General features: G+C 45.0%; 3 protein-coding genes and 2 pseudogenes across 3 annotated transcripts; 4 read left to right on the top strand and 1 right to left on the bottom strand.

Moving 5' to 3' along the window:
- Positions 1-23,709: 23,709 nt before the first annotated feature.
- LOC136544562 (CST complex subunit STN1-like) lies at positions 23,710-25,587 on the bottom strand. The gene is made up of 2 exons (XM_066536685.1): positions 25,332-25,587; positions 23,710-24,301 (listed from the first exon to the last, which is right to left on the bottom strand). The coding sequence occupies exon 2, from the start codon at positions 24,298-24,300 to the stop codon at positions 23,806-23,808; it is 495 nt and encodes a 164-aa protein (XP_066392782.1). The 5' UTR covers position 24,301; positions 25,332-25,587; the 3' UTR covers positions 23,710-23,805.
- A 361-nt stretch (positions 25,588-25,948) lies between these two features.
- On the top strand, positions 25,949-42,843 carry LOC136544552 (peptidyl-prolyl cis-trans isomerase PASTICCINO1-like). Its single transcript, XM_066536678.1, has 20 exons — positions 25,949-26,303; positions 26,456-26,540; positions 27,057-27,126; positions 27,573-27,670; positions 27,810-27,932; positions 28,555-28,587; positions 29,006-29,064; positions 29,779-29,860; positions 30,573-30,731; positions 37,056-37,113; positions 38,376-38,524; positions 38,619-38,716; positions 38,796-38,865; positions 39,334-39,393; positions 40,117-40,173; positions 41,262-41,330; positions 41,473-41,550; positions 42,019-42,120; positions 42,203-42,274; positions 42,350-42,843. The coding sequence occupies exons 1-20, from the start codon at positions 26,218-26,220 to the stop codon at positions 42,632-42,634; spliced, it is 1,893 nt and encodes a 630-aa protein (XP_066392775.1). The 5' UTR covers positions 25,949-26,217; the 3' UTR covers positions 42,635-42,843.
- On the top strand, positions 31,719-34,664 carry LOC136510608 (uncharacterized; annotated as a pseudogene).
- A 14,228-nt stretch (positions 42,844-57,071) lies between the features above and the next one.
- Positions 57,072-65,295, top strand: LOC136544543 (flavonoid 3',5'-hydroxylase 1-like). The gene is made up of 3 exons (XM_066536675.1): positions 57,072-57,898; positions 60,390-60,687; positions 64,512-65,295. Exons 1-3 carry the CDS (start codon positions 57,258-57,260, stop codon positions 65,142-65,144), a joined length of 1,572 nt encoding a protein of 523 aa, XP_066392772.1. The 5' UTR covers positions 57,072-57,257; the 3' UTR covers positions 65,145-65,295.
- On the top strand, positions 58,445-60,344 carry LOC136498652 (zinc finger protein CONSTANS-LIKE 4-like; annotated as a pseudogene).
- Positions 65,296-72,089: the final 6,794 nt, after the last annotated feature.

Here is a 72,089-nt window from a genome sequence, read left to right as displayed (position 1 = left end):
AAGATGAAGGAGGTTTGAGACAAAGCGGGTGGTTTTTCGATCCAGAGCCATGGCCCGTATATATAGCCCAAGAAGGCAAGAAGATAGACTTCGTTGGGGGTGTAAAACTGAAATCAGGAACAGAAACAGATCAACACTCCGGAAATTAAGGGGACAGATAACGAAGAAATAACAAATTTGGACTTATTACTTCCCCAAATTACAAAATATCGTGGGGCGGATATGAGGAATTTACATTGACCAGAGACCGACCCACCAGGACTTCTTTGGATTGAAGGTAGTCCAAATCCCCACAAGGCCAAAGGTCATCATGAACCAAGTCACATCGGCCCATTGATAGAATTGTGCCAGGAAAAGGGGAATGGCCACCCAAAGGATGCCCAGCTGATTCCCGATGGCTGAGAAACTATGGGAAAGAAGCCTGTGGCTTTCCCGGTGGGCATTTGGTGGAACGAACAAGAGGAAGGTGTCCACACATTTTAGCCCTTGCAAGCACTAGGGCAGCTCTGCGAACATGGTGAGAAGACATAGGTTATATCATAAGACTTCTTCTAGCCACAGTAGGTGATCCTCTTGCTCGACAAGGCGCTAGAATAAGCGACACAATCACCCTATGCACAAGGATTCTTCTAACCACTCAAGATCTTCATAGTAAAAGAATGGACCATGGAGGGTTCGGTGGAGCTAGAAGCACTCAAGGGAGCAGATGAAAGAAAAACATGGCTAGATTGTTGAGTTGCTCTCACCAAGGTTGGATAAACATTTTATAGCTGGCCCGGAATGATGAATCCAAGTGCCCATGAAAGCAGTGGCGCTCTTGTAAAAGTTTTGAGGCATAGGCTCATGAGCTGCAGACGGTGACAAACAGTAGACCCTAGATCAAGATTCTCTGACCGTGACTATGGACGAATCAGGGATACAAACATGATAATTTTAGAATAAAATTACTTTTATCCCAAAACAGGGGGGCATGTGTTTACACCAAAATTTGGAAGGAGTCTCACAGAGACTTAAAAGCTCCTATGATCATGTCATCAAGGAAGCAATTGCGTGTAGATCAAAATTAGCTGATTCGAATGTAGCACCGAAATCGGCTTTCTTCAGGCAGCGCTGGCAGATAATGACAAAGGCTACGATCGGTGCCAGGACGAAACATGATGGACTCTACAAAAAGGGGAAAGATTAGAGTCCAAGTTATCTTAAATTAGGAATGTTTTCTTTTATGCTAGAAAATTATAACGAGTCATGCTCGAGTAGGATTCATGTTTAGACTTTGGGTATAAATACCAAACCCCGGCTACTGTAAAGGACAACAATCAATCCAATATACAAGTCATTTACTTTTTTGGCTCTAGCCACCCCTTAGGAGTAGGAGTAGAGTAGATCTCGGCGAGTTCTTCAGCAAGTACGACTGCATCAATCTGGTCAACCTCCACTGCTTGTTGTAAGTACCGTCATGGCTTATACCTCTGTTCGTACGGCTGCATCGATTCGGTAGACCTCCACTACGACTCTGGTATAAGTTAGTTATTGATTCTTGCCTAGTTCAAGTATGGCTGCATCGATCCGATTGACCCCCACTGCATGAACTAGATCAAGGTCAAGTTATCAGCTCTACCTTAGAATGGTAGTCTTTGGTAGATTCATTAAGTTATCGATATTGCTTATTGCTTTCATTATTTATCAAAATTACAGCAATATCACTCTGCCCAATTTGGATTGATCTAGATCGGCCTTATATATTGTTTAGCACATTGTTTATTAATCTAAAACTAATCTAATATGTGCATTAAATAATGAGTTACGTTTTATCGGCTGTTTTACATCAATATTGATCGTGCATAGTGCGCAGTTAGAGCATGTTAAGTCTTGAGTAGATTTATTGGCTAGCAAAAATCAGTTCCATGGCTCGTTATCACGGCCTGTGTGATTCTGCCTCACACCCCACTATTAGCACCATGGAGTGGGGATCGTTATTTGGTAGATCTATTTCTGATAAGGCATGACTTTAATTATACGCTATGCCTGAATCGGCTATTTTAGCCGATATCGAGTGCTTTCACGAACAGTTTGTATCACGAGACCATTGAAGTAAAGATAGGTTGAAAGATGTGTTAGCCCCATGATCTTATTATTATATTACGACCTGCATAATTTTGCCTCATGCTCCACTGATATTAGTAATGAGTTAGGGTCATCGAGTCTATTGTTATTTCTACGGCCAACATGATTTTGCCTCATGCCCCACTGGTCATAGCGATAGATGAGATCTAACATGTTCATTAGATTTGTTTTTATTAAACGGTAAAATGGTGTTGAATTGTTTCTTTATATAAAAAAGGGGTTCGGTTGCTTGTAATCATTGGCTCAGCATAAACCAATCATTGTTGATATCTTATTGCCATTGATTAATATCTACTCAAATAATGACATTTATCTTGAATGATAACCGATTCTTCTTATACAACCCAATGAGCTTTAACCAATTTATTCTCATGAATATGTTGGAATCAACTATTTAGTCGATCTCCTTTCATATCGGCTCTCAAAGCTGCACATTCAGGATTGTCTGGCAACACCAGCAAGTTCTGCCCTTAATTACTGATATGCTTTCTCTCCTTATCAATTACAGGGTTAAATTGACTGGCACGTCTCCGGAGGAGTGCACAGGATCGACCATCCCTACGCTGAAGCTTGGTGGATCTACAGCTCGATCAAGCAAACCCTTCCGGCTTGCTACGTGTGTCCTCGACACAGGACAAAAATTCTTTGTCGACACATGGTATGAGAGATTGAGGGACTTCCTACTCTCTAAAGGGTTCATAATGGGCAAGATTGACACCACTCTTTTCATCAAAAAGATTGGAGAGATTTGTTTGTGTTGCAAATCTATATTGATGACATCATATTTGGATCGACCAATCAAGACTTTTGTGATGAGTTTGGAAAAATGATGGCTAATGAGTTTGAGATGTCCATGATTGGAGAATTAAGTTACTTCCTTGGTCTTCAAATCAAGCAATTGAAGAATGGTACATTTATGAGTCAAGACAAATATATCAATGAGATGATCAAGAAGTTTAGCATGAGTGATAGTAAAGCCATTAGTACACCAATGGGAACAAATGGCAACTTGGATAGTGATGCAAGTGGCAATATGGTGGATCAAAAATTGTATCGGTCTATGATTGGAAGCCTACTCTATGTGACCGCATCAAGGCCTGATGTCATACTTAGTGTATGCATGTGTGCAAGATTTCAAGCCTCACCAAGAGAAAGTCATTTGAAGGCTACAAAGAGAATATTGAGGTACTTGAAGCATACACTAAATGTTGGTTAGTGGTATCCCAAAGGAGCAAAGTTTGAGCTAGTTGGTTACTCTGACTCGGATTATGCGGGATGCAAGGTTGAAAGGAAGAGCACCTTGGGCACATGTCAATTATTGGAAAGATCACTTGTGTCATTAAAGAAGCAAAATAGTGTTGCATTATCAACTGCCGAATACATATCCGCCGGTAGTTGTTGTGCACAAGTACTTTGGATGAAGGCCACTTTGAGTGACTTTGGAATTAAGTTCAAGAAAGTGCCATTGCTATATGACAATGAGAGTGCAATCAAGTTGACCAACACCGGTTCAACATGCAAGAACAAAGTACATTGATGCCCGCCACCATTTCATAAGAGATCACCAACAAAAAAGGGACATTTGCATTAAGAGTGTAGGCATCAAAGATCAACTTGCCGATATATTCACCAAGCCATTGGATGAGAAAAGGTATTGCAAGCTAAGGAATAAGTTGAACATATTGGATTTTTCAAATATGTGTTGATGCCCCCCCCCCATTTATATGGCATGCCTCTCCTTCGAGCAATCCAAGGTAAAAGTTGATTGGCATGTCATACATACTTGCTAAGGACATGTTTAGTGTATCTAGACATCTTTCACATTGAATAGGCTCATTCATAAAAATTAAATAACTTTCATGATTGTGTGGTACCACTATAGCTTCTATGCTTAATTTGGTCTAGTGGTAGCATATGACATGTTTGTGGGCTTGTAAGCCTAGTGTTTAATCTAGAAAATGAGCTCTAAGTGTTTAACTCAATATGGTACTAGAAAATCCTTATTTGGAGGTGTGAAGAAGGTTGTCCTTGGATCAAACCGAGTTAAACATCTTTGGCAAGTATTTTAGATTGAACCAAATTTGGGAATATGATCTTCACCCCATTGATTGACATTAATAATCTCAACCTATCTACTTTTTGAACCTTTGTGGTCATTGATGATAAAGGGGGAGAAAAACAAAGATATTAGTATATGGGAAAAACAAAGATATTAGTGTACTAAGATAGTGAAAAGACAACAAAGGGGAGAATTTGACACAGGGGGAGAGATATGACAAAGGAAAAAGATCAATTAAAATTTTGAGCACACAAGTAGGGAGAGCAAGCTCATGAACTTGTATGGTGCATTTGAATGTGCATTTCATATGTTTGCTTGCATGGCACAAGTTTAAATTTCAATATCTATGCTTGTGTGGTGTATGCTAGTTGTAGGTTTGAATGATGAAATGAAAATCTAGCATGCATAGGTTATCTAGTGATTTCATTTCCAAGTGTTTTCAAGTAGTATCGAGCTAACTATGGTGCTAAGGATGGTATAATGGTGCACTCCGATTGGTATCACGCTTCAAAGGTCCATCTTTTATACCTTAGCACCATTTGGCAGACATTATCTCCTATATTTCCTAACTAAGCATATGTGCAAGCTTCAATCCAAACTCTTAGCACATATGTAGGGGGAGCAATTGTTACCAATTGGGGTTCATGAAACTTGTCCATATCCTTTACACATGGTAAATATGCTTGGACAAGCAACATGGATTCAATTAAATTTTAAATTCATATTGTCGGTGTTTTGGACCGGGGGGTCCTCAACCGACTAGTGAATTTGAACTGCGTGCCCCTAATCCCGGATGGTGATGCAAAGAGACATAAGGTTTATACTGGTTCAGGCGATCGATGCCCTACGTCCAGTCTGAGAGATCGATCTTGTATTCCTTGCACCGAAATGCTTGTAGTAGGGGGTTACAAGCTAGGTGAGAGAGGGAGCTAGTCCCCGGTCTCGGCAAGGTGTCGTGTGGGCCGCTTGAGACGTTGCTCTTAGGCGGCTAGGATGTGCGCATGTGTGTGTTACAAGGTGTTCTCCTCTTCCAGTCCCTGTGCCATCCCCCTCCCTAGAAATGGCCCTGGCTGCTTCCTTTTATAGCCGCAAGGAGGAAGCCAGGAGTACATGAGAGAGCTACATGTGGAGCCTTAGCGAGGAAGGAAGATCTAGTACTGTGGCCTATTCCTATAGCAGCACAGTGTCAGGGATGGCAATTGGTACTTGATCACTGGTGCGTCATGCCGGCCATGCCCGAGGCTGTTGAAGTCATAGGGGTCCTCGTTGACGTCTAGTCAGCATAGCCTCCGCTGTAGGTGACATGCCGTGCCTTGTGAATTTTTGACTTGGTGGCGCGCTAAGGCCTGGCAGGTGTTTGTGGCTGACTGCGCAGAGGCCTGGGAGGTGACCTGAGTATGATGCGGGGGCCTCGGTGGTCAGCGTCATACCCAGTTTAGGTGGAAAAGTGCAGGGCATGTGGCCGCAGGGCATGGTAACCCCTGCACCGTTAGTAAGGGATGGTAAAAAGGAGATTTGACTATTGTCCCATCGCTCCTGTTGCTGTACCATGCTAGTCGTGGCTGACATAGTGGGTGCATTCAGGCACATTAAATGGATGGGACAGCCTGCTAGAGGGACGACCTCGGTGAGAGGGCCTTGGCGAGACGGCCTTGGCGGGCGGAATCGGCCTCGGCGAGAGGGCCTCGACGAGAGGGCCTCGGCGAGGGGCCTCGGCGAGGCAAATCAGAGAATTGGCCTCGGCGAGAGAGCCTCGGTGAGAGGGCCTTGGCGAGGCGAATCGGAGAATCGGCCTCGGCGGGAGGGCCTCGGTGAGAGGGCCTCGGCGGGGCGAATCAGAAAATCGGCTGAGGCCTCGTGGTTGTCCTTCGGCTTTGATATTTGTAAGGTCTAAGCAATCTTTTCGGTTCTTGCTTAGGGTACCCCTTTTTATGGTATCCGACAGTAGCCCCCGAGCCTCGGGGGGAGTGCGAGCACTCTCCCTAAGGGTTTGTCGAGACTTGGCTTGCAGCTGCTCTCGTTAGGATTATGTTTTGTTTTTTGAGGTTTCGGTGGGTGCGCACGAGCGCACCCGCCGAGTGTAGCCCCCGAGGCCCTAGAGGAGTGGAGTCACTCCTCCAGAGGCTTTTTTCGTGTTTTGAGTAAGGAGTTTTTATCGTATTTGTTGAGCCCACAAGTGTGAGTTCGGGTCGCGGGGTTTCGGCAAGGTCGCAGGGAGAGCCCCCGAGCCTCTGCACGAAGCGAGAGGGCGATCAGGAGTTCCCCTGGCTTTTTATGCGCCCCTTGGACCTCCCTGCTGGTCTCGGACATGATTTACGTCATGGCAGAGGATGATGAGAAGGCCGAGGAGGAGGTGATGAAGCTTGGTGGAGGCGGCTGAGGCCCCTAGCACGTCGCTGGCCTAGCTATTCGAAGAGGAGGTGGCTCCTCCTACGCCGTCCGTCGACGCTGGCGACCCCATATTCTGACCTAGGCCAAAGGGGTCATGTAATAGATTAGGACGTACATCATTGTACCATAACATTTGTGGCCATCGAGGCCTTTTTAGTACTTGTGTATATATGCTTTTTAATCGTTTTCTATTATGTTTCCCAGCCCTTGCCCTCTGCCCCGTTTCTGAACATATCACTTGCAAAAAACTTCCTCGGAGCCCAAGCTGCCCCTCTGGCGAAAGGTGGTGAGGGAGTTGCCATAGCCCAGAGGCGTAGGCAGTCTCGTGGCTCGGCCAGCCTTTTGGCCTCGAGGCATACTTTCGGTCCTTAGGTTTTTTACAATTGATTTGTCAGAGTACGTGAGAGAGTTTGGCGTAGGAAATTTTCGAAAAGATGACTAAAAAACGGTTTCCCCTGTCTCATTTTTAGACAAGTCCTTTGCAAAAACTTCCTTGGAGCCTAAGCTGCCCCTCGGGTGAAAGGTGGTGAGGGAGTTGCCGTAGCCCAGAGGCGTAGGCTGTCTCGCGGCTCAGCCGGCCTTTTGGCCTCAAGGCAAACTTTTGGTCCTTAGGTTTTTGCAAGCGATTTGTCAGAGTTCGTGACATAGTTTGGGATTAGGGGGGTAGGTTCCCCCTAGCCCCTGAGAGAGGCTTGGTTCTACAGAGGTAGAGTCGAGTCTCCCCCTAGCGTTATCGTAACGCCGAACCCGTATCGATGGGCTCAGGGGGTTCCTCGAAAATTTAGAACAATTAAAGAATGCTTCTTTATTGTATTTTGAGGAAAATTGTATGACGCTTGGGAATTTAAGGGTAGAAGCAACATATCTGTTCTATGTTCCAAGTGTTGGTGAGAATTTTGCCCTTCTCGTAGGCTAGCTTGTAGGTCCCGGGCTTTAGTACTTGGGTGGGCCACCAACTTCCAAGTCGTCGATGAGGTCACTGGCCTTCCTGGACTTGTCCTCGATGTTGTCCACACCGGCCTCAATGGTTCACCCGATGTGCTCGCCAAAGACCTAGGTGGTGCACCGCTGGTATGTGGCCCCTACATTTCTGAGGCTGAATGGCATAGTCACATAGCAGTACGTGTCGAATGGGGTGATGAAAGAAGTCGGCTCCTCAGGAGGTGGCAGGGTAGAGCTTGATGATGAGGCGTCGTTGCGCGCCACCGGCATCTTTCCCTTGCCCAGGCTCAGGCTAGACAGGCCCCCGACCAGGGACCTTGTGCCAACAGCTGGGCATGGGATACTGGCGGAGTGCGGTGCGTTGCCCTATGCTTACGCGGTGCTGGGGTGGTCTCGCTCGTGCCGTGCCTGGCGAGCGTGATGGGAGCGGCGGCCCGGGCACCGCCCGCGCCTAGGTTATTGGTGCGTGATGTCACCGTCGGTTGATGGGACTTTGGGTGGGAGGAGTACCATGTCGTACTCGTATCCTAGAGACATGAACTCTAGGCTCCCGAACCAGATCATCGTGCTAAAATGAAGTGCTTGTAGTGGTCGTATGGGGTCTGCCATCCAGAACTTGTTGGGATAACGAAACTGACACGCAGAGGCCCCTACCTAGTGCGCCAACTGTCGGTGTTTTGGACCGAGAGGTCCTCAACCGACTAGTGAATTTGAACTGTGTGCCCCTAATCCCGGATGGTGATGCAAAGAGACACAAGGTTTATACTAGTTCAGGCGATCGATGCCCTACGTCCAGTCTAAGAGATCGATCTTGTATTTCTTGCACCAAAATACTTGTAGTAGGGGGTTACAAGCTAGGTGAGAGAAGGAGCTAGTCCCTGGTCTCAGCGAGGTGTCGTGTGGGCCGCTTGAGACGTTGCTCTCAGGCGGCTGGGATGTGCGCGTGTGTGTGTTACAAGGTGTTCTCCTCTTCTAGTCCCTGTGCCGTCCCCCTCCCTAGAAATGGCCCTAGCTGCTTCCTTTTATAGCCGCAAGGAGGGAGCCAGGAGTACATGAGAGAGCTACATGTGGAGCCTTAGCGAGGAAGGAAGATCTAATACTGTGGCCTATTCCTGTAGCAGCACAGTGTCAGGGATGGCAATTGGTACTTGATCACTGGTGCGTCATGTCGGCCATGCTCAAGGCTGTTGAAGTCATAGGGGTCCTCGTTGACGTCTAGTCAGCATGGCCTCCGCTGTAGGTGACATGCCGTGCCTTGTGAATTTTTGACTTGGTGGCATGCCGAGGCCTGGCAGGTGTTTGTGGCTGACTACGCAGAGGCCTAGGAGGTGACCTGAGTATGATGCGGGGGCCTCAGTGGTCAGCGTCGTACCCGGTTTAGGTGGAAAAGTGCAGGGCATATGGCCGCAGGGCATGGTAACCCCTGCACCATCAGTAAGGGATGGTAAAAAGGAGATTTGACCGTTGTCCCATCGCTCCTGTTGCTGTACCATGCCAGTCATGGCTGACATAGTGGGTGCATTTAGGCGCATTAAATGGATGGGACAGCCTGCCAGAGGGACGGCCTCGGCGAGAGGGCCTCGGTGAGACGGCCTTGGCGGGCGGAATCGGCCTTGGCGAGAGGGCCTCGGCGAGGCGAATTGAAGAATCGGCCTCGGTGAGAGAGCCTCGGTGAGAGGGCCTCGGCGAGGCGAATCAGAGAATCGGCCTCGGCGGGAGGGCCTCGGCGAGAGGGCCTCGGCGGGGCGAATCAGAAAATCGGCCTCGGCAGGAGGGCCTCGGCGAGAGGGCCTCGGCGGGGCGAATCAAAAAATCGGCTGAGGCCTCGTGGTTGTCCTTCGGCTTTGATATTTGTAAGGTCTAAGCAATCTTTTCGGTTCTTACTTAGGGTACCCCTTTTTATTGTATCCGACACATATCTTTGTGAAAGGGTTATCTTCAATTACCAAAAAGGGAGAGATTGAAAGCTCTAGTTTGGTTTTGGTGAATTGATGAAACCCTAAGTGCTAACCTAGTTTATCAAGTGATCATGAGATAGGTAGCACATTCCAAGTGGTGAAGCAAATGAAGATCATGACATGAAGATGGCGATGCCATGGTGATGATCAAGTGCTTGGAATTGAAAAGAAGAAAGAGAAAAACAAAAGGCTCAAGGCAAAGGTATAAATGGTAGGCGTCATTTTGTTTTGGTGATCGAGACATTTAGTGAGTGTGATCACATTTAGGATCGATAGTCATACCATTAAGAGGGGTGAAACTCGTATCAAAATGCGGTTGTCAAAGTACCACCAGATGCTCTAACTCATTGCATATGCATTTAGGATCTAGTGGAGTGCTAACACCCTTGAAAATGTTTGTGAAAATATGCTAACACATGTGCATAATTTGATACACTTGGTGGTTGGCACATTTGAGTAAGGATGAAGAAGATAGAGTTAAAAAGGAGTTAGTCACGCTGATCACAAAGTGACCAGACGCTGGTCTCAGTGGGACCGGTGCGTTCAGTCAAGGATACAGCAAAGACGCTGGCATCAATCTTTGACCAGACACTAGGTCACTTGATGACTGGACATTGACAGGGTGCGTTCGGTCTGGCTGATGTTGCAGCGCACAGAAGAGTCACCGTGTGACCGGATGCTGGGTGAGTCCGGTCAAGCATGACTGGACACGTCCGGTCGTGAAAAGTCATCTCTGGATGCTTACTGGAAATGACCGGACACTGGGGCTCAGCGTCCAATCACTTTAAGTTGCTGCATCCAGTCATCACTTGACCGTTGAGATCGAACGCTCAGTATTTGAAGAGAGGGGACACATGTGTGCATTGCACGACCGAACGCTAGGATCCAGCGTTCGGTCAATCTGATCGGAGCATCTGATCACCTCATGTTGTGCCCAGTGAAGGGATGCAACAACTCTATTTCGTGGGAGCTTCTATTTAAGCCCCATGGCCGGCTCAAGCTCACTCTCTTGGCCATTTGCATTGACATAGCAACCTTGTGAGCTTAGCTAAAGCCCTCCCACTCATCTCCATTATAGATTAAACATCTTTGTGGGATTGGGAGAGAATCCAAGTGCATTGCTTGAGTGTTTGCATCTAGAGGCACTTGGTGTTCGTGTTTTGCTGCAGGATTTGCTTATTACTCTTGGTGGTTACCACCACCTAGATGGCTTAGAGCAGTAAGGATCATCGAGCGGAGGTTGGTGATTGTCGTCGGCTCCCATTGTGGTGATTGTGAGGGGTTCTTGACCTTTTCCCAATGAAGAGCCAAAAGATACTCTAGTGGATTGCTCGTGGCTTGTGTGATCCTCATCTTGTGTTGGTTGTGCGGCACCCTATTGAGGGTTTAGCGTGTGATGCCAATTAGCGCGTGAACCTCCAAGTGAGTAAATTGCCACAATGAGGACTAGCTTGCAGGCAAGCAAGTGAACCTCGGTAAAAAATCATTGTGTCATCATTTGATTCCGAGGTGATTGGTCTTCATTGTTATTCATTTTTGTGATCGATTGGCTCCTTTCTCGACACGGCGGTATAACCTTCTTGCTCACTCTCTTTATATTACCGCAAACTAGTTGTCAAGCTCTTTAGTGCAGCTAGTTATAAGAGCTTGTTAGTTTGGTTAGTGTGGCTCTTTAGTTAGACTTTGAGAGCACACTAACTTAGTGTAGTGTCATAGCTTGTGTGGATAGAAACTATATAAACTAGAATTGTGGTAGGTGGCTTGCTATTTTAGTAGGCTAGCACAATACTTGCTTCGCCTTATAATTGTCTAACCGGTTTGTTAAGTGTTGTTGTAGAAATTTTTAATAGGCTATTCACCCCCTCTAGCCATTAGGACCTTTCAAAGTGACTAGACACTGGCAGCGTCCGATTAGTTGTTTGCGGCTCCAACGGTCGGGGCGACTGGACATGTCCAATGAGGACGGCTCCATCGTTCGGTCAGTAGCAGAAAAGCAGGATTTCGTCCCCAACAACTACTTTCTCAGTGGAGCTTATAAATACAACCCCCAACCGGCCATTTGACAAGTGTAGAGCTAAGAAAACATATTAAGGGTGTTGATACACCATTTTAGTGATCTCCACTTACATAGTGCTTAGTGTTTTATTAGGTGATTTGCGTAGGTGCTTTTGCGAAGTGCTTAGGTTAATTAGACCACCGCTTATGCGCTTGCTCTAGGTTTAGGCCTAGTGTTTAGTGAGGTTTGCATACCTCTTACTACTCGGTGCTTGTGTGCACCATTGTTGTACATCGAAGGGGCTTGTAGTCTTGCAAGATCACACCAACCGAGTTTGTGGTGTAGCCGCCACCGTGTACCGGAGGGAACAAGGCCCATGGCATTTCGGCCGGAAGCTTGATAGTGAAGACGGCGGGGAGCATCTGGGAGAGGCTTGCCAAAAGGCACGTCAGAGACCCACTTGCGCGTGGGGAAGGCCCGAGGCTATCTACGGAGCTACCCGACTAGGAGATTGACCCTTGCGAGGGGCTCCAACGAGGACTAGGGGGAAGCTCGCGCGCTTCTCGATACCTCAGTAAAAATACCAGAGTCATCGATAAGAGTTTGCATATCTCTACCTTGCTCTTTAGATTCTGCATTTACATTGATTGTATTACACCTTTTGAGGTAGAGATAACAACACACTAGTAAAACCGTAGTTGCACATTTAGATAGTTTATCTATTGCATAAGTTTTGCTAGAGTTAGAAAAAGAGGCTATAGTTTAGAGTTAGTTTTTTTAAAGTTGCCTAATTCACCCCCTTTTAGGCATCACGGTCCCTTCACGTCTATAGCATTCTTTCTTCTCCTTAATAGCCCTTTGGACTTCCTCGTTCCACCACCAAGTATCTTTAGCCCCGCCTCCACTTTCTTTGGTTACTCCACACACCTCTGAGGCCACCTTTCGAATGTTGGCTGTCATCTTCTCTCACATGTTGTTTATGTCATCTTCTTCCTTCCAAGAGCCCTCTTTGATAACCCTTTTTTCTGAATACCTCTGACGTCTCCCCTTTCAGTTTTCACCACTTTGTTCTTTCAATCTTAGCTTGTTTATCCCTACGGGCACGCACCTAAAAATAAAAGTCTGCCACCGGAAGCTTATGTTGAGAAACAACACACTCATCCGGTATCACCTTGCAACCCAAGCATGCTCGTTTGTCCTTTCTTCTTACGAGGACAAAGTCAATCTAGCTAGAGTGTTGTCCGCTACTTAAGGTCACTAGATGAGATTCTCTCTTTCTAAAGAAAGTGTTGGCTATCATCAGATCAAAAGCTACCGTGAAGTCCATAACTTCTTCCCCCTCCTGATTCCTACTACCATATCCAAAATCTCCATGAACTGCCTCGAAACCTGCGCTTGTAGTACCTATATGCCCATTAAGATCTTCTCCTATAAAAAGCTTCTCACTACTAGGTACAGCTCTAATCAGGCTATCTAAGTCTTTCTAGAACTGTCTCTTAGCACTCTCGTTGAGGCCTACTTGGGGGTATACGTACTAATTACGTTCAAGACCATATCACCAACGATAAACTTGACTAAGATAATCTATCTCCTTGCCTTCTCACTCCCACCACACCATTCTTGAGGCTCTTATCAATCAAAACTCCTACTCCATTTCTATTCACGACTGTCCCAATGTACCAAAGCTTGAAACCTGTATTGTCCACCTCCATCGCCTTCTGACCATTCCATTTAGTCTCTTGAACGCATAATATATTTACACATCTCCTAGTCACGGTATCAACTAATTCTCTTAACTTACCTGTAAGTGACCCTACATTCCAACTATCTAAACAGATCTTAGTTGGTTCGACTAGCTTCCTTACCCTTCGCACCTGTTGACTTAGATGTGAAGACCCTTGCATATTTTTTACTACACCTGGGCGCCGATGTAGCGCGCCACTAATGAAGCGACGACCTGATCCTTGCTCACTTGACACCATGCCCAGATCGCAACACGGCGCGTCACCAAGGAGGGTGCCAACCCGGCCCTTGCCCATTTAACACGTCACTATTTCCTTTTTCTAATTTTATTACTGGCCAGGTGTGCTGCAGAATGTGGATGGCTTTGAATAGAGCCATTCGAGTCCTTATAAATCTAATCATGTTCATGTTTTCAGTTTTGGTCTCTTTTCTTCGGACTAAACAAGACATACTGATCTAAAACAATGACTGGATCCACTCGCATTAAATTCTGTAGTTTGTTCTGAAAGGAGGGTCTTCTGTTGATACATCCATTTTAGATACCGGCGGTTAGATATTCCTAGGGTGAACGGTACATTTCACTGACATGGTTCCACTGAAGAAGATTAAGCAAGGTTACAAGTGAAAGAAACAACAAAATTATGTTTCATAGCTCATGAACTTAAATAGTTTCTCAACTATTTCAAAATAAAAGTTTCTCAACTGTAGTACATACTGAATACAAGTTAGACAGTAGGGGACCAAGAAAGACTCTGGATTCCACAATTTAGAATATAAGAGAAGTACAAGGGGACACTTCAGGTTTTCTACTGCGTTTTTTGGAGGATTAGCAACAAAAACATAATTGTGAAAGTAAAACATCTTAATAACACTTTTTAACAAGATAGTTACTAGATTTAAACGTGGTCACAAAAGGAAACTAAAGAACAAAGTTATCTGAACTTACTGTGATATATAACTGGCAACCTCGTCTTGAACAGATCTCTCATTTAGCTTTCAGGATTCCTGCTTATCCAAAGATCCAGCGATTTTTTATTGATGCCCTGGGTAAAAATAATAATGACATACAAAATGTGTACCCTTTGGAGCTTATTTCCAATCCTGAAATCTCCTATCTCTTGCAACTAAAAAGAATAAAGTGTGGACACCGTTTTGGTGCGACAATTGCCTTGGTTCGTCCGTCTACCACCCCCTGCGATCGATCCCACCTCCCACGCTGTCCAACGGGCGAGCGAGAAAAGGAAAGGCGCGATAGAAAAAGAAACTGTCATCCCCACGATCCCCGCTTGTTTTGAAGGAAACAAATCGATCACCTGAGGCCACATGTATGGAAGGAAACAATAATCATGCATGGAAGGAAACAATAATCATGCATGGAAGGAAACATCAGTGGTGCCAAATAAAAGATGTGCAGGTTACACATGGTGAGACTGGTGAACCTTCTGCAATTTCCTAAACGAATATTCCCACCATTAGTATATAGGTCCATTCCCCTACGCTTCTTCGTGCTCCCATTAGCATATAATCTCCTACAACTAAAAAGAACAATGTGTGGACACCGTTTTGGTGCGACAATTGCCTTGGTTCGTCCGTCTGCCACCCCATGCGATTGATTCCACCTCCCACGCTGTCCAACGGGCGAGCGAGAAAAGGAAAGACGCGATAGAAAAAGAAACTGTCATCCCTGCGATCTCCACCTGCTTTGAAGGAAACAAATCGATCACCTAAGGCCACATGCATGAAAGGAAACAATAATCATGCATGAAACAATAATCATGCATGGAAGGAAACAATAATCATGCATGAAAGGAAACATCAGTGGTGCCAAATAAAAGATGTGCAAGTTATACATGGTGAGACTGATGAATCTTCTGTAATTTCCTAAACAAATATTCCCACCATTAGTATATAAGTCTATTCCCATGCGTTTATTCGTGCTTCCATTAGCATATAATATGAAAGTATTGTTGTGTTCATCACCACTTCCAGTTGACTACTTCCATTAGCATATACTTCCTCTACCCAAAATATAAGTTGTTATGTGATGCGTGCAGGTCAAACTTTCTCAACTTTGACTAGGTTTGTAAAAAATACGTGCAACATTTATATTTCCAAATAAGTTTATTATAAAAATATATTCAATGTTCTATGTAATGATACTAATTATGTATTATAAATATTAATATTCTTTTATATATAATTGGTCAAAGTTAAAAAAAAAGTTAACTTCTCGGAAAGCGAGAATGGATTCTATTTTAGGACAGGGGAGTATATGAAAGTAATGTTGAAAATATTTTAACAATCAAGTTCGTCTCTGTCTGATTGGTAAGCTTAGACATCATAATGACATCAAAAATTTCGACTCTCATGGACACCCTCATGGATCAGTGCAAAGCATCCTAATCCTACAACATATACAAATGGCAACCTTAAAGTTATGATATTTTCAAAGGGTGGACAATAAAGACCATCTTAAACGTTCTGACATTAGAGTATATACGTGCAGACACATAGGCATGATGGTGCAAGTGAGCAGCCAATAGGAGTCGAGAGTCAGGGGTATTTGGATCCTATGACTAAACTTTAGTTCCAGTCACATTGATTTTTTAGATATCAATTAGGATGACTAAACATAAGCTAATTATAAAACTAATTACATAAGTTATGGCTAATTCGCTTGCCAGCGTCGTGTACAGGATAATATGGAGATGTAGTGGAACTTATTCGTGGATTTATTGGCGCACGAAAGAAATGGATATCGGAAATCTCTTCCTGCCGGTATAAAAAATGATCTTAGCCGCATCACGAAAAGATTACGCAGTAGAGTTTGTGAGCCGCGACGCCACGCTCTCTGTGACTGTGTAAATTTCACGAACTTAGCTTTTTAGATTAAATATCGCTTTAACGTCGGTCATATACTTTTACAGTATTGTTATCTTATCGTGCGATCTGTGTGTTTTTAGTATAAAAGTTTAGCTGTCCCGTAGCAACGCACGGACACGAACCTATTTGCATATATACTCAAACCTGTGTGTACATGATTATATGGAGATGCAACGGAACTTATTCATGGATTTATTGGCGCATGAAAGAAATGGATATCGTAGAATCCTTTTTGCCGATATAAAATATTATCTTAGCCGTATCACGAAAAAGTCTATACAGTAGAGTTTGTGAGCCTGCGACGTCGCGCTCTCCGTGACTATGTTAATTTCACGAACTTTGCTTTTTGAATTAAATGTCACTTTGACGTCGGTATTTAATTTTATAATATTATTATCTTATCATGCGATCCGTGTGTTTTTAGTATAAAAGATTTAGTTATTCTGTAGCAATGGACAGACACGCTACCTAGTTACATATAAAATGTAAACAAACATGGTATTGTTTACGGTACACCAAACACATTATAGCTCAACCTCCTCATTCATGCACATTCCACCAAAGGACATGGGTCAGGCGTACATATACAGACACAAATATCAAACAGAAAAATATTCTAATATTCATTTTGAGACTAAGCCCCCGTTCGCTTCTTATAATTCGTACTTTTCAGCTTGTTTTTTTGAGCCAGAACAATGTTTCGGTTTGTTTTTTCAGCGAAGCGAACGGGCCAGAATTCCATTTTGCATATGCGATTATAAGCATGCATGATGACAACCTAACATATTGTGAACATAAGCGATCTGCCATCAATGTATCCAAAAGCATGTGAGCAGCATACTGAAATGTTAGAAAGGACAGTGTAGAAGATTGGACAATTTACTAGCAGCACAATAACACGGGCTGTCTCTAGGGCGTGCTAGAAAGGAAGCCTGCAGGGAAGTGCATTTGCAGGGAATCAACCAAGTGACTGAAGAATGTTGCCAGCAATGATTGTACTAGTGAGCTCCTCTTTTGATATGCCTCCCTTGAGGTGGTCACAGCAGATTCTGAATTTCTGATGTAAAGATTTAGATCTCCATGGATAAAGCAGCAGAGGAGGAGAAAAAGGCAAGTGGTAATCATCAGAAGGTGCCAGCTTTCTGAACCCAATGGGTCCATTCTGGATCAAAAGTTGTCCACGACCTCTAAAGACAACGAGTTTTCTTAAAGTTATGACTATACTGTAACTTCTATCTACCAAAAGAATGTTGCCCTTGCAGAAATAAAAAAGAACGCTATCCTACAGAGGAGATGTTATAGCTAAAGATAAAATGTGTCTTTATAGGGAAGAACAATACATTACCATGAGAAGGTAGCAAATACTTTGAACAATGCAGGATTCTTCTTGCAGTTATGACAGAAATAAGAACTGAGTGCTCAAACTCAAATTGAGTGACAGATACTTTAAGGACGACATCACAATACCATGCTACTTTACATCTCTTGTTAAGTTGTGTGTGATGAAAAGCCAAGGATGTTTTAGAATTTAAACAGATTCCAACTCCGATGACATGGCTCGGAGCCTTAGTTTCTTCGTTTGGTCCAAGGGATTTCCAGACCTGCAGAAAAGCAAAAGCCACTATTAAAGTTTAACTTCAACATGAACACTGACTTGGAATGGATTGTCAGTTTGTCACCATAAGAAAAACAGAAAATGTAAGGCCTTATGGGGAAAGATGGCACTTCTTTTGGCACACAATCAAAGAAAGGGAACAGGGATCCAAAGGAGACTGTGATGGGAAATCTGCCAGCAACATTTAGCTGCTTTGCAAGATAATAGAAACTGGTATTGTAGGTCGTGTGAGTTGTGTGCGTGTGTTGTGTGGGTGGACGTGTGTACGAACAGATGCTACAGCTGTACCCAGATGAGAGGCAATAAAAAAAAGAAACTTGGTATTGTATAGTGCAAGAATATCCTCTTTTTTCTTCCATAACAAACAACATTCAAATACAGTAGCCTCTGAAAGGAAACATCGAAATATCATTAAGGGAGGATTTCAATTTATACTCGACTTGGAAACGTTGAAGTTGTTGTGCCCTTGAAGATCACAACACACAGACCCAGCAATCTATACAGGATATATAAAACCAAGAATTGGAACACTGCCGACATTGGAAACCTCAATAGAAAAAAGTGAGAAAAGCCTTTTCCTTACACGGATCAATCATAGTGTACATCACCTATTTCCACTTTCTTCATTGTTAACAAGAAGCTTGTTTCTTCTCTCTTTAAATATGCAAAGAAGAAGAAGAAGAAAGTGAGATTTTGCTGCTGCACACTTGGCTTAAGCCTTGGTAAGCTCCTCAGAAGCCATAATGCTGTCAATTATATTCCTTTAGGTGCAGGTTGAATGGTATTACCATTGCCAGAAAATATTGGCTAGGAGGAAGGAGTAAAGAATTCTAAGAACAGAAGCCACTCTTGTCCAGCAAGGCATCCATACCGAGTACTGAAGCACATAGTTCAATGAACAAAATCTGAAATATATATAGTAGTCATAGTAATGGAGACGGAGGTCCCGATCTTCCGTCAGGTGATGATAACTATCGTTGTGGCGGAGAATGACACACCGATCCGGCTTCAGATCGAAAGATCGAACCCTGCAATCTTAGCACCACAGCTCCTCTGGTTATCAACCGAGTCACGGACCAGATTGACCTCGCCAAGAAGGCTAATCCCTGCCTGCGCAACGAAGAACACAAGCAAGAACAAGAAAGATCGCAACCAAATTGCAGATGTATGATTAATCTCACGAGTTGGGGTCTCACAAACCGAAGAACGGCGAAATTGTTTCTTGACAGAATAATCTAAGCAAAACCCCAAACCCTAAGGTAAGTGGTGGCTACTGATTATATAGCCTAAGGGACGTCCAAGGATCCCTCTTCACGTCCTAAAGGTGTCCCAACACGTTACAAGGCCCAACGGCCCAAAAGAAGGTGTCGCAGCACCCTGACAGATTCTGGACGCTGACTTGTTTCGACGATTCCCGTTGATTCCGAAGAGCTTTTGATGTGAAACCACTTGGATTGGCTTCCTTATCAAATTATCTTTCCATCCATATGTGGATCATCGAAAACGGAGTTCAGATGCGTCCTGGGCGTCCGTTTTATTGCAGACTGGTCCTGATGGCCGAGGCAGACTCGAACTCGAATTGTACTGGGCCTTTGGCTTGGCTTGGACGTCCTTGCTGGCCTCCTAAGGTGGTGGCCAAGGAGGAGGACGTCCAAGGCCATCTCTTAGGTGTTCTCCATCTTCTTGGGGCGTGCTCCAACTTAGGCCTGGGTCCCAAGGATGTCTAACAAGCCCATGACGATAGTGTAGCTCCCGCCAGAAATAGCGACAGAATATATTGATGATTTAGAGGCCTTGTTGATGTGATATTGAGATGGAACCAGATATATTTGAAAGCTTATCAAACAAGCTTTCCATCAAGTGCTCATTGACCTCGATCGCACTCCGGATGGATGAGTTATGGCCTTCCCAATGAGGCACTGTCGGGCTGCCGACGAACCGAAAGTTCAACTTTGATGAACTTCCATTATGAAACACATTTGAACCTACAATCAAATAGTGACATGTACATGTGGAACCAAGTGAATTATAACCAAAGCCACTATGCAAATGTAGGAACGAGCACACCTTATAATCATTGTTCGTATCCGAAGGTGCTATGTCCTCATCATCCTCCCCTTCTTGACAACAAACCGTCCTCGGTTTGAGATTAGATGAAGAAAACATTGTTGGTAGTAGCCAACATTGCTCCCATTCTTGAAATTTAACATGTTTCTTTATAACAAAACTAGAGGAACTCGACATGACAAGATTATAGCAATTGCAATCCTTTGGTTGATCATACTTTTGCACAATATAAGGAGATTTCAGATTTGAACAAATATAGACACGATGCACCATATACTCTCCTTTACAATTATATTTTCCAATAAAATGATATGTATGTCTAGAGAACCATGGCAAATCAGCATATGCATAAAGTTTTTCCTCTAAAGAACTAAGATTACACGGAACATCAAATTCAATGTAACCCAAAGTATTTAAAGAAGACAATAATTTTAGCTCATCAACTTCACTAGCATTATGAATAACAAGTCTATTTTCAGCACAAGTACTCATTTTCAGCACACATATAGCGTGATCATTCTTCAATGACTGCATGGGTATAACATAAATATCATCATGCAAGTCATCTTCGTCACAAGAAACATCACGCAAATCATCTTGTGACAAAGGTAAATCAAGCGAAGGCTCCACTAAAATTTGCTCTATCATAGCATGATTGGTGGAAAAATTCAGCACATCAAGAGAACTCTCACCTTTCGTGAGTTTAGCATCGTGGGCTTTACCTTTGCTCTCATGATCAGTAGGAGTATTAGTTGATTGTTCTGAATTGTCATATAAGACTGTGAGCATCTTATTTTCTATCACGTCATCCTCGCTCTTTTGCATATTGTCCTGCAAAAGGTTAGGCATAGCAGGAGGAATAACAAGAGATTGATCTAGTTGATGCACCTCATCATTTGAATTAATTACAAGAGATGGGTTAACAAAGGTTTCTCGCATAAGATCTTTCATATCATTCCAAGTTTGAGGTTTATCAAAAGGATCTAAAGACTCCCACCAAGATAAAGCAAAATGTCGTAAAACACTAGCTACATTTTTTACCTTCCTCCTTGGACACATAAAGCGAGTAGCAAATATGTTATCGATGGCAATTTCCCACTCCATGTACTTATCAGCACCTATACCATCATAAGTCGGTGGATACGAACAACCTGTCATTGTAAACACAAAAACAAGGAACAAACGGTGAACGTTATCCCTACCAAATAACTACGTGGTTGCAATGGTGTCACTTTTCACAGCAAGTGGAAACGTCTTACCAAGCTCTTACAAAGTTCTTACCAACGCAAGCAGTGGCGGTACAACTGGCGACTGGTTCAAGATACCTATGAGGCAGTGGTACCGAGATTGCAAAGCCCTTTTTCTATACTGATCTGAAGAATTTGTGGAGCTTGGAAGGCAAACAAAGAGTAATATATATATCTGGCACACAAGTCAGTAACAGACAGCAATATTGAATAAATGTCCAGAGCACTTGTCCTAGTTGCTGGCCTATACGTGTTCCTATCACCAGTTGTGATAAACAAGAGAGAAAATAAGGATGAAAGGAAACAAGTATTAAAGGTAGCAACGGATATGAACAAGGCAAAAGGTACCACAAACAATAGAGCTATTGAGTGTTCCTTATGTGCTCCTTTTCGATATCTTCTATTCTCTTTTACTATTTTTTCTTTTATTTTTTTGTCCAATCTTTTTTTTCTTGCTTTTGCTCTTTTGATATTTTTTTCTCAGCAAGGAGCACACAAGAATAAACCACAAAAAATTTGAGCTCAATTGAATAAAAGATGTGGCCTATAGAAAATTAGGACTGTGCTAAAAAGCATACCAAAACTTGTGGGCCTAGAAACTTAATTTTTCTAATCGAATTTCGTAAATCTAATTTTTGCGAACCTAGCTATGCTGGGATGAAATAGATCTAAAATTTTCTGGCGTTCTCCGTAGATATAAAATTTTCCCCGTTTCGAGTTCGGATGCAAAAGTTATGACTGTTTTAAGGAAGCTGCTCGAATCAGGGATTTAGTGGACACAAGATGCAAACCGATGGTGATACGGAATAGCGGCGGGTGAAGGGATCAACACAAACTAGAAAAGAACACAATCTAAACCAGCAACAAGACTTTGACCTAGGACATAAACTCAACAAAGCGAACTCTGAAACTGAAATATTCAAAGGCTATGGCGCGGAAGGTTCTAGGATAGAAAATAAAAGTATGGCACTGGACTATAGGACGAATGCGAAACTCTCAAACTAGGAAATAAAAAGTGAACCTGATGGTATACCTTAGCTCTGATTACCACTTAATGGAGACGGAGGTCCCGATCTTCCGTCAGGTGATGATAACTATCGTTGTGGCGGAGAATGACACACCGATCCGGCTTCAGATCGAAAGATCGAACCCTGCAATCTTAGCACCACAGCTCCTCTAGTTATCAACCGAGTCACGGACCAGATTGACCTCGTCAAGAAAGATAATCCCTGCCTGCGCAACGAAGAACACAAGCAAGAACAAGAAAGATCGCAACCAAATTGCAGATGTATGATTAATTTCACGAGTTGGGGTCTCACAAACCGAAGAACGGCGAAACTGTTTCTTGACAGAATAATCTATGCAAAACCCCAAACCCTAAGGTAAGTGGTGGCTACTGATTATATAGCCTAAGGAACGTCCAAGGATCCCTCTTCACGTCCTAAAGGTGTCCCAACATGTTACAAGGCCCAACGGCCCAAAAGAAGGTGTCGCAGCACCCTGACAGATTCTGGACGCTGACTTGTTTCGACGATTCCCGTTGATTCCGAAGAGCTTTTGATGTGAAACCACTTGGATTGACTTCCTTATCAAATTATCTTTCCATCCATATGTGGATCATCGAAAACGGAGTTCAGATGCGTCCTGGGCGTCCGTTTTATTGCAGACTGGTCCTGATGGCTGAGGCAGAGTCGAACTCGGATTGGACTGGGCCTCTGGCTTGGCTTGGACGTCCTTGCTGGCCTCCTAAGGTGGTGGCCAAGGAGGAGGACGTCCAAGGCCATCTCTTAGGTGTTCTCCATCTTCTTGGGGCGTGCTCCAACTTGGGCCTGGGTCCCAAGGATGTCTAACAAGCCCATGACGATAGTGTAGCTCCCGCCAGAAATAGCGACAGAATATATTGATGATTTGGAGGCCTTGTTGATGTGATATTGAGATGGAACCAGATATATTTGAAAGCTTATCAAACAAGCTTTCCATCAAGTGCTCATTGACCTGGATCGCACTCCGGATGGATGAGTTATGGCCTTCCCAATGAGGCACTGTCGGGCTGCCGACGAACCGAAAGTTCAACTTTGATGAACTTCCATTATGAAACACATTTGAACCTACAATCAAATAGTGACATGTACATGTGGAACCAAATGAATTATAACCAAAGCCACTATGCAAATGTAGGAACGAGCGCACCTTATAATCATTGTTCGTATCCGAAGGTGCCATGTCCTCATCACATAGTGCCATTCAGAAAAATAAACACTGAAACTTATAAGTGAGAACTAAAAATAAAAGTTTGCCTTCGAACTGAAACATAAACACACAACCATCTCTGGGCACATGGATATTGTTTGGTCCCAGTGTGGAATCTTACCACTAGATGCCTCTGCACTAGACTTTTTTAACACAATTGCAATTTGTAAATAACCCTATCTAGTACTAAATCAAAGTAAATCCCCTGGAACTAATATTTTTTCTTCTCGAACACGCATGAGAGCTGCGAATCTTTGTATTAATAAAGAGAGAAAAAGGGAGGAGAATCGAGAACAAAACAACCTCCTTACCCCACTTGGAGGGTATAAGGAGGTTACGAGCTAACACCAGAAAAAAAAAATCATCTGATATACATTGAGAAACGACCTGACCACCTGCAACAAATATAAATATTTATGTATTTCACTAACAAGGCTTATAATGCACAACTTGATCACATTAGAAGAGATTGTCTCCAGCAAGTGAAGAGATGAACTTGTACATATTACATTACACATGATAAACCCCATTCAAGTGCCACCTTGAGCAGAAGGTGGTGGCAGATCATAGCACTCCTTGGCCAAGCGGACACATTGTAACCAATGTAACACCTCCGAATTCGGGTCCTTCTCCACAACCACATCTCTAACAGTAATCTGGATCGCACCGCGATATGTGGCAATCTTTCCTCGGACCCTCAAAAGAGTGCCTAGACGCACCTCCTCTGACATTTTCAACGCCATCTCCGCAGTAGGATCAAATTCTGATGGCCCAGAGGATGTGCTAGCATTCAAGTATTGGTGGTTTAACCACAGGATGCACGGTACACACCCAGTGCCATCATCGATCACGAAGCTGAGGAACTTCTCCCTGCGGTCACGCGAGACAACAATTCCAACAAGCTCCACACGAGCAACCGTACGGCCACAGCGGAGAAACGCCGGTGGCGAAGTGTGCTGTATGGTTACAGAGAGAAGGTCCGCAGCAAGAATCTTGACGTGCACAAGATGAAGAAGATGGTCCATGCTGTGAATTTAAGGAAAGTGATGTTACAGGAGCTGCAAAGCTGTTCTAAAACAGAATGAACATAAAAGAAAAATTCCACATCCCCTCGAGAACAACAGCCTCAACCTGATATTGACTTGCTATCCTAGTCTCCATATTGACTGCTATCCTAATCCCGATATTGACTTCTATCCTAATCCCTGGGAACAATCTACATTGCTGATTCCCATTTTCTGTCGAATGCCAAAGTAGGTAGCTATCACTGGGCTGTATCAATCAACGCGGCGGTTCCTGTTGATTCGGTTGGTACTTCCATCGAACAGCTAAAGTGCAGTTCAAATTTTCACAGTATATTTCCATAAACATAAAATAAACTGCCGCCTCGTGTCAACGTGATTCAGCAGACGTATACATAATAAAAGATCAATTTACTCAATGTATGCCCGATAATCAAAATAATAAAAAAAAACCTTCAAACAGGTGATTCCCAAATCTCCCAGTCGTTGGCCAAAGAGTTCTCAGGACTAACTAAAGACACGAGAGTCAACGAAGAATAAAATCCTTACTCAGAATTACATGAGAGAGGTGGAAGCGATGGAGCCGGAAAGACGTGCAACTTAGTGTCGACGTCAACGCCAAGCAGTGGCAGACCCAGCCCGAAAATAGAGATAGGGCGAACTTGAACTACAAAACTTTGGCTAAAAATGACAACATACATATCAGACTACTAAAAACCTCCTATATATGTTTTTTTTTCTTTTTTCTACCCTCTCTTCCTCTTGCGCATATACTAATAAACACTCTAATTTACTACAGTTTCACGTTAACCTTTTTTTAAATAAACTACAATCTCTTACAGGCTACATCGCTATACAGGTAGGTTGCAATCTAGGAATTCAGTTTTTCTGTGAATGACTACAATCTGAACACCACTCAATTCACGCTCCAATCTGGACAACTTTTTTTTACTCAGTCAATTCAACAAGCACCTAGAGAGCACCATCATCAACCATGTACGGGGGAGATTGGGAGCAGATGAAAGACGACGCACCTTTCTAGAAGGACCACACACCGACACACGGGCAGAAGGATGGGGGCTCCGGGGCTGAGTGGCCGCTGGGCGCCGGCCGCCGGGTGCGGGGTGTCGGGAAGCGGGAGCGAGACTCCGAGTGTCCGCGAGAGGAAGAGAGGGCTTCTGCTTGCGCTCTGGCCTCCCCAAATGTGAAACAAGGCCCATGTAATGTAATAGGCGAACAGCCCAAAAGCGAGAAGCCCACTCCGTCCGTTTATCGCAGTACCGCTGCGGTCCTGCCGCTCTCGCCTTCAACCTCTCAACTCGTCGAGCTTGGTCGCTTGGGCGTCGGCGATCTGAAAGTCCGCGGTGCAGGGGCGCCTCCGGGGTGTCAGGTCCGGTCGGAGGGGAGGTAGGGAGGCCGCCAAGCCACGTGGACGGTGGACCGCCGCCGCACGGCACAACGAGAGGCACGGTGGCGACTTGGGAGCCTGGTGGAGACGAGTCGGCGGCGCAAGGAGGCCTGAGCGAGACGTTCAACGGCCCATCTGAGATAACGGCCTGGGTATAGGCAGCCTGCAGCCCAATGGAGTCAGGTCCCATTGAAGCACGAGACCCAAGTCAAAGGAAGGTAGCAGCGACAGCGAGCGATGCTTCGTTGGACTCTCCGCCGGCGACCGGCGAGTCCACCATCCCACTCCCATGATCCCATCCACCTTCCACCCGCTCCCTCCAAACTCCAAGGCGTTGCTGGCTGCTGCTACCGCAACTGCTCCGCCTCCCGGCCATTAATGCGCAGTTACGGTCACGCAGACGCGCACGGACAGCGGCCTTGATTAGCGAAGTATTCTCTTGCCCTACCTCTCCCCCTCCCCCGTCCCGACGCGGCGGCCGGTGAGCACCAGCCCGGAATCTAGCTTCGGCCATGGCTCACGATGCCGGCGACGGCGGCGTCGAACTCCCGCCGCCCGCGAAGAAGAAGTCGCCCGCCGAGGAGGAGGCCGAGAAGAGGTCAGTTCCAGTTCGCCCCCCTCGGGATTCCGAAGCATACAGGGTCCAAATCCGGTTGTAGAAATTTTCAATTCAGGCATTCCTTCCGTTCGTTGAACTGCTGCTGTTTGCTTGTGATCATCACACCACGCCATGTTTCTGTTGCACTGCAGGAGGAAGAAGCTTACACCTGGGAGCTTGATGAAGAGCATCATACGGTCTGGGAGCGGTGATGCCACCCCTGCAGAGGGCGATCAGGTTGCAAACACTGCCTGCCCTCTCTCCCCCTTCGTATATCGCGCAATGAAATTGTGGAAGTACATACAGACAGGAACGTGTGTTTCTCTCTGCAGCCGACACTGTTTGATGTTGATTGATGATCAAAGACGTTTGGAACTTTAGTTATACTTGACTGAGTAAATCATCCAACAATTTGTGCAATTGGCAATTGATCCTTACATAGAACGATCCTATTTCTGGGGCAAGTTTTTGGTCTGATGCCGAGATCCTCCATAAACTGTCATTTTTCTACTATGTCCTGTAAATGTGCATTAACAAAAATTATCCTAATGGTTAAATGAAACTCTTCTGTTGGATTGTTCATACAGCTTACATAGCTTAGATTTTTTTTTCCCCGAGACTAGGCATTTTACTTGATGACTGCACTTTTTGCTGACTCTCATAATGGCTTTCGCACAGTCCTGTTTTTGTTACTGTGGGCATAAGGAATTTTAGGTGGTCAGATTTAATATTCTCATTGTAATAATTGTTCAGGTTATACTTCATTGCACTACTCGGACGATGGATGGTATTATTGTCAATTCTACAAGAAGGGAGCATGGAGGTGATGCAATATCTCTGAGCACATTTCACCACTATGTATACTACAGTATCTTCAAATATTGTTGCTTCCATATCCTGTCTTCATATTAATTATAGTATGGTTTTCCCCTCTGTTCCGAGATGTGGTTTCCTGCTTGCATTTCACAACTCACAATTTAAATTTTATGTTGCAAGCATCCTATTTTGGTGTTTTTGTTGGCACACATGTGTGCGATTTGGAAAACACCTGTCCTGTGATGTGCTTCCTTACATCCTCTGGAACAATATATTAGATTACTATGTCTTTTCTGTAATACTTTTTTATCTGAATCTTTTCTGTAATATTTGTATCTTACAACAAACTGTCGCATGAATTTTGTACCCCAAATGTTTGTCCCATCTATATGCCTACTCAATTCAATTACTGATTCTTCGAATCATCTTCGTTTCTATTGTTATAATTTACAGGTAAAGGAATCCCACTCAGATTTGTCTTAGGGAAGAGCAAGATGATCCTAGGTTTTGCTGAAGGCTTCCCAACAATGTTGAAGGGTGAAATTGCTATGGTATTTCTAATACAAAGACACTACTCAGTTTCATGAAGAATGCAGCAATTCAAAAATGCACATGTCAACGATAATATGCGCGCATGTTATTTAGTCATTTTTGTCTCTTTTTATTCCTCTCTTACATTTTTTTTTTCAGTTCAAAATGCAGCCTAAAATTCACTACGCTGAGGACGATTGTCCAGTTGCAGCTCCAGATGGCTTTCCAAAAGATGATGAACTTCAATTTGAGATTGAAATGTTGGATTTCTTTAAAGCCAAGGTTAATCTCTTTAAACGATGACTTGAGTATGACTTCAACTGATGTAAATTTCATTAATGTCAGAGAACTTCTGGCAAATAGTTTCTTGTCTATTTTAAATTTTTTATCTACAGCATGGTATGATTTCAAAAACATTATGCAATATATACAAAAAGTAATACCATCAATACATGTAAGACTCAGTGCGCAAGATAGCAGGGTATCTAATTTGGTTGTTTGCGTGCTGTATCACTTTTTGTTTTTACTTCTTATTAATTTAGTATATAATTTTTTTTTGTCAGTGTCTCATTAAGTGGTACAACACAACTATAGTCATCACATAAGAAACTGTAACTATTTATCAAGAGTAACGATTTGGTTTCCTATTTTATCTAGATAATATCACATGTAATATGAAAGCTGTTGAGGTTAACTATTCCATGATAACAAGCATTTTTAGTGCAATTCTGGTATTGATTCCCTTAAGCTCTGTTTTCCAAGATTGTTGTCATAACTAAGAAACACATTTTCTCTCCTGCTGTCGTCTTGATGATTTCTTGATTCCATGGCCGATGTACAACATGGCGTTCAAAGAATATATTTGCTACTTTTGATTAATTACTCCGCTTATTTTCTTTGTCAGGTTGTGGCAGAGGATTTAGGGGTTGTAAAGAAGGTGAACAACTTTCCTATCTCATTGCAGCAAAAATGCTTTTTTTTTCTCGGTTTTCTTGGAGCACCTGTTAGATATTTCTTTTACTTCATAAAATTAGTACTCTCTCCATTCCAAATTGTAAGTCATTTTGGATTTTCTAGATACATTACTATGTATCTAGACATAGCATATATCTAAGAGCATAGCAAAAGCTATGTACCTAGAAAAGCCAAAACGACTTGCAATTTGGAACGGAGAGAGTACTGGTAAAGGAATCATGCATAGTCTTTGTTTTCTTTAAACGTTATTGGTGCTGTTTTTAACTGCCATTGTAGATTCCTTTTTTGTGTGTTTGTTCCATAAGTGGTCTAGTATGTGAGGCTGGAATGCTGGATGCTTCAGCTATGTGACAAACTGTTTTTTCCATTGAATGCGGCAGATAGTTGAAGAAGGCAAGGGATGGGAAACACCTAGAGAGCCTTATGAAATAACAGCACGGTAAATATTTACGTTTCAAATTTGCAGAAAAGTACTCATCTAATCACCTATGTGTTGGCTGTATTGAGGTATTCGGGAATGTGTTTTCTTTTGTTGTGTTAGCCATTTAATCTCTGTGCTTAGAAACAGTCAACATGATTGCCCATATTGTGTATTTCTGGCAGATTGACATAGATACGTACATTTGATGATACAAACATCTAATGATTAATTTGAATGGAAAGTTAACTGGGGCGATTAATGATGAGTTGTATTTGTTGTTGCACCAGCCTGCACAAAATGCTTTTAAGGTCATGTAACTAGGGATTCAAGTTTTTCTTTCTTTGGATGAATTGGTCGATCCAAAGCTCATCCAATTGAACTAATACGGATCCTCAAAGCAAGAAGAAGAGGATGCAAATGAACTAAATTAATGAAGACCTAGAACGATCGCTAGGTATACATATGCATGATGCATCCCTACCTGTGACTAATATAGTAATATATTCTTGGACTTTAACAATTTGCTAGTAGGAGCACTATTGGAAATTAAAATTTGAACAAACCAGTATAGATGTCAGTCTTCCTGTACTTTACTGCATTCTTATCTTCATTGCCTGCTGCAATTGCCATTTCTGTTTAAATATTTATGTAAGACTAATGACTTCATACATATAATCTATGATCATAATATTTTTTCAGCTGCCTGAATATTTTCTGACCTAACATGTCCAGGATAACTGCAAGAACAGCAGATGGAAAAGAAATTATTCCGAGTAAAGAAGAGGCATATTTCTTTACTATTGGTAAATCTGAGGTCAGTGATATTCTTGTTGTATGAATAGGAACATAGGATATCTGCTTCTTATAGCAGTATAAAGATACATAGTGTTTTCATTCAGACTCTTATTGTAAAAATACTGTATACTTTGAGAACACATTGTGCTCATCATATGAGTTACTTCCTCCGTTTCAATGTATAGGTCATTTTTGTTTTGTTCTATCTTGAACTGTTTTAATTTTGACCAAGTTTGTAAAAAACTATATATATATTGACATCTAAATACTGAACAAATGTACTATCAAGATATATTTCTTAGAGGATTATGGAAGCTAATTTGATGTTGGTGTGTTTTTCTATAACTTGGTCAAAGTTAGAAAAGTTTGACTTAGGGAAAAACTAAAACAACCTACATTTTGGAACGGAGGGAATATAGTGTTATATTATCCCTTTAGGAGTACTTTACAAATTACAAAAATATGGAAATTTACTAGTTTGCTTGTAGCACATTGGATGATGTCTGTTTGGCTCGCAGGTTTTCCTTGCATATACATGAACTGTGTGCCATCTAGCATTAAATTCAGTGGAACAATCTGTAGTGCTATCTTCTTGGTTGTAATATAATTCTATACTTGGCCTGAATTGGTTTAGATGACAGTAAAAGCATATATGGTTCATTTTGATTTAAGTTCCTTTTCCCCCCCTAACTACTATTTGTTGCAATATCCTTGTTACTGTTCTAGTTTAGGTACCTAAAGGGCTTGAGATGGGCATTGGAACAATGGCACGCAAGGAAAAGGCTATTATTTTTGTCAGCAGTGCTAATTTGACAAAGTCCTCACTAATGCCACAGCTTGAAGGCCTTGAAGAAGTTCATTTTTACGTTGAACTGGTTCAGTTTATCCAGGTACAATCATAACTAACTATTCCTTTCATTTTGTTAGCCATCTTCATATTCATTCATCTGTATTAATTTTGAATTAGAATTAGGGACCGCTGTATTTTGATGACATCCCATGATTGTCTTTGGCTGTTTCTTCAAATAACAACAGACTATATTGGATATAACGAAGTCAATGGTTGTACTTTATTTTATTTCACCAGATGGTTATCCTTTGTCTACCAGAACACTGCATTGAAAATAATTTTGTGGTGTGTTATGACTGGCAAGGCACCATGCATTTATTCTTTGAACGGTGTTTTAGAAAAAGGTCCCTGAACCACACATTCACCTTCTAAATCATTCATTTAGCAGACAGTTCCATATCAAAGCCACTAACCAGCATGTCAGTATTCCTATTTAGGCCACCAAATTAGGCAAACAGAGGCCAGTCACAGTGATCATTGACCCATCCTAGTTATCTGTCATGTGGGGCCATACATATGCACGTCGCCGGCGGGCCCGAGATATCAGGAGGGCCGCGGCCCGGGCATCCGCATCAGGCGCGAGCAGCGCGCAGGAGGAAGGCAGGGCCGGTGAAAGTGGCTAGATTTGCATGGCCTTGATTTTAGGAGAGTTTATTTCTAAATTAGTTTATTTCCAAAATGGTTGTTGCCAAGTTTGTTAGGCCACCGGCCTACTTATCCTGTAAGGGTCTGACATTTGAGATTAAGCAAGTTATTATCTCCTAAACTATCTCTCTCTCTCAACAAAACCAAGCCTGCGGCGGAGGGGAAAACCTCGCCGGAGAAGACGGATCGCGGCTACGAACTACGTAGCCGAGGTCTAGCTATCCGAGGACCCGAGGTCCTTGACAACCTGGTATCACTATCCCGGCGATCCTCGTCGTCTCGGTCCACCTCACCACGCCCAGCCGCCGATCCACCATCAGCCGCTGCCGCCGCCCCCCTTTCATCTGCTTCCTCGTCCTCCGTTGCGTCCTGCCTGGGCAGCATGGGTGACGACCTCAAAGCCTCCATTGAGGCACTCACCAAGTCCATGACGTTGATGCACAGGTCGATCGAGGCTAACGCCAAGGCGATCGCCGACATCACCACCACCAGCTCGTCCGCATCGGGCGCACGGCCTGGCACCGGAGAGCATCACCAAGACCGCCCGCCCAAGCATTGGCGGCCGGATTTTCCGCACTATGACGGCAAGAGCGACCCACTGGTTTTCATCAACCGGTGTGAGTCCTTTACCCAACAGCGAATCATACCAGAGGAGCGCGTGTGGATGGCGTCCTACAACCTCACTGATGGGGCGCAGATGTGGTACATGCAAGTTCAGGCGGACGAGGGTACCCCGTCATGGATGCGTTTCAAGGAGCTCCTCAACCTCCGCTACGGGCTGCCGCTCCGATCGGCCCCTCTCTTTGAGCTCGCGTCGTGTCGTCGCACGGGCACGGTCGAAGAGTATCAAGATCGCTTCCAGAGCCTCCTTCCCCGCGCCGGACGCCTTGATGAGGACCAGCGCGTCCAGCTGTTCACGGGGGGTCTCCTACCACCGCTGAGCATCGCCGTCCAAACCCAAAACCCACAATCCCTCGCCGCCGCAATGAGTCTCGCGCGGCAGTTCGAGCTCATGGAACAGTACACTACTGCCTCGGCCAAGGCTCCCGCACGGGGCGTCTTACCCACACCGGGGACGCGCCACATCCAGCCCCAACCTCTAGCAGCCAAGGCGGCTGCGACCACTACCACGGTCGAGGGACGGCCCGTGCGGCGGCTCAGCCAGGCCGAACAGGAGGAACGGCGTCGCCTCGGCTTGTGCTTCAATTGCGACGAGAAGTACAGCCGCAGTCACAACAAGGTCTGCAAACGCCTCTTCCTCTTGGACTGCGCCGTGGACGACGACGACGACACCACTGCGGCTGAGGACGCGGCGGACACGGAGTCCCCGGTGTTCTCCCTCCACGCGGTCGCGGGCGTGCCGGTCGCCGACACGATCCAAGTCACGGTGTCTGTAGGGGGCGCGTCCTTCCTCGCCCTACTGGACAGCGGCTCCACCCACAGCTTCATCAGCGAGGACGCGGCGCGACGTTCCGGGCTGGCCGTCCAACCCCGCCCTCGCATGACGGCGACAGTTGCTAATGGCGAACGGGTGGCCTGCCCTGGCGTCATCCGGAACGCCCTGTTCTCCATCGACGACACAGCGTTCAACACCGATTTCTTTGTTATGCCTCTCGCAGGGTATGATCTGGTGCTGGGCACACGGTGGCTGGGAACGCTGGGGTCTGTCGTGTGGGACTTCGCAACGCGGTCCATGTCGTTCCAGCGTCACGGGCGCACCATCTGCTGGTCGGGGGTGCCATCGGCAACTACCGCCCGTCTGCACACCATCGCCGCGACCAGTGGGACGCTCTTGGACGAGCTCCTGGCCGCCTACGGGGACATCTTCACCGAGCTGAAGGGCCTTCCGCCTCAGCGGTCCCGCGACCACGCCATCGTCCTCAAGCCCGGCTCCGCCCCCATCGCCGTTCGCCCGTACCGGTACCTGGTGGCCCACAAGGATGAGCTGGAACGCCAGTGCGCGGCGATGATTGAGCAGGGCGTCGTCCGCCGCAGCGACTCGCCCTTTTCCTCCCCAGTCCTTCTCGTGAAGAAGGCGGATGGCTCATGGCGGTTTTTGCGTCGACTACCGCGCCCTCAACGCCCTCACCGTCAAGGACGCGTTTCCTATCCCCGTCGTCGATGAGCTCCTCGACGAGCTTCACGGCGCGCGCTTCTTCACCAAGCTGGACCTACGTTCTGGGTACCACCAGGTGCGGATGCGACTGGATGACATCCACAAGACGGCGTTCCGCACCCATGATGGCCTCTACGAGTTTTTGGTGATGCCGTTCGGGCTGTGCAACGCTCCGGCCACGTTCCAGGTGTTGATGAACGACATACTACGCGCCTACCTCCGCCGGTTCGTCCTTGTCTTTTTTGACGATATCTTGATCTACAGCACCGCGTGGGCGGACCATCTTCGCCACCTCCGAGTCGTCTTCGACCTGCTACGCCAGCACCGCTTGTTCGTGAAGAGGTCCAAGTGCTCACCTCCGAGTCGTCTTCGACCTGCTACGCCAGCACCGCTTGTTCGTGAAGAGGTCCAAGTGCTCGTTCGGCGTCGACTCCGTCGCCTACCTCGGCCACATCATCTCGGCGTCGGGCGTTGCCATGGATCCCGCCAAGGTCCAGGCCATCCACGACTGGCCGCGTCCCCGCTCGGCGCGCGCGGTGCGCGGCTTCCTCGGGTTGGCCGGCTACTACAGGAAATTCGTCCACAACTACGGCGCCATCGCGGCCCCCCCTCACGGCCCTCCTCAAAAAAGAGGGGTTCGCGTGGAATCCCGACGCCGAGACAGCCTTCAGCGCACTCAAGGCGGCCGTGACTTTAGCTCTGGTCTTGGCCTTGCCGGACTTCACCAAGCCCTTCCTCGTCGAGTGCGATGCTTCTACTTATGGCTTTGGGGCTGTACTGCTACAGGAGGGCCATCCGATCGCGTACTTCAGCCGGCCCGTGGCGCCCCGGAATCGCTCCCTCGCCGCGTATGAGCGGGAGCTCATCGGCCTGGTGCTCGCGGTGAGGCACTGGAGGCCGTACCTGTGGGGACGGCGTTTCCTCGTGAAGACGGACCATTACAGCCTCAAGTATCTTCTCGACCAGCGTCTCGCCACCATTCCGCAGCACCACTGGGTCGGGAAGTTACTCGGCTTCGACTTCACCGTCGAGGACAAGTCGGGGGCGTCCAATACGGTGGCGGACGCGCTTTCACGCCGCGACGATGAGGAAGGCACGAGCGGTCTCCGTGCGATCTCAGCACCCCGCTTCGACTTCATCGGGCGGCTTCGCCACGCTCAGGCCCTCGACCCCGCGTTGGTGGCCATCCACGACGAAGTCCGCGCTGGGTAACGCACGACTCCCTGGACCGTGGCAGACGGCATGGTGCTCTACGATGGGCGCCTCTACATACCACCGTCCTCCCCTCTCCTGCTGGAGATCATCGCGACGGTCCACGACGACGGCCATGAGGGCGTCCAGCGTACTCTGCACCGCCTTCGACGTGACTTTCATTTTCCGAACATGCGTCGTCTTGTGCAGGACTTTGTACGAGTGTGCGTCACTTGTCAGCGGTACAAGTCGGAGCACCTCAATCCGGCAGGGCTCCTCATGCCGCTGCCCATCCCCACAGTCGTCTGGGCGGATATCGGGCTCGACTTCATCGAAGCGCTGCCCCGTGTTAACGGGAAGTCGGTGATCCTCTCCGTCGTCGATCGCTTCAGCAAGTACTGCCACTTCATCGCCCTCGCTCATCCATACACCGCCGAGTCCGTGGCACAGGCGTTCTTCACCGACATTGTACGCCTTCACGGCGTGCCGCAGTCCATGGTGTCCGACCGCGACCCGGTGTTCACCTCAACGTTCTGGCGCGAGCTCATGCGCCTCATCGGGACCAAGCAGCGCATGTCATCCGCTTTCCATCCCCAGACCGATGGGCAGACGGAGGCCGCGAACCGCGTCATCGTCATGTACCTGCGCTGTTTCACCGGCGATCGTCCCCGTCAATGGCTCCGCTGGCTGCCGTGGGCCGAGTACATCTACAACACCGCCTACCAGTCGTCCCTGCACGAGACGCCGTTCCGCGTGGTGTATGGCCGGGACCCGCCCACCATCCGCTCATATGAGCCTGGCGAGACGCGGGTCGCGGCAGTCGCTCGGGACATGGAGGCGCGTGAGGCCTTCCTCTCCGACGTCCGTCACCGGCTAGAACAAGCGCAGGCAGCGCAGAAGCTCCACTACGACAAGCGTCACCGGCCGGTTTCATATACAGTGGGTGACTGGGCGCTTCTTCGTCTTCGTCAGCGCGCCCCGTCCTCTCTGCCCCAATCTACGACAGGCAAGCTCAAACCTCGCTACCTGGGGCCCTACCGTGTGGTGCAACTCATCAACGACGTCGCCGTGCGCCTCGAGCTACCCCCGCAAGCTCGCATCCATGACGTGTTTCATGTGAGCACCCTCAAGAAGTTCGTCGGCACGCCTCCATTCGCTCCACCACCACTACCAGACATCCACCATGGCGTGGTGGTCCCAGAGCCGGCACGGGTCGAGCAAGCTCGCTTGGCGCGCGGTGTCCGTCAGGTCTTGGTTCACTGGCGCGGTGAACCGGCTTCCTCGGCTACCTGGGAGGATCTCGATGATTTCCGCAGCAAGTATCCAACGTTTCAGCTCGAGGACGAGCTGGATCTCGAGGGGGGGAGAGATGTCATGTGGGGCCATACATATGCACGTCGCCGGCGGGCCCGAGATATCAGGAGAGCCGCGGCCCGGGCATCCGCAGCAGGCGCGAGCAGTGCGCAGGAGGAAGGCAGGGCCGGTGAAAGTGGCTAGATTTGCATGGCCTTGATTTTAGGAGAGTTTATTTCTAAATTAGTTTATTTCCAAAATGGTTGTTGCCAAGTTTGTTAGGCCGCCGGCCTACTTATCCTGTAAGGGTCTGACATTTGAGATTAAGCAAGTTATTATCTCCTAAACTATCTCTCTCTCTCAACAAAACCAAGCCTGCGGCGGAGGGGAAAACCTCGCCGGAGAAGACGGATCGCGGCTACGAACTACGTAGCCGAGGTCCAGCTATCCGAGGACCCGAGGTCCTTGACATTATCCCTTTACTAACTTGACAACCAATTGACTGTTATATGTTGTGGATCCACCTGTTGCTTCCATTCACCAATCTGCATAAGTATTTGAAGATAGGGTCTAGGTTGACCACCTGCCAACCACATCCACTAAGAAACTGTCATGCAGTCTTCCATGGTCATGAATGGTGTTATTTGTAGGTCTACTCAATTTTTTGGCTTCTTCCATGGTTTTGTAGATACATTCAACAAAATGCATTTACCCAAGGAATTTTGAATCATATTGCTTGAGACTTGGAATTAGAGTGTATTTCAACTTTTGACTAGATAGATTAAAATCAGCAGCAGAGAACTGGGTGCTAATACTGGAACAAGTTTATGACATCTAAATTTCCAGATATGCTTCATCAATACTTGAGTTACCAAAATCACTTGCTGTGCTCACTGGTCAGGTATGGAGGGGTTCATGACATATTAGATTATGCTGGTTCTCCTAGCTAAATATGTAGATGAAAGAGATTTGGGGATTCTAAGTATTTTGATTCATTTGAATTATCTGCTTAAGAACACAATCTTTCTTTTAGATGTACCTTTTATTCTGTTCTTAAGAAAGGTGTGACCTTTCCATGCTAAACTACATAAAAAGGTTGTGTGTTGATTGCATTAACAGGTGAGAGACATGCTTGGTGATGGTCGCCTAATAAAACGACGTGTGGTTGATGGAAAAGGTAGATAGTCTTACACTTTGTTTCACATTCATAATTCATAATTGTATGGTTTTTTGTGGGGATGGCTTGCCACTGACACCCTTCCCCAGACCCCGCACAGAGCGGGAGCTCTCTGCACTGGGTACGCCCATGGTTTTTGTGGGGATGCAAGTTTCTTTCCGTGTCTCCTATGACCTTCCATGTGCACATTTCTCTAGTACAATTTATCATTCACAAAACAATGCTATCAATGGTCACTTTTTCTTTCCAAATTCACCTACTGCCTAACTCGAACATTTTTAGTTCCCAAAGTTCACACTTCTGTCATTTGTGTGGGGGTGCGAGATAACTTCTTTTAGTTTTATTGGCAGAAAGATTAACTCTTGTAGATAATTTAAAGACTAGGGAAGTGAATGAATTCTAAAGGATCCATCCTCAACAGCTTTTCTACTTTAACTAGAACAAAGTTATTTATATATAGCTGTCAGGTTTGTATCCAGGGGTAGTGGTATTCCCATTTGTGAATGCAACATATTGCAATGTTTCAAGAAAAAATCGTCAAAATATCATGTATGTACTATGTACTACACATACAGTAAGCCAGCAATGAAACTCAGTCAAGAAACAATATAGAAGCAACCCATCCAGCATTATCCATCATGTGCTAATTTTGAGTCTATATCAAAGATGAATTTGATATTGAACTTTTTGCAGGTTTGGTTAGCTTGTACTACATACAAGATTTTTTTTTCTTGTGTGTGTGTGTGTTTGAAACACTGCAACTTGTATTAATCACTTTTTCGCCAATATGGACGACAGAACTTCTGATCACCAACCAGTTTCCCAATAATGGACAGTTTCTTCGTGTGTTATAGTGTGTGTGTGCGTGCTTGTTTGGGCACTCTTCTCCCCTTGTACTCAATGTAATCTTTTCTTCTTAATGAAATGATGTGCAGTTCTCCTGCGTGTTCGATAAAAAAAAATGATCTATCTATTGACCGTGCTGTCAATCTGAGTAATAGCGCTATAAACATCCAAAATTCAGATGTGCTCTGTCAGTGATGACGTGAGGTCATATTCAGGGAAGCATTAAGAATGTAATATTAGGCAAACTAGTCCATTATTTATTATTTTCTTTTATTAGAAATCTCCAAATTCTTCACTAAATAAAACTTGTAGATGGAATGTAATTATTTAATATTGATTGTGTATGTTCTTTGTCTTGATTATGTCATTTGATAGTTATACTTATTATGCTTCTTTGCCTTCCTTACAAATATCAGGTGAATTTCCAATGGACTGTCCTCTTCATGATAGCTTATTAAGAGTGCATTATAAGGGCATGCTCCTTGATGAACTAAAGTCAGTGTTTTATGATACACGTGCCGATAATGATGGTAAACCATTGGAATTCTGTTCCGGAGAAGGCTTGGTAAATATTAGCACATTAATCTTTCACATTATACAACGATTTTACTGAATGAAGTTTTGCTGTTAAATTTACAAATCAGCAAAGCATTTTGTAGGTTCCAGAGGGATTTGAAATGTGTGTTCGGCTAATGCTTCCTGGTGAAAAATCTATTGTCACCTGCCCACCAGATTTTGCATATGATAAGTTCCCAAGGTTGTGCCAACCATTATATTAGAATTAGAGTCCCTTTTTGTAATGGGGCTTTCAGAATAATATATTTTGGTTGCAACAGGCCAGCAAATGTTCCTGAAGGAGCTCATGTTCAGTGGGAAATTGAACTACTTGGATTCGAAATGCCCAAGGTAACAGACCTTATTTCACTTTGAGATGAGAGCAATCATTACTCCACATTCTTCTCCTGTGCAATGTTTGCCATTGATCAATAGTTTTTCCGACTTCGGTGAGTTTTGCAGTTCTTGGCACATGTATCATGTATCCGTTTATTGTGATTAGTGATGGTTTTGCCCCTTGTGTTACATGTATCCGTTTATTGTGCTAAATAGCAAAAGAATGTATAGCTAGTGGCCTTGTGCTACTTGGAATAGACCACAAAGACAGAGTACATGCCTTTCCCTTTTACCCTACTTTTAATGTTTCTTTTCTGTTGGAAGCATTTCATAGCCTGGTACTGAACTATACTTTTTTTTTAGGAAACATCTGCATTTACACCTAATGTTTATATTTTGTATTTTCCCACTCTGTTTTCCTTCTGCTATAGTTTTAGCTATTGATTCTTTTTTCTTCTGACAACTGTTCTAATTGTACTGTAGGATTGGACTGGCTTAACTTTTGAACAAATCATGGATGAGGCGGACAAAATAAAGAACACGGTATACTCACTAAAATTCATTTTTGCTCAACTTGTGCAAATTTGTATCCCAATGAGTATGTCATAAGTGCATTTTTTCTGAAATGTTTATACTTCAAAATGTCCATATGAATTATATAGCTACTTTTTTGTTTTCATATGAGCAAAGTGTTAACTGCCTTTTCAATTGCTTGATAGAAATACAATGATGTTTTTGAAGATGGCCAATTTTGTTTAAGATGTTAGTAGTGAATATGTGAAAGCCTTGAAGCATAGTCTTTTTTTCTCGAAAACGCAGGAGAGCTGTGCTTCATTATAGTGAGAAGGCAACCCTACAACACCACACGCAACCACACACATGCACTCACGCCCCAACAGATAGAAATGTTACATTCGCGCCCGTGAAAAAACACACAAGGTGACCACTACTGAGTTAAACACTCTAATTACCGGGGAGGAGGGCAGTCAAGAATGATAGCCCTTGAGCCCCTTCCATAGACCACAAACGGCGCTCCTCGCCAGCTATGATCAGAGCACCAGCAAGGTTTGGAGCTGCTCCATCAAAGACACACCCAGCTGAGTCTGAATTTGTTGGTGGTTTAGTCCTATGTTTCAACTAGTACTTAGTTACATGACACATGTTGATTATGTATCTGCTGCCAAATACTTGTCCTTGATATGCATTGACTGGTTTGTTATTTTGAGTTGATTAACAACTAGTTCTAAACTGGAGGCCTTTTCTCAGGGTAACAGACTGTTTAAAGAAGGAAAGTTCGAACTTGCAAAGGCGAAATATGATAAGGTATGGCTTCCACTGGATCTACAATTTGTATTCCATAAATTGTCACTTATCATAATTGAATTATTGTTGTGTTATTATCAATATATATATTGAGTGAAGCCACATTTTTTTTTATTACAGTTCAGTTTTGCTCTGGCTTCATAATTGAATTGAATTGAATTGCTGTCCCAGTTTGCCCTCCACTAGGCTCCACCCCCCTGTGTGCTTTGTATCTTTGCATTAAGGAGAGAAAATATTTACAAGACAAAACTCACACTACACATTACTTGTGCAAGTAACATATGAAAAAAATACTCGACCAAAACAACTAAAACGACCTTTAAGAGGCAGCAGCCAAAAGCTGCACCAAACCTTTTGCACTAGCCATTCCCTTCTTAAAAAATTCTTCTAAAAACAACCTGAACACTTGGTGCAGCACCATTCAAAACACTCATGTCTGTGTCTCCAAATCATCCATGCTAACAAGGTGATCAACGAGTTTACTCCACTTTTTGAATGTCCTGGAATCAAAGTATTAATCAGAAGCCACCAATCACAGATTACCTCATCCTCGACTCGTGGTGAGAGGTCCATCCCATGCACAAGTTCACTCATTACAGATGTCATAAAGTAGTTAATCAAAGCAAAACTGTTAAAGAATATGACAAACACGGGATCTATTTTATATTAAAGTAATATACATCTTAAAAGATGACAAACAAAAAAATTGATATGACAAACACATCCCATCTCTCTCCCTCTCCCTCTTCTCTCCTCTGAGTACTCTATCTCTGTCATGAATCATGATTGAGCTGTGAACCATAGTGAATTAAAACTGAAATAGCGCCACTACATCTTGAAGGTTTTCCTTTACCGTCTTATTAATAGCATATTTCCTAATTCGGTAATTCCTCTCATCCTCTGTTTACTGGACAGCACAAGCTAGCATTCAATTCCTTGCAGTTGTTAACTTGTTATGAGAAACCCAGAAAACTTCATTTTGCCTAATACAAGAAGTTGCTGAGATGTGAAATAGCTTCACATTTAAATGTAAACTGTAGTTTTAAATATTTTGCTAACATGGGCTCTTCTAACCTCTATGCATGCAGGTGCTTAGGGAATATAACCACGTGCATCCTCATGATGATGAAGAGGGGAAAATCTTTGCTAATTCAAGAGTATGATGATAATACTTGGTTCCAATTTTTCTCTTACCATAGGCATTTTGATGCACGGGTCACCTGACCATTTTCTTGCACATCCTCCTCCAGTAAGCAGTACTGAATGATTTATTCACTTTCTCTTCTGTTACATTTGTAGAGTTCCCTACATCTAAATGTAGCTTTTTGCTACCAGAAGATGGGTGAATACAGAAAATCCATTGAAACATGCAATAAGGTAAGGTTTCTCTTGGAATATTGATTTTGTTCAAGAGATATATTTTCAACTAGTTTAGGTTTTGTGGTAAGAAATTTCTTGATACTTGTATGAAAAGTAAGATTGTGGTGTTGGGGTATTGATTTTGTTCAAGAGATATATTTTCAACTAGTTTAGGTTTTGTGGTAAGAAATTTCTTGATACTTGTATGAAAAGTAAGATTGTGGTGTTGGGGTATGGACACCTGGTGTCCATATGGATGTTTTAGTTGTACTTAATCCTCTCTTGGAGTGAAATCACATGCCTGGAATTTAGCAGCAGTTGCATGTGCATTTGCATGGTATTACCAATTCAGTAACACATACGTTTGTGAACTTGTTATCTGATTCTTTTTGTTTGCTTGGTGAAGCTTTTTTTGGTGTTTGAAAGCAAAGTTATGTGATACTAAAGCTGAGTTAGCGAAATATTTTTCATGTACTCTCTGATCAGGTGCTGGACGCAAATCCTGTGCATGTGAAAGCTCTTTACCGCCGAGGAACGTCCTTCATGTTACTTGGGGAATTCGATGATGCAAAGAATGATTTTGAGAAGGTTAGTGACACCATACTTGAGTGCCATGTTTACATTTATGTCACTGCCCTAATCTGCATCTGATTGCATTCTATTATTATAGATGATTACCGTTGACAAGTCATCAGAACCGGATGCCACAGCTGCCCTTCTTAAACTTAAGCAGAAGGAACAGGTATGCAACAGAACAACATTAAGCCAAACCGTTAAAGCTTTGGAGCTAACAACAAATGGACAATATGTAAATCAGGAAGCTGAAAAGAAGGCGAGGAAGCAGTTCAAAGGACTCTTTGACAAGAAGCCGGGAGAGATATCCGAAGTTGGTGTAGAATCCGAGGGCGGAAAGGATGTGGGTGGTGCAGGAGGCTCTGATGACGCAACAAGTGCTGATACAGGTGCAAATACAATGGATAGTCCGACCAGAGAACCAGAGTACGCCTTCGAGGAAGAGAGGCCTGGGCTTCTTGGCCGCTTGTGGCCCTCTGCGAGGAGGATCTTCTCGTCTCTTGGCATGAACAGGTGCACAATACTCTGAGGACTGCGGCGACTTCCAAAATCATGGCAATGAAGACGAACTGCCCCGAGGTTTCTGGCATTTATTAGAGTACCTGACGACGAAAAATTGCCGAGGAAAGTTTGGATGTATGGAAAATGAACCGTGTGCAAGATACAACCACCGATGTAAATGAGAAATAAAGTGCAGGGAATTTTATTCTGAGTTCCGATGGTGCATTTTGGTGATGGTAATGCCACGGCAACCGTTGGCTTTGAAGATGCCTGTTGTGTGCAGAGTGGGAACGTACGGACCACTTGCACCAGTCGAATAATAACCGAGCAGCCGCAGACCGATGGCGAGTGGCGACGATCGCAGTGAGCTGCTGCTCGCTGCACGTCAGATGGTAACGGGACAGCGAACCATCCTGTCAGTGAATCTTGACGTACTTTCGCCCCTGTATTTATTTCCATCATGGGTAGGGGTGTGCTTGTCAGATGGTAACGGGACAACGAACCATCCTGCGGCCTTGATTAGCTCGTCTCTCTAAAATTTAGTCCCTATTCTATTAAATATTTAGATACATAGAGTATTAAATATAAACTAAAAAAACTAATTGCACATGTTGTGACTAATTTGCAAGATAATTTTTAAGTCTAATTAGTCCATGATTTGATAATGTGGTGCTGCAGTAAACATATGTTAATAACGAATTAATTAGACTTAATAAATTTATCTCGTAGATTACTGAGGACATGGGTAATTTGTTTATTATTACTATCCGAACACTTTATGTGATATCCCATGTGACACTCGATGTAACACCTTTAAACTTTAGCCCTGAATTTAAACACCCCATTAGTGTTATGTTCGTTTGGTTGATAAGCCATGGCTGAAAATACTGTTGGCTAATTTATTAGAAGAAAAAAATATTGTTCATTGACTGAAAAAATACGGTTTATAAGCCAAACGAATAGAGCGCAGGTGCCTAGGGATTTGTTATCTTCCACGGCATGAAATAATTTTTCATGCTGCTTCTAGAATCTTTTGGTCGACATGCCGCAGCTCGTAAAAGCTGCCCGATGCTTTTCGCCTAGCAGTGAAGTGGAGACCAGTAGCGTTTGCTAGTCGCCGGCAGGCACGTAATAATAAATAAAAATTAGTACATTTTTTTGATTCATTTGGACTGAAAAATTACCTGGCTCAGTTGCTTTTAACATGGCCCCGTTTCTCTCGTAGGAGATGGGCCCGTCTCCCGGTGCTGGATGCAATTTTGTCACATACTAGTGGGAATATACATATAAAATAAAATATGTAGCTGTGGCATGATTCATTCCACATTTCACGGCCGGTCGGTCTGGTGGTTAATAAGCCGCACCAAAGTACTTTAGGGCTGTGTTTGGATAAAAGGAAACGTAAAGGAAAAGTACAGGAAATCTCCATCCAAAGGAATGGCTACAATTTAAGCATGTTTGGAATGAAGGAACCTGTAGTTCTGTTCCTCTAGAATCCTACAGGTATGGTGTGATTTCCCGGGAATCAAAAAATCCACTCCTTTCCATTGTTTTCTCTTCCTACGCAAGCCTGCAACAAACTTTGATACCTTGTAACTAGTAAGCTACTTGATCTAATCGCACGCTTGAGCTTAATGCCACCATCCTAATTTGGACAACCTGCTGCCATCGTGCTCGACAGCCCATCACATTGAGGCCTGGTTCGTTTCGCTAAAATTTAGTTTATACTGATAGCTTATGCCGATTCGTTGAAAAGTATCGCATAACAGGGCTGAGTAGGAAGAAGATACGCAGATAATGGATGACAGATATGAATAGATTACAAAGATTCTAGCCTCACCTTCTGTCCTCACCTACAAGTGGGACCAAACCTACATGCTTGCATATATTTAATTTGAAATAAAATGTTTAACAGGTTATTCTAAACACTAATGAATATCGATCTTAATACGCATTCCTGTGTTTTCAATTCCTGTATTCCAAACGCCTATTTCTATACTTTCCTATATTTTTTCGTTCCTCTATTTTATCACCTCGTTGCTGCACCTTTACTCTGTTTTCTAATCGTACGTTGCAAACATGCCCTCGCTACCAAACCGCAATGGCGACGGGCTTCCTCACCTCGGGCTACCAACCCCACACCTCCCAGGCCCATAGATATCGTACATCCACCCACCCAGTTTTGTTCGTGCCTGGCCCGGCTGTCGCTCTCTTTCACCAACTACTGACCTACCCAGCGGAAGCGTCATTCCCTCGTCACTACTGCGTGTGCAAGGCTTCAGAGCTCAGAGTGCTCTGTCCTAATAGTAATTTAATTTGTGTGTGATGTTAGTATATTAAGCTGGAGGCAAGAGCTTGGCTTGTAATTTCAGGCTTTCAGGACGGCTGGATTACTGTAATTTGGTCTGGTTGTTACTCCCTACGACTGAATCGAACAAACGCTCTCCTCCTAACTAATTACCTGTCATTTTTCACACGCAAAACCTGTACAATTAGTAGTAGATTTTATTTGGTTTCTTCGTTGCTGCTTAACAAACGTAAGCTTGTTTCAAATTGTAGTTTACTCTAGTGTTATCCTAAATCATTTTTTTAAATTTTGACCGAATTTATAGAAAAGTTACTAATATCTATAACATTAAATTTGTTTTATTAAATTATTTATAAAATATATTCTAAAAATGTACTTATTTAAATTTGCAATGTTAATATACTTTTTAAAAAATTATTAGTCAAACTAGAGGTGTTACACATAGGACAAAGTCAAAACGAAGTATATTTTCAGAGTATAAGCAATGCTGGTAGTTTGACAGGAATTACATTTCAGACATTAAGATTGAAAACATGATGTACTATTTTGTTGTCGCCTGCGAGGACTTCACCCCGGCCATCAAGCTAGTGCCATGTGTCGTCCACTCGAACATCGTAGTACTAACTTGAGGGTCGCAAGAAGGTCCCTGTGTCACCATACAGGAACTCCAATGAAGCAGCTAGATCGCAGGATCAAGTTGTAGGATTACACGCCATAAGACAACCATAAAAAATTACGCAACTCGGATATCATACAACACATTAGATCAAAAGACACTTACACTTGTAAAGATGAACTAATGAGCAAGATAACCCAATCTTTCACGGTACAAAAGATCAAGAAAATGCAATCTAATTTTTCTCTAAATAAGACACTTCTCTGAATTTCAGTGAATCTATAAGCAAGGTCTTTTCAGTTCTCGGAATTTCAGCGTATTTCTCTGAATTTATCTACATAGTACATATATAGGTTGTCTGAAGATGACACTAGTTCCGAGCTTAGCAGCCTGGGAACGGGAACATGGGCACACTCTCCGTTCCGGGAACATCGTTCCAATTCGTGGAACAAGAACATGATGGAACATCGTTCCGAACATCGATGGAACGTGATCCACACCACGGGACCCATACCTGGCCACTTATGGCAATGAGGCCGCATGACGAGTTTAGCTATCTACTTTATTATTATTATTATTATTATTATTATTATTATTATTATTATTATTATTATAGAACTTTCTAAGTTTTATATTCAGTGAAAACTTGTGCTAATTAATTAATTCATGATATCAACCAATTTAATTAGGATCAAGTTCATCGTTCGGGGAATACGTTCCCGTTACCACTAGTACAGAAACAAGCTTTACTCCTGGTTGGGAAACCCCTTCAGTCCCGGTTTCTCAACCGGGAGCACGAATCCAGGACTAAAGGGCCCCTCCTTTAGTCCCGGTTTCTCGCCCGGTAGTCTCGGTTGGTAATACCAACCGGGGCTAAAGAGGCTTCTTGGCCTGGTCACGTGGGTCGGCCCTTTAGTCCCGGTTGGTACCAGGACTAAAGGTTTTCTTTTTTTCATTTTTTTGTTTCTATTTTTAATTGATGATTCGTTTTGGTTTTCGAATAGATTTTCAAATACGCATTCTACGTTGCTAATAATATACGTATTCTACACGCTTATAATGTTTGAACATTTTGTACAAACTAAAGTATGAAACTAATGTATATATTACATGCATATATATATATATATATTGTATGTTATTTTATGTACATATAATATGTATATATATACATATTACAAATAAAGCTTGTATTGTATATTTTATCATATCTTTGGGATAACAAATTCACACCATCTGGTTTGGCTTTCATGTTTCGTTCATGTCATTGTAGAACTCGTCGGCAGGGTTTAAGACCTGGTCATTAAGAAATCCTGCTATGATCTCTTGAATTGCTTTCAGTTGGTCACGTCGTATGACTTTTTCCTTCAACCATAGAGTCTTCAATAAAAGTTAAAGAAAAAGTATTAATATATATATATATATATATATATATATATATATATGTGTGTGTGTGTGTGTGTGTTGGTCACATGATTACTTATATATGAGCAATAAAAGAAATTGTGAATATATGAATATATTTATATAACGTACTTTGAGGATCTCTTCAGGAGTTCTTTTTAAGTACGCCATAATGAACTCACAAACATAGTATCCACAGTAGTTGGTCCCCTGTTCTTGCCTTAGAACCCACTTTTACAAAAAAAAGATCCGATGAATTAAAAGCATACATGGTGTTAATTGAATTATATATATATATATATATAGTACTTATTTTGTGTGTGATTACATCCAGTGGCGCTTTGCAATATTTCATGTGGTGTTCCTTAATGAAACTTTTCCAAACACTGCGCCCAATAAAATAAAAAATTAATTTGGTCTTTAATAATTATTGCAGTTAAGAGATCGAGGTATATATAGTTGCTAGAGAGACCAAATTACCCTTGGATAATATCTATCATGTCTTGGTACTCTGTTTGCTCTTTTCTTAACGAGTCTAATATTCTCAACCGACTATTGACCATATCGATGACCATCAATATCCAGTGATTGCTACATATGTTTTTATACACAAATATGATCGACATTAACTAGAGTCAACATATATATATATATATGGGAGATAGCTTAGCTAATAAGCAAATAATTGAACAAATGTCCATATGATCAACATTAATTATTTAACATTCACTTGAAGTTGTAGAGGAACAGTATGTCCTTGTTTTGTTGGTTCACTAAGAACCTCATGAGATTTTTCTCGAGTTCAGCTTTCCATTTAGGCGGGGGATTAGGGTGTTTGAATACGACATTTGGATCAACGAAACCAACATCATTATCCTTTCTCTTTCTGAGTTCTGTCATCTCATATCTGTATATATAAAAATATAGTGTGAGGATATATAATTTATATATATACATGTAGCTTTATATATATACACTTTAATAGTAGAAAATAATCATACTTACAGACAATAGCAGCTAATGAGACTTTTGTCGAGAGAGTCCAGGTGGCATAGTTGGTGTAATTCTAAAAACTCAACATATATAACATCATCGTCACGAAAGTAATGTTGGTTTCTAACTCTGACAGAAACAAAGGTCGTCCCTCCCCGTTCACACGCCAACATGTACCACTTGTTTAGCAGGTACATTTGAGTACCTAGTTTACCTAAGACCTCAGGGTTGTATAGACTCTTTTCATGTTTAAATTTCTTCCAAGAATTCACTTTCAGAGCAGATGGTTCTTTAGCGAGCACTTGGGCAACGTCTAAACCAGTATCTAATAAAACCGAACCAGGTCCTCAAAATCGACGTCCAGTAAGTCTAAGTTTGAACTATATTCATTACGAATGACAAGAGGGGGGACTGATTGTCGCGATTATTGTTCGAGTTGTGCAACACCTTTCCTGGCTCTAGTATTTTTCTACGCCGCCTCAAATGACTTGGTGAGAGAGCGGTCGTAGTCCGATTTTGGCAGGGTCTTTTGAGATTCCTACTTTTTCTGGTCCACCTTCTTTCTGAGAAGATCTGGAGGTATGTAGAAGTATGGTTTCTCCGGGTTCTCCCTCGCTCCTCGTTGCTTTTTTACCTTTTCGAAGAAACTGTTCACATCTTTTTGTACTGCAGCATTTAATTCCTTTTCACTTTTCTCGTAAGACAATTTTTGGGGAATAACTGGATTAGATGAGGCTTTCTTCTTTGCCGACTGGTGGGCCAATGGCTTCGTTTGCGGGGCGGACCTCTTAGGAGTTGGTTGCTTCTTGGTCATCAAGGGAGGCGGGGCAGCCGTTGGAGATCTCCTTGGAGGCATTGGAGACCTCCTTGGAGGTGTCGACGGTAGCGGCGTTGCATAATCATTGCCTGGAGCACTATGATGATCTAGAGATTGAATAATTGGACTTAGGTTGACGGATGCCCTGCTGTGTGAGTACAAAAAAGAATAATTAGGTATAAAAAATTATTATTATTAATCATGTATGTCAATAGAAAATTAGTGAAAAAATTATTTCGTTCACTTTTGTCCGCACCTATTGTCTGGCAGTTGAGGAAGCGGCGGTGGACTAGAGACCCCGGGAATAATGATGTAGCACTTGCGCCATAGTATGAGTCTTCTTTGTTTCTCCTAAAGTCTTCTCCCCATCACCTCCTGGAATGTCAAGAGCCAGATCACTAAAACCTTTGTTAACTCTATCCATTGAGACGCTAATATATCTAGGTGGTATTATTGCCCCATGGATTCTTGGTATCTTGGTAGCATCTGGAGGAGAAAAAACACCGAGAGCCACCATGATTGTGGCATTCCCTTTTAGAATATGTAGCTCACATGATGTAAACGGTGCAGTGATATCATCCACGGGAAAATGTAGCATTACGTCATCTTGATTTGGCAACTCTGTGGAAGCGCAGCTGCTTTTCAACTGATTAGGGGGGCTAATATTAATGTTGATTCCTAGATCTGATGCCTGCTTTTGGGCACTCATTGCTATTTACACATGCTTTATGATTTCCTCCTGCATTCTAGCTTGCATGATTTTTTCGTGCTCCTGTACTTGAAGCAACGCCTCCCGTGACTCACGAACATATTCCTCCAACCTGTTGATCTGCGTTGCTTCCTCATCCTTCCTTCTCTACCGGCTTCTGTAGGTATCTCTATCATTAGGGAAACCATGCTCCTAAGAAATGTTCCGTCCTAAACCTCTCGTTCGACCACTGTGTTCAGCAGTCCCGATGACATACATCAGTTCATCCTTCTCTCTATTGGGCCTGAACACACCAATAGCTTTAGCTTGTAGAGCATAAGAAAATCTTTGTGTTGCTCTTTCAAGTTTTGAGCCATGAACCAGCTTTCCGGTCTCTAGGTCTAGTCTTCCCCCATGAGCAAAAAACCAATTCTTCGTGCGTTTGGGCCAATTGAGTGATTCTGGTATGATACCCTTGGCAAGAATGTCTACTTCCATTTTTCCCACTTGGGAATGGCAGTCGCATAGCCACCTGATCCCATGCCATGGTGGTATACCTTATGTCGGGCATTCTCTTGGTTCCTTCTCACCCGTTCCTCACCCTCTTCCGATGTCTTGTACTGTATAAAATCATTTCAGTAGGGCCTCAACTTCGCGAGCGGGCCTCTAGTATTGAAATTGGGCGTTAGGTTCTTCTTGACATATTTCGTGTATAGGGATTTCTTCTAAATCTAGAATTGTGTGGCCATCTTCTTCATAGCCCACTTTTGAACTAGCTCCTTCAATTCATCATCGTTGATATCATCATAATCATCCGCTTGCAACGTGAAATGTTGAAGGATATCATCTCAAATTAAATTCTTATCAAGATCAGAGACAAAACTAACATGGGGCTTATTGATCTTTTGCTTCCATTCACGGACACTGATCGAAAGTCTGTCCCTTACAAGGTACCCACAGTGTTGCACGAATTTTCTTGCATGTGGACTAAGTGGTTCGCCTGTCTCGATATTGAATTCCGATATTATGTAGCGCCCCTTCAATGGATTTTTCGGGCCTCGAATATTTTTGCTTTTCACTGTTGTGGTCGTCGATCTAGAGGGCTACGTATAAAAAAAGAATAAATAAATATCATGTGTACACATAATAGATGATAGATATTCAAATATATATATATATAATATTCAAATATATATATAAATATATATATCTAGCCAGTATTTTCTTACACAATATTTTCTTGCTCATTTTCAAGAGCTAGGTATTGACTCCCGTCATCTACATCCTATTGGTCACCATCGGCAAATTGAGTGCCGGTGTTGATAATATCCATTATTTCTTCATCTATGTTGTCTCTCGGGGCAGCCATCTAACTTTTACACCACTAGATATATCTATAAAAAATAAAAACCATATATATCTATAAAATGGATCGAGTCATGTGCTTAAAATTAATTAAATAACTACACTCGAAATTCAAGTCTACAAAGCATAACTTTGATTTCTTATTTTCTAGAAATATTTATTAGCAAGTGATATATATAACAAATATATATATATAACAATAAATTTGCAGAAACCCCCCGCTTTTCTTTTATCTTCTCGTTAGCTGTTGAGTCGTCCGACAGCGATGAACTGTTGGTCGTTCAGGACGACGGCCGGACGGCGATGATCCGAGGCCTCGAGATCCTGCCGGTGTAGGTGGAGCTCTGTGTTGAGGAGCTACCGTGGCTCGTCGGCGACTCAGCCACTCGGAGGTCTAGGTTCGCCTTCTGGCTCCAGACCTTGCACCACGCCCGGGGCTTCCGCTGGGTGCTCATCAACTCCTTCCCAGTCGAGGCTGAGGCCGGGTGTCCAGCAGCCGCTGGGAACAAGAAAGATGACGATCTCTAGCTCGAGGAAGGAGAAGGGATGGGCGGCTAACGTGTACGTACGAGCCCTAGCCACAAGAGAGAGAAAGGAGGGAGGGCACAAGATGGAGCGGGCCGCTCCACTTGAGCCTCCAGTCGCTCCAACAGCCCCCGCGGCGGTGGCGAGGACAGTAGCGATGGGCGACGGTGACGAGGGCGACGGGCGATGGTGACGAGGGCGGTGGCGGCGGCAGTGGCGATGGGCGACAAAGATGAAGAGTGAGGAGGAAGAAGAAACGATCGCCTTATATAGGGGAGGGACCTTTAGTTCTGGCTCCTATAAACACCTAGGACAAAAAGCATTTAGTCTCGGCTGGTAATACCAGCCGGGACCTGGTATTATGAGCCGGGACTAAAGGTGTATTTTGGTAGGCCGCAAAAAATGCAGCCCACCTTTAGTCCTGGGTGGTAGATCTACCTGGGACTAAAGTTGGGCTGCAGTTTCCCTTTCTCGCCCATTTCAAGCTCCATTTATTTTTTATATATTTCTTTCTATAAAATATTAAAGTCTTGTTAATTGCACAGTAAAATAAAATACAAGGCATAAAATTGTTTTAAAAGAATATGGATTTATTTTTGCTTTATTGCACATAGGAAAATTGTGTGACCTAAAGTTTTTTATTTTTTCTTATAAATATTCAAACATAATGTCATTAATAATTACTATTTTGTTAATGCAAAAATGTAGTGTTTAATTTAAATCATTAAAACTTTTGTTTTCAATTGGAAATTTGTTTTCACATCATTTTAACGTAAATCTTTTCATTTTTTCATCACTCATTGTCCAAAAGCGACATAGAAATCCCACCATCAAACACAAATTTAATCTGAACATAGAAAAAAGGAAACACCTAATAAACATCTCTAAATTCATAATTATTACATAATACTTCTAATACACATTATTAAACATCACTATATATATCAAGCGGGTATAGTAGTGAACTTCTTCTTAACGTATATCCCTTGGTTATGATCGCGCCATAACCATAGAGTGTCCTCATCATTTAGCTGGATGCTTGGGTCTTTGTTCACTGTGAAGGATGGAATTCGGTCATCCTTTTCATAATCTTCTGATATGTCTGACTTGTCTTTAATTCCAACCATGTTTCTTTTCCCTGAAAGAACTATGTGGCGCTTTGGCTCATTGATGGGTCATTGTTGTTTTTCCCTCTCTTTGGTTTTGTAGACATGTCCTTGACATAGAACACCTGATTCACATCCTTGGCAAGGACGAAAGGTTCGTCTTTGTACCCAATATTGTTGAGGTCCATGGTTGTCATTTCATACTGGTTGTCGACTGCTACCCCGCCTCCAGTCGCCTTTACCCATTGGCACATGAACAAAGGTACCTTAAAAGTAGGTGCATAGTTTAGTTTCCATATCTCCTCTATGTGGCCATAATATGTTTGCTTATTTCTATTAGGGTTGGTGGCAACTATATGGACACCACTATTTTGGTTGGTGCTTCTTTTATCTTGGGCTACTGTGTAAAATATATTCCCATTTATCTTATACCCATTGTATGTGAGGATATGCCACGATGGTTGCCTAGCCAACAAATATAGTTGCTCATCAATACTCTCATTACCCTAACATTCTTTTTGCAACCAGTCGTTGAAAATTTCTATGTGCTGACGCATAATTCAAGCTTTAGACTTCCCCAGAAACTTGGATCAGAGCAATTCTTTGTGTCTCGATATACGGATCCACCAAGGAGGAGTTTTGTAGAACTATGTAGTGTGCTTTATTAAAATAATTGTCCTACGTCCCAATATATGGTTTCTTTCCTAGTGTCCCCTTTCCACTTAGTCTCTCCTCATGTCGCGATTCAGGAACACCAATCGGGTCAAGGTCGGGAATAAGTCAACACAAAACTTAATGACCTCCTCTGTTCTATAGCCCTTGGTGATGCTTCCTTTTGGCCAAGCACGGTTATGAACATATTTCTTTAGGACTCCCATGAACCTCTCAAAGGAGAACATGTTGTGCAGGAACACAGGACCAAGAATGCTAATCTCCTTGACCAGGTGAACTAGGACGTGTGTCATGATATTAAAGAAGGAAGGAGGGAACACCAACTCAAAGCTAACAAGACATTGAACCACATCATTCTGTAGTTTAGCTAGATCCATTGGATTGATTGCCTTCTGAGAAATTGTATTGAGGAATGCACATAGCTTCATGGTGGCTAGACGTATATTTGGAGGTAGAATTCCTCTTAATGCAACTGGAAGCAATTGCATCATGAGCATGTGGCAGTCATGGGACTTCAAGTTTAGAAATTTCTTCTCTGGCACATTTATTATACCCTTTTATATTCAAGGAGAATTCAGGTGGTACCTTGATGCTTGCTAGGCATTCAAACATGCTTTCCTTCTCTTCTTTGCTAAGAGTGTAGCTGGCAGGACTTAAGTAATGGTGTTCATCATCTGTCTTCTCTAGATGTAGGTTGTCTAATTCTATCAAACACCGTAGGTCCTGTCGTGCTTTAAGTGTGTCCTTAGGCTTCCCATACACACCCATGAAGCCTGGTAGGTTCACACAAAGATTCTTCATCAAGTGCGTCACGTCAATCGCGCTACGGACCTCTAGGACTTGCCAATAGGGTAACTCCCAAAATATGGACTTCTTCTTTCACATGGGTGTGTGACTGTCGGCGTCGTTCGAAACAGGTTCGCTGCCATATGTCTTTCCAAATACTACTTTCACATCCTTGACCATATTGAGTACATCCTCACCAGTTCAGTTGCCCGACTTGGTATGGTGGTCTGCCTTACCTTTAAAATGCTTGTCTTTCTTTCTTAGGGGGTGATTTGCAGGAAGAAATCGACGATGGCCAAGGTACACGACCTTTCGATGTTTTTTTAAGAATATACCTTTAATGTCATCGAAACAGTGCGTGCATGTATTATATCTCTTGTTTGATTGTCCTGAAAGATTACTTAGAACAGGCCAATCATTGATTGTTACAAACAACAATGCTCGCAGGTCAAAGTGCTCTTGTTTATGCTCATCCCACACACATACACCTAGTCTGTTTCACAAAAGTAGAAGTTATTCAACTAGTGGCCTCAGGTACACATCGATGTCATTGTCAGGTTGTCTTGGGCCTTAGATGAGCACTGACATCATAATAAACTTACGCTTCATGCATAACCAGGGAGGAAGGTTATAGATACATAGAGTAATAGGCCAAGTGCTATGACTACTGCTCTGCTCCCCGAAAGGATTCATACCATCTGTACTTAAAGCAAACCTTAAGTTTCTTACGTCATTTGCAAACTCTAGGAATTCTCTATCGATTGCTCTCCACTAGGACCCATTAGCAGGGTGTCTCAACATATTGTCTACCTTACGGTCTTCTTTATGCCATCGCAATAACTTTATATGGTCTTTGTTTCTGAACAGATGTTTCAAGCGTGGTATTATAGGAGCATACCACATAATCTTGGTAGGAATTTTCTTCGTGAGACGTTCGCCCTCAACATCACCAGGGTCATCTCGCCTGATCTTATACCGTGATGCATGACATACCGGGCATGCATCTAACTTCTCGTACTCCTCGCCACGATAGAGGATGCAGTCATTAGGACATGCATGTATCTTCTGGATTTCTAATCCCAAAGGTCAGACTACCTATTTTGCTTCGTACGTAGTGACGGGCAATTCATTATCCTTCAGAAGTATCTTCTTTTGAGTTTTCAGTAACTCCTCAAATCCCTTGTCAGATATACCATTCTTTGCCTTCTATTGCAGCAATTCTAGTGTGGTACCTAACTTTTTCTGCCCCGCATCACAAGTTGGGTATAGCAATTTCTTGTGATCCTCTAGCATACACTCGAACTTGATCTTCTCCTTTTCACTTTCGCATTCTCTTTGTGCGTCACGAATGGCCTGACCAAGATCATCAGCGGGCTCATCTTCTACCTCTACCTCTTCTTCAGCTTCCTCTATTGCAATATCATTGAAGGCACCATATTCAGTAATAATGTCATCATCGTCTCATTGTTCTTCTTCACCTTCTTCCATTACAACCCCGGTTTCTCCGTACTTCATCCAACAAATATAGTTTAGCATGAAACCCGACTTCAACAAGTGTGAATGAAGACTCCTTGAGCTAGCATATTCCTTCAAATTCTTACATATAGCACATGGGCAGCACATGAAATCATCGCGTTTGTTTACCTCGGCCATACGTAAGAAATAATGCACGCCCTCAATGAACTCTTGGAAGCGGCGATCAGCACTGTACATCTAATGCCGGCTCATCTATATTACATGACATACATACCATATTAAAACCTAGAACATAATAAGTTAATTATACGACATGCATGCCACCACACAAGGTATTAATTTATGAAAGTCTCGCTACAATGTAGATAATCCCGACTACCATTAAAAAACTAAAGCTAAAATGTACTTCAGCAGCATAAGGATTTCATGACCAATTTCAACTAAAACAGATAGATCATACGTTTGTTCAACATCTATGGACTTCTTCCGCAGGATCACTGCCTCATCAGCCGCCGTAGCCGTCTGCGCAAGAGAGTTTTGCACGTGTTCAATATACTCTTCCTCCCAGTACCAGACTGAACATCCAGTGCCATCCCACTAAAATTAAAATAAAAAATTAGAACTTTAATCACAATCATCATGAAAATAAATATAAATTAATCATAATCATCAAATACGATAAAATAACTCACATTGCGATCCGGACACTTGTAGAAGATACGGTCCTTGTTGGGACACTCCTTCCTTATCCAGTACTACATCACAATCTTCTCCTCACACTTGCCGTATGCAATGAGAGGGAGGTCCGGCCTCAGTCGCTTTGGAACCCGATGAGAGGCCGAGGACCCGGAAGCAGTTGCCATTTAGTCTCTATACTTATTTTTAATATAATATAAATTTATTATTTTATAAACAAATAAAATTAAAAAAACTCTAAAATTCTCTATATCTCTAAACCATGAAGTGTACTATGTATGCTAGAAATGAAAGCTAAATACTAGTTTTGAATAACTACTTTCACCTTTCTTCATCCAAATATGCAAACTTTAAAGTGATTTTGAGCTTAAATGACTTACAAATAAAAAAATCCACCATAAAAAACCATATATATCTAGTCTATAAAATGAGATATGCTACTGATAAAACATGAGAGTATAAAGTTGGTAACCTTTAGAACCGAAGAATCGATGGAGGAATCGAAGAAATTTTGTGATTACCGGCGATGAGGAAGAAGAGAGGCCGACGATGAAGCAAGAACACTGAGCTCGAAGTGGCTCGGGCTCGGGAAGAAAGAAATGGTATATAGGAGCGGATCTTTAGTCCTGGTTGGAGACAGCAACCGGGACTAAAGGTTCCTTTGTAGTCCCGGACGGAGCCTCCAGCCGGGAGTAGACTTTTACTCCCGGTTAAAGGGACCAACCGAAAGTAAAAGTTAACATTTAGTCCCGGTTAGTAGCTTCAACCGAAACTAAAGGCCCCCTACAGCAAAAAGCCTACCGCAGTAGCCGTTGAGCAGAGACCTTTAGTAACGGTTGAAGCTACCAACCAGGACTAAAGGTTTCTCTAATCCCGAACACGAAAAATACCGAGACTAAAGCCAAATTTTAAAGTGGATCAAAAATCATTTCTCTACTGCACTTGATACGCGTTCCATTAATCGAAGGAACATGATTGAGCTATATATCACCTTTCCCGTGGACCAACGTCCCACGTATGGCGTTCCCGTACCACGACCGAACGTTCCGGGACCTTGGCTGCTATGGTTCCGAGTACGCAGCCGCAGGAGCGCAGCGTGCTGCAGGTGCAAGTGCAACGCCTCAGGAATATTAAGCCATCGTGCAGGAGACACCCTTAGCTTGGGCAGGTCCTCCTCCCTGGCGCAGTAGCCCGCCACCATGCAGCTCGCCGCGTTGTGCGTCGACCCCGTCGTGCTCTCGAGCGCCTTTCTCTGCCTCCTTCTCCACCTCGCGCTCCGCTCCCTGCTGCACCCTTCTTCTGCCTCGTCCTCCGACCGAAGGGGCCACCTCCCGCCGGGCCCAACAGGCCTACCGATCCTCGGCGCGCTGCCACTCGTCGGACCGGCACCGCACTCCGGCCTGGCCGCGCTGACGCGTAAGTACGGGCCCATCATGTACCTGAAGATGGGCACGACCGGCGTGGTGGTGGCGTCGTCCCCGGGCGCGGCGAGGACATTCCTCAAGGCGCTGGACGCGAAGTACGCCAACCGGCCGGCGGTGGCGAGCGCCGCGGACATCACGTACGGGTGCCAGAACATGGTGTTCGCGAACTACGGGCCCAAGTGGAAGCTGATGCGGAAGCTCGCCAGCGTGCACCTGCTCGGGGCGCGCGCACTCGCGGACTGGGCGCACGTGCGACGCGACGAGGCCGGCCACCTGCTTCGCGGCGTGGCGGAGGCGGCCGCGGCCGGGCGGCCCGTCGTCGTGCCGGAGGTGCTGGTGTGCGCCCTCGCCAACATCGTCGGGCAGATCACAGTGAGCAAGCGGGTGTTCGACGCGCAGGGGGACGAGTCAAACAGGTGAGGAGCCGCTTGAAACCCAAGGACCATATACCTCTCTTCTTGCAAAAGAATCATACGTACGTACGTACGTACGTACATATATATATATATATATATATATATATATATATATATATATATATATATATATATATATATATATATATATATATAGAACTACTATCATGTAGCTGGCTACAGAATAACTTATTCTGTAGCCACTTTGAGTTACGATAATTACTATGTTAATTTACGAGATTATAGTAACTCCTTACTAAGTGTTTTAATATAATGTTATGGTAAATATCCTCATGTGTTATAGTAACCCAACTATCGTAAATATGTATTGACATTATGGTAAATTAGTATATAAAATTATAGTAAATGGAGGTGGCTACAGAATAACTTATTTTGTAGCCGGCTACTGAATAGCCTCTCCCTATATATATATATATATATATATATATATATATATATATATATATATATATACACGGCATCAAAATTCTTCATTTCTGTTCGGCTTACCCCATATTCGGCTTATTCGGCTTTTTTTTTCAGCCGGAACAATATTTTTCTCTCACAACAATTCAGCCGGAACAGTATTTTTCAGCCAGTTTCAGCCAAGTTTCAGACCAGCGAACAGGGCCTGCCAAGGACTGAACCGAAAGGCCTTACAGTGAAGAGATGCTCTCACCAAAATCTTGAAAAATGAAAAGTTCTATCGAAACGCCCACTCAACATACAATAAGGCACTTGAATTACCAATGTGAATCTTAGGTTTCTCATGATATAAAAAGCAAAATAAATGATACCAATGTTTTAGATCTCAGACTATATATGACATTTAGCGGATATGGCCTCTAAAATAGTAGTTAATAGCAAAGCTAAATGGGGCTATAGCCACTAAACTGATCTATCTTTTCGTTGTAAGTCATTCTGTCATTTCTAGGTATGACCCTATTTGATCTATAGTAGGAATTAAGAGGAGTCGGAAAGAATATAATAGTGAAATGAGTTCTAGATATTGGTTTCAATTTCTGGGATCCAAACAATTATAGTTAGGGATAATTGTCTGTTGGACATTCAAAGTGATGGTCATTTGCTGATGGACACCCACTTTGGAGCATTTTCCCAGAAGACACTATTGTTCGGTGAAATTAGACCACATGACACCACGGACCGGTTGCAGTCGGTTGAGAAGAGAGAACAGCGGTGAAATGACATTCTTGCCCCTACCGCTTTCTTCTTCCTCTATCCCTTTCTTCGGCCGGCGCTGCTGCTGCTACGCGTGCCCCGCTGTAGCCTGCTGCCACACGTCGCCGCTGCTTTCCTACTGAGAGCGCTCACCTGGAGCAGATAGCAGAGGCATGGAGCATCTCTCTCGTGACGCCCGGAGCAGACAGCAGAGGCATGGACACCGTGGTGGAGCTGGAGCAGAAGCCGACGGTGGGGTACTGGAGCGTGATGGGCGCACGCCCCTACGACGCGTGCGCCGCGGAGCCGACGCGGCTGCACTGCCGCGAGGATGGCGCGTTCCTGTGATCCGGTTGCGACGCCCGGGCGCAAGGCGCCGGGTCGCGCCACGCGCGCGTCTGGCTGTGCGAGGTCTGCGAGCATGCCTCCGCCACCGTCACCTGCCGCGCCGATGCCGCCGCGCTCTGCTCCGCCTGCGACGCTGACATCCACTCGGCCAACCCGCTTGCGCGCCGCCACGAGCGCCTCCCCGTCGCGCCCTTCTTCGGCGCGCTCGCCGAGGCGCCACAACCCTTCCCGTCCCCGGCCTTCGCCGTCGCGGCCGTAGCGGGGGCCAAGGTTCAGAGGAAGCCGTGGTGGCGGATGACGACGACGGGAGCAACGAGGCCGAGGCGGCGTCGTGGCTGCTCGTCGAGCCCGACAATAGCCACGAGGACAGCGCCGCCGCCACCGCCGCTGCTGTGCGCCTGCGTGGCCGGGGCTGGTCGATGGCAGTGGCTGTTGCTCAGCAATGGAAGAAGAGATGAGGAGAAGAGGAGGAAGAAGATGATAGTTGGTCCCGCGCGTAAGTGAGAGGGAGAGGGGTGGACCCAACTGTGGCTCAGGGGCACCGGATGTCCAAAACGTAATTTTCTCTCTCCTCAACCGGCTGCAACTGGTCCGCGGTGTCTTGTGGCATAATTTCACCGAACCAGAGTGTCTTCTGGCAAACTGCTCAAAACGAGGCGTCTACCAGCAAACGACCATCACTTTGGATGTCCGCCAGACAACTTATAGTTATTGCTATGCACTTTGATATCTAGAAGTCAGAACAACTTATAATTCGGTATGAAGAAAATATATAAACACAAATAGCTAGCTTCATCTGTTTCAAACAGCTATAGCGGCACGGCGGTTATTGCCTTCTATAGCCAAAAGATTTAGAACCTTTGATAAATACATTTTACCGTAAATATGTGCAATATTCGTATATCATGTACTTTTTTTTTTTGCCAAACATTCGTATGTCATGTACGACTCTGCGTACGTGCAGGTACAAGGACATGATCGTGTCACTGCTGACTGGTGCGGGCCTGTTCAACATCAGCGACTTCGTGCCAGCGCTGGCGCGTCTGGACCTGCAGGGCGTGCAGGCGAAGCTGCGGCGGGTCCACCACCAGTTCGACGGCCTCATCACCAAGCTGCTGGCCGAGCACGCCGCGACGGCCGCGGACCGCGCGCGCGACGGCCGCCAGGACTTCGTCGACAGGCTCCGCGCCGCCATTGACGCCGGCGCCGACGACGAGAGCGGCGAGACCATCACCGAGGTCAACATCAAGGGCCTCATCTTCGTAAGCTCTTTCCTTCCTTCCATTGTTTACTTCCGTTGTTATTATTATTACCTAATCATTTCCGCGCCGTAAGATATATGCAGTAGTAATATCGATCATGACCATAAATTCGTAACTGGGAATCTTGTGCTGAAAATAATAAAATGCATGCGTGTATGCGTTGGTGCAATGAGTGAAGAGAGTTTTGGTGGAGCTGGTGGGTTGTTGGAAAGTAACGATCGAGACGAAAGCACACTCGAGTTTGGTTTCTGGTCTAATTCATGCCGTGGGGGGGCTGCTGCAGGGTTCTGGTCTTTCATGATCAGTCAGGCGATAGCTAGCTGATGGCTTGTTTGGTCCACAGACCTTAGAGCAAAATATGGTTCAAATGCTGATAACATTTGGTACGTACTGTACTGTGAATAGAATGCCCCTACCACCGGTTGTGCCATACTTTAATCGAAACATACTTGTCCCCAAAATTCATGGTTTTTAATATATAAAGGCAGGGAGTATCACACCATTAGATTTAACTACACCATCAACCGGTGCTCTCGTACGGGTTATAATTTTAGGAGACATAAACATTAGTTACTTTTTAATACCTTTAACTAATAAAATTACTTATAAATTATATGTTTTTTCTCCTTGATCATTTCTATGTTAATAGACATAATAAACATTGTTTAGTCTTTGTCTAGTTATGATACGCTTATTATTAATTTATCTGTTTTAGCATCTATATCCATAGTTTCTTTCTCCATTTGTATGAAATCTCGATGTATCTTTAATATGTATTTAGTTGAAACCTCATGCTGACTCTTGGTGTAACCCATATCTTATAACGTCATGCATGAATCTACATTATGCATGATTTTAAAATACTAGTCTTATTGATTGCTAAAAATTTTAATTCTTAGTTAAATTGAAACATTTGTGCCTATTGCATCATTTATTAACACTTTTTTACTGTATTATTGAAAAAGATCGGCAGTTGAATCATTAGGTAAGCACAGGCTTTGATCTATCAAGTTAGACGATGGATTTTATCTTTGCTATCATCAATAATGAGGTCAGCGACCTAGAGTTAATATTCTCACAGAGAATGCCCATAAACACCCTTGTCTTTGCAGGTAGTAACCACAAACTAATATCTTACCAATGACATCGATCGGACTCCGACTATAGTGATCTTATCGTACGTGGCCATGAAATAATATATATATATATATATATATATATATATATATATATATATGACCTATCTAGGATAATCGCTATTAAAATTAGATAGAACGAGATCCAAACAGTACCTCGCTAGGATCTAATAAACTAATCTCATAATATTATGGTCAATTGGAAGTCTACAAAAAGGGCTATATGCCAGCGTCCGGATGTCTAGATGGACCCACGCGTCCGGACGCCAGCACATGCTACTGTGCCCATAGTTCAGGCTATCGGTAGGTGAAAAAATACCGGATATCAACGGTAGAAACGATTTTCACGAATTTCGCCGATTTTCGGGATTTCTTGGTACAAAAAGGTCAAACCAATTCAAACTGCCTCCCCGAAATTTATCCGAAATTTTCCCAAAAAAACAAAATTTAAGAGCGAGAATCACCAAAAATTGGACGAAATTTGGCACATTAACAGAAAAAAATGGAAATTTAACATTTTTGTTGGCCGAGGCACAGTTCAACGCAAGTTTTCAATAATACATTAAATATTTGAAGTACGGCGAATGTTGAAAAGGACTCCAGTAACTTATTCCTAAAAGCATTTCAGCTAAAACATGCATCTTCCTAGAGCGTCGTTTTGTACATGTACAACGAATCAAACAACAAATCCTAAATGTCTAGTGGAGAACCCTCTCGCTGACCAGCAAGCATAAGCATTAGTGCATTACTCGTCACCCTTCACGGCTCCGGTATGCTGCAGCTGTACCGCCAGGAGGGTCACCGGGCGCGGGCCGTCGTGGGGGCTCGCGGACGCGAGGTAGCCACCGGCCACCGGATGTAGATGCCACCATTCATGAGCGTGGGCGCCGACAGACCGCTGGACGCGGGCGCAGCCGCACCGCCGAATGCTGGCGCCGACAGACCGCTGGACGCGGGCGCAGCCGCACCGCCGAATGCGGGCGCCGCCACGCGCGAGTGCGGGCAGGGGCGCCGCCGGACACGGGCCGGAGAGTGAGCGGGCGCGGCCATCAGTGCACGCGTGGCGTGGCCGGTTAGCTGGAGCGGCTTGGCGCGGACGCGGTGCTGGGAAACCCCCACCGAGGCCACACGTGGACGGCCAGGCGCTGCCGCCCGCGGGGTTGGGGGCTGCCGCCACGGCGCTGCTGCTGGGGGGCGCGGCCGGCTGGGGCCACCGACACCGGAGGGCATAGCCGCCGGCGCGGGGCCAGGGCACTACCGCGCGGTATGCGGTGCCGGGGCGCGGCCGCCTCGGCCTTAGTCGCCGGCGACATCCTCTGTGTGCGGTCGATTCGGTAAGTTCTTGGGTGAAGGATTTCTGAGGAAGAAGACAACAGAACGAGTAGGAAAAGAAAAGGGAAAGGTAATTAGGGGCATAAGGGTCATTTCATTCATTTTGTGTCTCAGTTGAAGTTGTTTTGTGAAACAATTTTTCTAAAATAGATTAGCTTCACAAGAAAGCTGTTTGTAAAGCTATTTTCTCAAAAAAAAAACAACTTCACTAGTGAAACTGGGCTATGCCAAACGCACATCCTCTTTTTTTTTTTGGAACACGTGCCTCCTCCAGCTGTTGCTACGCCCCACGCCTCCTCTGCCCGTCCAGCTGCATGCGAGAGACAGTGGGAACACAACACGCGTAACCCAATACGAGAGAGAGCACAACTGCATGCGAGAGAAATGGAACATAGCACGCGTACCCAAATACGAGAGAGAGAGGACAACACGCGTGCCCCAATACGAGAGAGACCACAACTATATACCTAAGAGAGGGATCATAGCGCACGTATCCCAATACGAGAGAGAGCACAACGCGCGTGCCCCAATGCGCTCGAGAGAGGGCGGGAGCACAACTCGCATGCACATGTGTTGAGCCAGCTATATGCTCCACCGTGGGGGACCACGCCTGGTGCAGCGCGTGCTTGCCCGTGAGTCAGAGTGCGTGGGGAGCAGCACTTGTTGCAATATAGTGAAACAAGGTGAAACAATTAAAACATACTTTTACAACATATGTGTATAACTACTACAACATCCAGATAAAACACTTGCAACATATGTCTGAAACAGGTGAAACATTTAGAATATACACTTGCAACATACGCGTATAGCCACTGCAACATATACAACATCCAGATGAAATCATGCAACATCTAGATGAAACAGCTGAAACATTTGAAAAACACACTTGCAACATCGTATACAAACATTGCAATATATGCAACATATAGATAAAATATGTGCAACATCCAAAATGAAACATACACTTGAAACACATACGCGCGCGCGGGGCTCGATGCCCACAGTCACCCTATCGGTGTTTGAGGACCGGCAACTCGTCACGGGAGCAGCAAATGACGCATACAGATGCAGGCCCCTGCTCCTTTCATGAACTCCCAGGGCTGGTCATTCTCTCTTTCTGGTCCGAGCGAGAGGCCGCGCTCCCGAACGCTGACCCGCGGAAAGGACAGGTGCGGTCACCATCTAACTACAAATCCGCTCGTCTTTTTTTTTTCTTGGTTATCACGCCACGCGAATCAGGTTCACTCCAGACGGACGTCCTCAACGAAGCATTGCCGCTACAAGAAACAGTTGAATTAATTCGTGCTCATTTAATTTTTTTTTCGTCCTATATAATGTTTTCATGCAACGCAGGACATGTTCACCGCGGGCACGGATACATCTTCGATCATCGTGGAGTGGGCGATGTCTGAAATGCTCAAGAACCCGTCTGTCATGGCACGAGCACAGGAGGAACTGGACCGCACGGTCGGACGCGGCCGCCGCCTGGAAGAGTCGGACCTGCCCAACCTTCCTTACTTGCTGGCCGTCTGCAAGGAGGCGATGCGGCTGCACCCGTCCACGCCGCTCAGCCTCCCGCACTTCTCCTTCGACGCCTGCGACGACGTGGACGGCTACCGCGTCCCGGCCAACACCCGGCTGCTCATCAACGTCTGGGCCATCGGCCGCGACCCGGCGACGTGGGAGGCGCCCCTCGAGTTCCGGCCCGAGCGGTTCCTGCCGGGGGCCGCGGCGGAGAAGGTCGACCCGCTAGGGAACTATTTCGAGCTCATCCCCTTCGGCGCTGGCCGGAGGATCTGCGCCGGGAAGCTGGCCGGCATGGTGTTCGTGCAGCACTTCCTGGGCACGCTGCTGCACGCGTTCAACTGGCGCCTCCCCGACGGCGAGGTGCTGGACATGAGCGAGACGTTCGGGCTCACGCTGCCAAAGGCCGTACCGCTCCGCGCCATTGTCACGCCGCGTCTCCTGCCGGAAGCCTATGCTTGAGTTAGTTGTCAGTCCGCGCTGTTGTCATGGCATGGAAGGATGATTAGAAGGTTTGTGCTTGCCAACCTGCATACACATATTCTATATATGTTTTTTTATAGAAACAACATGGTATTAATATACACAACAAAATGCACATCCCTTTGCTTAATTACCAGGCATTTGATATGGAAATGTCACCTTGCATTCAATAGTTTGACAACTACTGATACTACTGAACAAATGATTATTCGGGTCTATCAAAATGGTTTTTTACAGGCAGGTTTGTAAAAGCGCTTTGCTAGTGCCCGGACATCCGGCGCATGAGACGCGTCCGGACGCCCGCGCCTCCTGCCCGCCCATTCAGTTTCGTCCCATCAATCAATTCGGCAGGCACTGCCCCCCCCCCCCCCCGGACTCCTGTTGTTATTTCGCATGTCCGTAGGCTACAGTGCTCTCTCGCTCGATCACTCGTATGCATGGTTGCATGCAGCTCATGTCGCCCGCCCGCAGGCTGCTGCCCTGCTCCTGGCCGCGCGCTACTGCCGCACCTGCCCGCGTGCTACTGCTGTTGTTGCCGCCGCCCCCATTGGCCTGGCTCCGTCTGCTGCTACGGTACGCATGCATCTGCTGTCGTGTCCGCTTCGCTTCCCGTGCATGCAGGATTGATGTGCCCGTGGGGACCACCTCTACCTACACCCACTTCCTGCGCTAGCTCATGGAACACTTGCAACATGAAGCATTTTCTGCAACATACGTCTGAAACACATAAAACATTTAGAACATACTATTGCAACATATTTGTATGAGCACCGCAACATATGTAAACATCCACATAAAACACTTGCACCATACATTTAAAACAGCTGAAATATTTAAAATACACACTTGCAACATACGTGTATGGCCACTACAACATATGCAACATTCAGATAAAACACTTGCAACATACATTTAAAACAACTGAAATATTTGAAAACATACACTTGCAGCGTACGTGTATAGCCAATGCAATATACGCAACATCCAGATAAACCACTTGCAACATACGTTCGAAAACAACTGAAACATTTGAAACATATAGTTGCAACATACATGTATAGACATTTTGCAACATATGCAACGCCAGATCTACTTTTGCAACATCCAAATAAAATATATGCAATATACATCTGAAACGCATGAAACATACCGTTGTAAACGCGTGCTCATCTACTTGTTGCCGCCCAATGGAGGCTCGTTGGCGCGGAGCTCGACGCCGACACAGAGCTTGATGCCATGGCACGGAGGTCGCTAACGGTCCATGGACCTCGTCTTTGCGCAGCGCGAGTCCAGGCAGGAGGCGCGAGGTGCGGTGGAGCACAGTGTGAGGCACAAGGCGTAAGCGGCACGAGGCACTGCCGACGCGAGGCGCGAGCAGCACGCGACGCGGGGCGCACGAGGCACAGGGACAGACGTACGCTTGGTAGAGAGCATTCCTGGTTGTAAAACCGTTCATGTGTGCCATCGATTATAGAATAGAGAGCCGCCTCCTGAAAATAGATTTCTAGAGAAATTACATTAATTATCATTTAGAGGCAACCGTTCCCACTAACAAAGAAGGCGGTATTCATTAAATTTGGGATAGTAATGGTCCTTGTCAAAGAGCAGGCTCCTTTTATGGCAATTTTATCTAAGGATGAACCAGCAAAGGTCAGATATATATATGTTCCTTTTTTTCCCTAGATTAGTTGTGTATGTAGGGATCGGAGGCATATAAAAGGACATAAAAAATCAAGTTAGATATATATAGAGGATGAAAGTGATAACCACAAACATATACAATGATCCATGATGAGATACGAGACAATAGGTCTGACATACATCTTTGAGGTTCGTTCAGTACTTCAGTTGATCCTACTCGTAGAGATAGTAACCATATAGAACACGCTTCCAAAAGATTTGCTTATGGAACTTCAATTTCATAACATATAAATAATATGTGAAAAACAAGTCAGGGACAAAACGAGCGAAAAACGAGCCAAAAACGGACCAAAAATGGGCAGAAGGGTCTGGTCCCACTGGGGCACCCCATGGGCTCTAGAGGACCCACCCCATGAGGCTAGCACATGAAAAGTCCAAGGCTCGGTTCATCCGTGGCCATAGCAACTCCCGTTCGTCTCAAAAACCCTAGTTTCTAAGAAAAAATGTGAGAAAACCTGATATCACATGAATTTCATGAGGTCTTCCAAAATTGTGTGGTTTTGTGAAGGGAAAACTCCCAAAACTTCTTGGAGGGGGATGCCCCTCAGGTATAGTAGGGGGTGAGGGGTTCGGGTGGCTGAGACCTAGGTAAACTGTTGGAGATAAACCACTAGTTTCTCGAGCGTTTTCACTAGGAATGCTCCACCAACCCTTGGCCACCCCCGCGACCTCCCTAGCCAGCCGGCAGCCTACCGTGGCTAGCTTTGGCTGGCTGCTGCTGTCCGCCATGGGTGGCCAGCATGTGGCCATGAGCGACTATGGCCTGCCGGACATGTTGCACATAGTTCGCATGCTTTTGACCTATTGTTGGACAAGTTTTGGTGACCTCGTGGCCTCCCGGCCGTCCGATAGCCTACCGTGGCCAGCTTCAGCGGCAAAGGGTGGATCCATCGGTTGGTGTTGCATGTATGTATGCACGGATGGCGGGTGTGACTAGGACTCACAGCGCATGTGACAGATATGACTCATGAGAGGCAGAAATGGGTCGCGTTGGGGCGGAAATAACTCACATCGAGCCAAAAACGGTTCATGGGAGGCGAAAACACATCATGGGAGGCGAAAACAACACACAACGGGCCGAGGATGGGTAATGAGAGGCAAAACGACAAGGTTGGCAAAGATGAGGATGAAAATGGCTACGTCGGTCCCGATACGAGTCATAAAAAATGAGCGAAAATGGGCCAAAACGTCTAAAAACGGGCAGTGGGACCCAGTCCCACCGGGTGCTCCTAAGTCCTAGGGGACCTACCCATGGGGCTAGCACATGAAAAGTCCAAGGTTCTATCATATCACATGGATTTCATGTGGTCTTCCAAAACTGTGTGGTTTTGTGAAGGGAAAACTCCAGAGCGGGGATCCGCCTCAGGTATAGTAGGGGGTGAGATGTTTGGGTGGCTAAGACAAGGGTAAATTGGTGCAAAACATTAGTTTTTTGAGCTTTTTCACCAGGACTGCTCCAAAGGCCCTCGGCCACCCTTGTGGCCTCCCTGGCCGGCCCACAGCCTACCGTGGCCAGCTTCGACTGGCTGTTGCTGGTTGCATGGGCTCCATAGGTGGCTAGCATGAGGCCATGAGTGGCTATGGCTAGCTCTGGTAGACCAGATGCCTAGCACATTGTTCGCATGCTTCTGGTCTGTTGTTGGACAAGTTTTGATCACCTCGCGATCACCTCGCGGGCTCCCCGGCCATCCGGTAGCCTACCAATGCCAGCATCTGAAACAACCCCAATTTTCGCGAAGGGAAAATCCACAGAGTTGAAGTGTAATAAGACCGTGGTAGATCATATTACCCAAATTCCAGTCGAATATCACATCCATACAACGATAATATCAGAGTACAAATAGTGCAGAATTATATAAATTATTACATCGCCGCATTGGCGGAATCAAAAGTAGCATTCATTCAGAACAACTTGATGATAAGATCGCCAAACTCGAGCGTAGGCACGAACCCCTCAACCGTCAAACTCCTCGGAGCTATACTCCTTAGCAGAACCTGTAAGCCAAAATTTATCAGTACGATTGGTACTGGCCACTCCCAACCCTATGAGCATTGCTTTGTGGAGATTGGATGCAAGTTGGATATAGTCAAAAGGAACCTATAAGGCTGGGGTTTCCCATGTATTTTAGCATATCAAGTATATAACAGTATAGTCAACTTTTAACACCATTCCTACACCTATTCCACCCATTCCCATTCCAGAGCTAGGTTTTGATCCTAGGATCGATATACCACCATCTCCACACCATCACCATACCATCGCTCAATCGACAGGCCAACTCCCTCTCGGCACTGTCTCAAGGCCCGTAGCCCCTGGCTATGACCGAATACTCACTCACAGGGGGAAAAAAGAAGGACTCATCTTACTATCTAGTTTAAGTGAAACCCAGGAAAGGTCCATAGCCGACAAGTTGGCACATGTATCGATCGATCAACCATACACTCTACAAAGGTTTTACATAACCACAAGATCTGCCTTCCTCGCTGACCATCATCAACTGGGCTGATTTCGGCCGCTTGCTAGCCTAGGATAATGCCACTCTACCATTCAGCCCTGGTACACCCCAAGTCTAATCTGGGGTGGCTGAAACTGTGAGTCATGAGCCAGGTCTACAAGGTCTGCATGAAGTCTCGGAAGGGTGTGGGGGAAATCCTCCACGCCCCATACCTCCTTACACTATCCGCTATCAACCTAGCAGTAGTGATAGTATCCTACCAAGTAGTTCGGTCGTCCCACACCATATAGGGCGAGTGGTACATAAGGCTTCCTGGTGAATCTGAGTACTAGTAAGTCCTTAGGGGTGACCAAGCCAGAATGTCTTCATCAGGGTTTCCATTTATCGTGCCACCACAGCACCTCCATCCCGGGCTCCTCCTATCATAGGTTCACACCCAGGACCACCTCATATACCATTTACCCACCACAGGTATCCATTCCAAGGGTGCCCAGGTAGCACCACACGACATGACTTGCCCTAGGCTCATCGTATACTCCAACTTAGTCGACACAACCCTAACCCTCCACACACCCAAGTCACACACGCAACATTCTCCCCGTAGTCCAGAATACACCACGCATTAATGTAGTATAAGCGTAGTAGAAGTACAAGCAAATAAAATATAGCAGTAAGCGTCTGTCTAACCTAATAGCAGGGTATGCAGGGGTAAGGTTGTGTCAAGGTAAAGGCCATCAAGAAAGCATACTACCATGCAAGTCCTATCATAGTATGATTATAACAGTAAAGTAAAGCAATAGCAGTTCTACATTAGCCATGCATAATAGGTGCTACGAGATTAGGTGGGATGTGGCACCTTCAGTGTAGTCATCTCCGTACTCCTCATAGTACTCACGATCCTTGTCCGTCAGGTTCTCCTCCGAGTCTGCAAACAATCATATTATAGTCGCGTTAGCGATGTCTATAGAATAGCACATAGAAGAAATAAATATTCAAAAGAGCCAAATGCACTCAAACATGGGTTCATTGCGTAGAGCTTGATTTTAGATGAATTTTGGTCCTAGTTTTGTATTTTTCTGAGGTCATATGAATTAGTTATGAATTTCCGAAGTTTAAATCATTTCTGAAAATGGAAAAGGCTGAATTAATCCTGGGCTGACACGTGTCACGCTGTGGTTGGTCCACGTGGCTTGCTGACGTCCGCATGACGTTGGCATCATGGTTCTGAGCTAATAGGTGGGGCCCAGCTGACGTTAGCATGACGTCATCAACGTCATCCACACCGATAGGTGGGGCCAGAGACCATTGGGTCACTGACAGGTGGGCCCGATCAAAGTCAACGGCGAGTCAATGGTCAACGGTCTTCGGTCAATGGTCAGGGTCACTGGCGTGTGGGTCCAGGGCTACTAACGTCAGCAGCTGATGTCGTCGTGACGTCAGCATGACGTCACCTCGGCTGTGTTACTACTGACATGTGGGTCCCGCGTGACGTCATTACGACGCTAGCATAACGTCATCGTCTGATGTGGGGGTCTAGCAACACTGTGTCACTAACCTGTGGGGCCAGGTCAATGGTCAACATTGACCAGTCAGTGGTCAATACGGGCCGGGTCCGAACTAGGCCGGTTAGGCTTCGGGTTGGGCTGGTCTAGGCCGGGCCGGGCCGGACACATGGCACGCTGTGACGCTGCCATGTCACGGCCATGGGCTCTTATTGGGCTTCATCCACAGCGCGGCTCACACCATGTGGCTCACGGTGGACCAGCGCTCATGGTCCATGGACTTATGGCAGGGCGCATGGTGGACCAAGTCCACCGTCTCTTCTCCTTGGCTCAGCTCACGTGCACCGAGCTCACGCATGGGTGGCCGGCGAGGGGGTGTTCCCCTGTTTTCTTCCGTGGTGGTGCTCCCATCGATGGTGAGTGCCCGGTGAGCCTCCGTGGCAGTGCTGGTGTTTGATTGGGGAGGGGAAAGCTTCCCCAGGCCACGGCGATCATGATCCTGAGGTCCTCCAGTTCGTTGGCCACGGCGGCCGATGGCTCGGCAGTGCTCGCCGGTGGCAAGGCCGTGCACGCAGGCCCTCCAGTGGCTAGTGTTGGGCAGATGAGGCTTCTACGGCTTCGTGTGGACACGGCAAGGGCGTCTCGAGCTCGAGGCGGGGTTTTGGTTTCCTAGTGGCCGGTGGGGGCTCCAGCGGCCATGGCGACATGGTGACGACGGTGATGCGCATGGTTGATCAAGGGGGCTCCCACGGGGTGGTCATGGCATGGTCGCGGGGTGTGCGTGGGTGCGTGTGTTCCTAGTGGCCGGAGACAAGGCGCTGGCCTACGTGCTCTAGGTGTGGAGTGCCATGGCCGACGGTGAGGTTCGGCGGCAGAGAGAGACCGGAAGGGGGGGCTCACCGTGGGTGGCGTGGAAGAATGGATGGTGGTGTCGTGTCGATTCAAGGCCATGTAGCTCTAGTAGCCGTGCAGTGCCATGCAGAACCGCGTCGGTGATGTAGACGACGGCGTCGCTCTCGGCTCCGGCGGTCTCCTCCCCCACAGCGGCTTCGACATTTCCCCCTCTTCTTCCTCTTCTCCCTCTTGGCTTGGGTGGGCTATGGACGGCCACCAAGGTGGCAGCAGGGCGACGGGACGAGCGCTAGGGCTTTTATAGCCGAGCTCAGCCATGGAGCCCGGCGTTCGGCGGCTGGAGATTGAGGGGAATCGGAGGCGTGCATCCCATCCGACAGCCGTGCGTGGTTGCGTGGGTGTGGCACAAGGGG

This window comes from Miscanthus floridulus, chromosome 1 (assembly GCF_019320115.1).
Source record: "Miscanthus floridulus cultivar M001 chromosome 1, ASM1932011v1, whole genome shotgun sequence".
Classification (NCBI taxonomy): domain Eukaryota; kingdom Viridiplantae; phylum Streptophyta; class Magnoliopsida; order Poales; family Poaceae; genus Miscanthus; species Miscanthus floridulus.
The sequence above is the reverse complement of the archived record's forward strand: the minus strand, read 5'-3'. Positions and strand labels throughout refer to the sequence as shown.

What these genes read in the sequence shown, in the direction of transcription:
- LOC136544552 (XM_066536678.1), top strand. Translation starts at nt 26,218, where the DNA reads ATGGCTCACGATGCCGGCGACGGCGGCGTCGAACTCCCGCCGCCCGCG. An exon ending in TTACTATTGGTAAATCTGAG is followed by an intron (nt 29,861 to 30,572) that starts GTCAGTGATATT and finishes GTTCTAGTTTAG; the next exon opens with GTACCTAAAGGGCTTGAGAT. An exon ending in CAAAGGCGAAATATGATAAG is followed by an intron (nt 40,174 to 41,261) that starts GTATGGCTTCCA and finishes CTATGCATGCAG; the next exon opens with GTGCTTAGGGAATATAACCA.
- LOC136544543 (XM_066536675.1), top strand. Translation starts at nt 57,258, where the DNA reads ATGCAGCTCGCCGCGTTGTGCGTCGACCCCGTCGTGCTCTCGAGCGCC. An exon ending in CAGGGGGACGAGTCAAACAG is followed by an intron (nt 57,899 to 60,389) that starts GTGAGGAGCCGC and finishes GCGTACGTGCAG; the next exon opens with GTACAAGGACATGATCGTGT. An exon ending in ACATCAAGGGCCTCATCTTC is followed by an intron (nt 60,688 to 64,511) that starts GTAAGCTCTTTC and finishes CATGCAACGCAG; the next exon opens with GACATGTTCACCGCGGGCAC.
- LOC136544562 (XM_066536685.1), bottom strand. Translation starts at nt 24,300, where the DNA reads ATGGACCATCTTCTTCATCTTGTGCACGTCAAGATTCTTGCTGCGGAC.